Source organism: Haliotis rufescens, unplaced genomic scaffold (assembly GCF_023055435.1).
Source record: "Haliotis rufescens isolate VD_foot unplaced genomic scaffold, xgHalRufe1.0.p SCAF_17, whole genome shotgun sequence".
Classification (NCBI taxonomy): Eukaryota; Metazoa; Mollusca; class Gastropoda; order Lepetellida; family Haliotidae; genus Haliotis; species Haliotis rufescens.
Genome location: NW_025963857.1, coordinates 2131348 through 2197133, shown reverse-complemented (window position 1 = coordinate 2197133; position 65786 = coordinate 2131348). Strand labels below are relative to the sequence as shown.

Sequence of the window (65786 nt, the reverse complement as noted above, 5' to 3'; positions counted from 1 at the left end):
CCACAATGTTAATACCTCCGCCTCCTGTTGTAATAAAGCTTTGCATTCGTGTGAGCTATCCTATCGCTAATTGCCGAGTGTCTTCTCTTTCTGCTGTCGACTACGAGTGATGTTGAAGTAAGGGGGTATACCTCAAAACCCCTCGTGCAATTACAATGAAGAAGAGTTTCGTAACATTTTTTATTACACACAAATAACAACTAAGGGCACCCTAGCAATAATTTCGCAAAGCAATATGGTATCGTTGATACACAAAGTCACAGTCACCATGGAGTTTCGCCAAAGTTGCCCCTGAGCTATGGAATAGGCTGCCATTGGATATCAGGAACATTGACAGTCCTACTTTGTTCCGATCAAGACTCAAAACTTATTTTTTAACCAAATCTTTCTTTGGAGTATTGAGGCTTTGTGTTTTCCTAGCTGTGTAATGTCTCTACTTTGTGTAGACTGAAATGAAGCGCTTTTGAGCAGTTCTTCGAACTGGATACCAGCGCTATATAAATCTGTAGTTATTATTATTATTATTATTCTGCATCAGACATCGTTGTTGCACAGTGGTACATGGTTGAAGGGGCGTCATCGTGATCTCAGTTATAGTCAGCCACGACGTGGGTACAATTGCATACACAGAGTCACAGAGTCCCCATTATAGATCAAACTCGAGCAGGCAACAAATTAGGCTGCTTCACACCGTCACAAACACTGAACGTCTACAACAATCACAGGTGTTTTAAACTGCTTTGCCGATAAGCCACCTACTTTCACAAAACACACAAAAGCTACTCGCTTGAATCAATCAGATCACAAGCTGTATACTCAATTACATTACAAGCAAATCATTCAACTGAAAGCCCCTTACTTCAAGCCAAGCCTAATCGCGCCTAATAGACTGATCAACATATAGATATATACATATATTCAAACATACATCAGCACATATAACACTACCAACATTTATGGGAAAGCTCAGTAAAGCTTTACAGAATAAATATGGTAGCCACGTGGTGGACATTTCCAAATCTGACGCATTAGTGCATTTTCCTATTTTGACTTGTACCACATGTTACGGTGTCTTTTCTTTTCAGGTGAACAGTTGTCTTGCCTTTGCAGGAGTTTGTGCCACCGCTGGGACAGGATATGCTCGCAAACACACACACATAATATGTATATATGCGTTTTTCCCATTGAGATAAAGAAATAATTGCTGTTTTAAAAGACACAGCGGAAATTCCGAGAACCAAATAATCTTTTTCTTACTTCAATCATGAAAAGAAATCCAAAATAGTAAATATTTGTAATGGTAAAAAACCGTTTCCCCTTTCTTGAATGTTTTAACTTGAATTCAACAGCCCGGCAATAATCTGATAAACGCATCACACCATGAACCGCATGCATTACTAATCTAAAGTAATTCGGCTGTAGGATATAGCTACCTAGTCGACAGCTTCCTTTGACACCACTTTGGAAGGCAGGTTTGACAAAGCAATACTACAACGTTACACAACCATGCTTTATTGCGGCTTGTCACGCTGTAGTTGTTAATCCCCACCGCCACTGTATAGTACATGTACATTTACTGTCGGTTGAGCTGAACGATATATGCAACTAGTAATTAAATAATGGCCTAATCCGTGGCAGGTGACCGTGACTCTATATAAGCCAGAAAATATTCATCACACAAAGGTTATACAAATCCTCAACTAGCCTGATAAGCCAAAATTGACACAAATATACTCTAGTGAGAATACATAATGTTGTTTTCATGCTGCTAGTTTTTTACTCGTCCACTATCGCACAAGATGACGTCAAAAGTAAAGATAAAAATATTGAACTTTTTATTGAGTGTCTTGTACAAATACTAAAACGATTTATGGTCCGGAGGCCGTCAGGTGCATTATATGAGTTCGAATTAGTTCAAAATATTAAATTAAAGGGCTAAAAATTGCCTCGATCATGATTTATGCGCTGGGGTGAAATCTCATTTGTTACTGTCCAGCGAGGAAATAGTAGCTGCTATCTACTAACTCCCGGTTTGCCATGGACAGCACATACCCCCTGTGTGAGTGAGTGAGTGAGTTGGGTTTAACGCCGCTTTTAACAGTATTCCAGTTATATCGCGGCGTGTCAGCTTAATGTGGGAGGAAAGCCCCAAGTGATGCAGGTCTCAGACGTTTGCCACTTCGGTGAAACCCACGAGCACAGGTATGGTGCTGACAAACCTAGAAACATAATCGGGGCGAACCGGGATTTGAACCCACAATCATAGGTTTCTGGCGTGCCCAAGGGATGCAACTCTACACATCGAATCGCGGCGCCTTAGACGACTGGGCCACCCGTGTCCCCTCATACCCCCTGTGATCGGGGCAATAAGGACCTCAAGTCACAGATATATTCTGGCAAATTCAAATGTGATGTGAAGGCAAAAAACAATCGATCAATGGCAGTGTAATACACGCATCACAAAAACATGTCATTAAAATTAAACAAAAGATTTTTATTTGCCCTTTTTATTAGCGCGAATTGAAGAAAAAATTTTTTAATAAAATATAAAACATGTTATGATTTGCTATATTGTTTTAGATAAAGGGTTGTTTCCTCATGGTGATATGGCGTGTTATTACACATTTACATTCATCTGCTAAAGTATTATATATCATACATAGAAAACATCCAATGTATATTTATCATTAGGAACAAACTACAAAATACTGCAATTCCCCTCACAAAAATCATCGCTGTTGTTTTCCTTGTAGGAACATCTGTAGACAATATATACAATAAGCACGCATGTATCTGTTTAACTGGTACATAATAATGATAATCAAAATATATGGACATATTTACAGTTTCTTGTAAAATATGACACGTTCCATCATCATCACACATGTACACGTCACATTCACTCTCATTTATAGGGTTAACTGGCCTGTCACGATATGTCAATTCCTATACACATCATCAGTTATATACAGAGAAGCAGTATGTATACATTGCATGCATTGTCTGTGTACAGTGTATGCATTGTCTGTGTACAGTGCATGCATTGTCTGTGTACATTGCATGCATTGTCTGTGTACAGTACACACATTGTCTGTGTATAGTGCATGCATTGTCTGTGTACAGTACACACATTCTCTGTATACAGTACACGCATTGTCTGTGTACAGTACACACATTCTCTGTATACAGTACACGCATTGTCTGTGTACAGTACACGCATTCTCTGTGTACAGTGCATGCATTGTCTGTGTACAGAGCACGCATTGTCTATACAGAACACGCATTGTCTGTGTACAATGCATGCATTTTCTGTGTACATTGCATGCATTTTCTGTGTACATTGCATGCAGTGTCTGTGTACAGTACACGCATTGTCTGTATACAGAACACGCATTGTCTGTGTACAGTGCATGCATTGTCTGTGTATAGTACACACATTGTCTGTGTATAGTACACGCATTGTCTGTATACAGTGCACGCATTGTCTGTGTACAGTGCATGCATTGTCTGTGTATAGTACACACATTGTCTGTGTATAGTACACACATTGTCTGTGTACAGTGCATGCATTGTCTGTGTACAGTACACACATTGTCTGTGTATAGTACACGCATTGTCTGTGTACAGTACACATATTCTCTGTGTACAGTGCATGCATTGTCTGTGTATAGTACACACATTGTCTGTATATAGTACACGCATTGTCTGTATACAGTGCACGCATTGTCTGTGTACAGTGCATGCATTGACTGTGTACAGTGCACACATTGTCTGCATACAGAGCACGCATTGTCTGTGTACATTGCATGCATTGTCTGTGTACAGAACACGCATTGTCTGTGTACAGTGCATGCATTGTCTGTGTACAGTACACACATTGTCTTTGTACATTGCATGCATTGTCTGTGTACAGTACACACATTGTCTGTGTATAGTGCATACATTGTCTGTGTACAGTACACACATTCTCTGTATACAGTACACGCATTGTCTGTGTACAGTACACACATTCTCTGTATACAGTACACGCATTGTCTTTGTACATTGCATGCATTGTCTGTGTACAGTACACACATTGTCTGTGTACATTGCATGCATTGTCTGTGTACAGTACACACATTGTCTGTGTACATTGCATGCATTGTCTGTGTACAGTACACACATTCTCTGTATACAGTACACACATTGTCTGTGTACAGTGCATGCATTGACTGTGTACAGTGCACACATTGTCTGCATACAGAGCACGCATTGTCTGTGTACATTGCATGCAATGTCTGTGTACAGAACACGCATTGTCTGTGTACAGTGCATGCATTGTCTGTGTACAGTACACACATTGTCTTTGTACATTGCATGCATTGTCTGTGTACAGTACACACATTGTCTGTGTATAGTGCATACATTGTCTGTGTACAGTACACACATTCTCTGTATACAGTACACGCATTGTCTGTGTACAGTACACACATTCTCTGTATACAGTACACGCATTGTCTTTGTACATTGCATGCATTGTCTGTGTACAGTACACACATTGTCTGTGTACATTGCATGCATTGTCTGTGTACAGTACACACATTGTCTGTGTACATTGCATGCATTGTCTGTGTACAGTACACACATTCTCTGTATACAGTACACACATTGTCTGTGTACAGTGCATGCATTGACTGTGTACAGTGCACACATTGTCTGCATACAGAGCACGCATTGTCTGTGTACATTGCATGCATTGTCTGTGTACAGTACACACATTCTCTGTATACAGTACACGCATTGTCTGTGTACAGTACACACATTCTCTGTATACAGTACACGCATTGTCTTTGTACATTGCATGCATTGTCTGTGTACAGTACACACATTGTCTGTGTACATTGCATGCATTGTCTGTGTACAGTACACACATTGTCTGTGTACATTGCATGCATTGTCTGTGTACAGTACACACATTCTCTGTATACAGTACACACATTGTCTGTGTACAGTGCATGCATTGACTGTGTACAGTGCACACATTGTCTGCATACAGAGCACGCATTGTCTGTGTACATTGCATGCATTGTCTGTGTACAGAACACGCATTGTCTGTGTACAGTGCATGCATTGTCTGTGTACAGTACACACATTGTCTTTGTACATTGCATGCATTGTCTGTGTACAGTACACACATTGTCTGTGTATAGTGCATACATTGTCTGTGTACAGTACACACATTCTCTGTATACAGTACACGCATTGTCTGTGTACAGTACACACATTCTCTGTATACAGTACACGCATTGTCTTTGTACATTGCATGCATTGTCTGTGTACAGTACACACATTGTCTGTGTACATTGCATGCATTGTCTGTGTACAGTACACACATTGTCTGTGTACATTGCATGCATTGTCTGTGTACAGTACACACATTGTCTGTGTACATTGCATGCATTGTCTGTGTACAGTACACACATTGTCTGTGTACATTGCATGCATTGTCTGTGTACAGTACACACATTGTCTGTGTACATTGCATGCATTGTCTGTGTACAGTACACACATTCTCTGTATACAGTACACGCATTGTCTGTATACAGAACACGCATTGTCTGTGTACATTGCATGCATTGTCTGTGTACAGTACACACATTGTCTGTGTACATTGCATGCATTTTCTGTGTACATTGCATGCATTGTCTGTGTACAGTACACACATTGTCTGTGTATAGTGCATGCATTGTCTGTGTACAGTACACACATTCTCTGTATACAGTACACGCATTGTCTGTGTACAGTACACACATTGTCTGTGTATAGTGCATGCATTTTCTGTGTACAGTACACACATTGTCTTTGTACATTGCATGCATTGTCTGTGTACAGTACATGCATTGTCTGTGTACAGTACATGCATTGTCTGTGTACAGTACACACATTCTCTGTATACAGTACACGCATTGTCTGTATACAGAGCACGCATTGTCTATACAGAACACGCATTGTCTGTGTACAGTGCATGCATTGTCTGTGTACAGTACACACATTGTCTGTGTACATTGCATGCATTTTCTGTGTACATTGCATGCAGTGTCTGTGTACAGTGCATGCATTGTCTGGGTAGAGTACACACATTGTCTGTGTACAGTACACACATTGTCTGTGTACAGTGCATGCATTGTCTGTATACAGTGCACGCATTGTCTGTATACAGAGCACGAATTGTCTGTGTACAGTGCATGCATTGTCTGTGTACAGTACACACATTGTCTGTGTACATTGCATGCATTGTCTGTGTACAGTACACATATGTCTGTGTACAGTACACACATTGTCTGTGTACATTGCATGCATTGTCTGTGTACAGTACACATATGTCTGTGTACATTGCATGCATTGTCTGTGTACATTGCATGCATTGTCTGTGTACAGTACACACATTGTCTGTGTACATTGCATGCATTGTCTGTGTACAGTACACACATTGTCTGTGTACATTGCATGCATTGTCTGTGTACAGTGCATGCATTGTCTGTGTACAGTACACACATTGTCTGTGTACAGTGCCTGCATTGTCTGTGTACATTGCATGCATTGTCTGTGTACAGTACACACATTTTCTGTGTACATTGCATGCATTGTCTGTGTACAGTGCATGCATTGTCTGTGTACAGTACACACATTGTCTGTGTACAGTGCCTGCATTGTCTGTGTACATTGCATGCATTGTCTGTGTACAGTACACACATTGTCTGTATACAGTGCATGCATTGTTTGTGTACAGTACACAAATTGTCTATGTACAGTGCATGCATTGTCTGTGTACAGTACACACGTTGTCTGTGCAGTGCATGCATTATCTGTAGACACTACACACATTCTCTTACAGTGCACGCATTGTCTGTATACAGTGCACGCATTGTCTGTATACAGTGCACGCATTGTCTGTATACAGAGCACGCATTGTCTGTATATAGTGCACGCATTGTCTGCATACAGTGCACGCATTGTCTGAAGTATATCAGGACTGTCTGTGTGTCACGGTGTGTGTGCTTTATGAAGTATATCAGGACTGTCTGTGTGTCATGGTGTGTGTGCTTTATGAAGTATATCAGGACTGTCTGTGTGTCACGGTGTGTGTGATTTATGAAGTATACCACGACTGTCAGTATGTCACGGTGTGTCTGCTTTATGAAGTATATCACGACTGTCTGTGTGTCACGGTGTGTGTGCTTTATGAAGTATACGAGGACTCTCTGTGTGCCATGGTGTGTCTGCTTTAAGAAGAGTATCAGGACTGTCTGTGTGTCACGGTGTGTGTGATTTATGAAGTATATCACGACTGTCTGTGTGTCACGGTGTGTGTGTGATTTATGAAATATATCACAACGGACTTCTGGCATAAGAGTGACCTGCCTACATTGTTTAATTTTAGAGTTATATTTGTTGTGGCCCGTAGGCCCCCGTCCCTCCTGTTACTGAGGAGGCCATCACTGGAGCAGGGGCAGGTGCCATAACGGTGTCCGCTGGGAGGGTGTAGTTAAATGGTGCGGGTGCTGTCTCCATATAGGTCGGGGGATCAGAAAAGCTTGGAGTCTCAAGGGAGGACTGCTGACTATGAACCGTGGGTGCCTGTTCGATATTTGAGTACTGTGTGAGGTTGCCGTTCTTTGTGGGGTACGGATGTGTTACATTTTGCACGTGGGGTTGGCCCCCTGAGCTCTGCGAGGCCTGAGTCATCGCCCAGCCCTGATGGGGTTGATTGAGGACCCAGCCTCGAACAGGTTGGGTTTGAATCTGTGAAAACAAGAAGTCTTATTTTACACATCCACCAATTATAGTTGTGCATTCATTTTATTTGATAGAGACTTGGATAGTGTTTCATTTAGGGACATGCAGTTAGTATATATACAAACAAAGGTAATTATTTGACAAAATCTTGCTTTTGTCAATTAAGTTGACTTTCAAGTATAGTTGGTTTGGGAGAAAGAAAGAAATTGTTGTCTAAAAAGAGTGTAAAGAGTATTTTCTCTGGCCCAATTTGCCAAGACTCTCCCTAAAATATTCAGTACTATCCGACTTTTGTGAGAGTTTTGGACAGTGGAACTGTAAAAACCACCACGTACAAAACATCGTGCTTTTACTTAAACGCCAGCCACTATACATCGTACATATTCTTAAACGCTGCCACTAAGCACAGGAAATATTCTTAAACGCCTGCCACTATACACCATACATATACTTAAACGCCCGCCACTACACACAGTACATATACTTAAACGCCCGCCACTATACATCGTACATAAACTTAAACGCCCGCCACTATACATCGTACATAAACTTAAACGCCCGCCACTATACATCGTACATAAACTTAAACGTCAGCCGCTATACATCGTACATATACTTAAACGCCCGCCACTATACATCGTACATAAACTTAAACGCCAGCCGCTATACATCGTACATATACTTAAACGCCATCAAACAAGTATTCACGCACCCTTTTACGACCCGAATATTTCTTCAAGAATATTATGAAGATGATCAATGCAGTAGTTGAGATGACCGCCGTCGCGGTCAGACCGATTACCAAGCCGAGCCACCACCGACAGCCCTCCTCCTCATCCTGGTTGTTGCCGCAGTTGTCCCGGGAGTTGCATTTCAGGTCGTCATGGATGCAGCGATTATTATCGCAGTTGAATTGTTTCTTGCCACAATCGCCATCTGAAATGTGGGTTATTGAGCTGTTGAGTCAATCGGGTTCTCACGCACGTTGCAACGTTGTAAATTGAAAGTGTTGCCAGAATTATGAAGAAGTATATCTGTGTGCATGAGTGAGTGACTTGGGTTTAACGCCGATTTGAACAATAGTCCAGTTGTATCACTGCGTGTCAGCTTGATGTGGGAGGAAAACCCTAAGTGATGCAAGTCTCAGGCGTTACCCGTTGGTAAAACCCACGAGAACGGGTAGGGTCCTGACAAACATAGAAACACAATCAGGATTTCAAAGTGAGAGTAGACGAGGAGGATATATCTTTCCAGCATCCACGGGGTGTTAATATGTGAGGAAAACCCAGCGGTCAAACTCTCTAACCAAGAGGTTTACAACTTTAGTGAAACGGGAAGAACGGGCGTGGTGCTGACAGACCAAGAATCATAATCAGAGCGAATCTGGGATTCGAACTCACGACATAATGAAAATGGGACGCGTAAATTGTGGCGAATATAACACCCGGCCCACCTGGTTGAATAAAACATTGCATATGTGAGGGAGTACCACTTATTATCCAACCCTGGCTCCAACTAAATACGTATAATGCATGTTTGAGGGTGTACCACTTATTATCCAACCCTGGCTCCAACTAAATACGTATAATGCATGTGTGAGGGTGTACCACTTATTATCCAACACTGGCCCCAACTAAATATGTTTAATGCATGTGTGAGGGAGTACCACTTATTATCCAACACTGGCTCCAACTAAATCCAACTTGATCTCATCCAAGCGATATCCGCTGTGGGAGCCAGTTTTGGATGATAATACCACTTATCATCCAACGCTGGCTCCAACAAGAGATTATAATGCATGTGTGAGGGAGTACTACTTATTATCCAACACTGGCTCCAACAAGAGATTATAATGCACGTGTGAGGGAGTACCACTTATTATTCAACACTGGCTCCAACTAAAGATGCATAATGCATGTGTAAGGTAATATCATTGAAAAGATATCACTGTCCCGATCACCAAATGGTCGACTCACATAAGCGTTAGCGTGGGGATTGAAAGTCTTAATTTTACCACGCGATTCTCTTTAACTGCATTTACTCTGAAGTACTACGAGTAATTTAAAGAATACATTACTAGTAACTCAGACTAAAGGCTTAGCTGTCCCTCTTGATTCAATGTTAATATTCCCCGCCATGGCTTGGGAATTTCTCGTAGCTCGTAGATTATTCTATAAATATTCGAATTCATTACCTACGAGGGCAAACATAGCGGGGTACATAAAGACAATATGTGCCCTGGGGTCATATCACGTCACGAGACAACAGTGTATTGTTTCCGTCATTCGGGCGGCATTGTTTACGTCATTCGAATCTTATTGTGACGCGAGTTAGAATGACGTCACACTAGAAACGACGTCATAGCTGAAGATTGTTGACGTCATTCGACAAATTGTGGTTCCGCTTTCCTTATAGGTACACACTGAAATTCGTCTCTGTATGTAGACATCTACTTCGGTAATAAATATAACATTATCTTCGTGTTCATGGCATACCATGTTTACGACACCTGTGCCAAAATCCCGGTATTTCCCTTGCTCCCGCTCGGGAAATACCGGAACTTAGACACTCGTGTCGTAAACATGGTATGACATGAACACGAAGATAATATCTTCTATATACATACTCTTGGTCTTGAACATTGTTACCAGGATACTCATCCCTCCGTCATTTCCAACTCCATCACTGAGGAATAGCAAGTTGCCTGTCGAGCCTAGGGTGGTGTATACGTTGTGTGGCTGGACACACACAAATGCATTTATCGCTGAAAGACAATTGAAAAAATACATTTTTCTGCTTACTTGCATATTGTTCATGGCAACACTTATTATTTTCATACAGTATGACAAATGTGTATATAATGATACGTCTGTCCTAGTCTGAGTACAGAACTTGAGAATTTAATTCAAACAAATTACCAGTGCATTTTGCACATGGACTATTTAAGGCAATCTGTATCAAGATAAACGTTTGTAATCATTTCAATGTTTCAGTTTTCAAAACCTGCAAAGAAACTTCATGGCACCTCACCCTTTCACCGAGTCGGGAAGGTGAGACTTAACAGCTGCTACATTCCAATACGTTTTCCAAGGTAAGTATAATAATATAATTCATCTGAGAATTTAACTGAACAGTCATCCCTATTTACTCTAGATTAGTCAGGTCAACTGTGAACCCGTGAATAATAGGTCTTCAGCAACCCATGCTTGCCATAAACTGCGACTATGCCTGTGGTAAGAGGCAACTAACGGGATAGAGTGGTCAGGCTCGCTGAACGTGTTAATGCATGTCATCGTATCCCAAATTCGTGGATCGATGCTCATGATGTCAGTCACTGGATTGTCTGGTCCAGACTCGATAATTTACAGACCGCCGTCATGTAGCGCGAATATTGCTGAGTGCGGCGTTAAACAACAAACAAACAAACAAACACTTCCATGGGATTGTCCACCTCGGTGAGCTCATGGGATTACCGGTGAATACAGTTACCCAAGCGGTAATACACTAATACACATGCGATCACAACTTGATGATTTGATCGGATATTGGACGACGTCATTGTTTAGAGGGAAGTGTGCAGTGAGTTGTTTCCCGTAGATGTAGTTGGGCAACGCAATGAACGCAATGGCCGAACCATCGCTTTCAAAAGAGGGAGAAAAATGACAATTGTTATTGAGAGGAACGATACAGATAATCGACGTGAAAATTGTGAGAATATCCGGGAAAAACCCCCATTCATAAAATGGACTTGTCCGACATTTGCCGAGGTCGTATTGTATTCAGGGAGTCATCATTATTTAATTCAGTTAAGCGTTTTAAAGATTGTACATTAAATTTACATCCTTAAAAAGGCTGTACAAAATGTTGATATCTCATATAAGAAATAAAAGACTCGTGGTCGTTGTTTAGCGTACAATAAAACACTGCGAGGAGAATAAACCACTCGGGATGCGCACCTCATGGTTTATTCTCCCTGCAGTGTTTTATTGTAGGACAATCAACTCCGACTCGTTGTTTATTTCTTAAATATTGTGAATTGTCATGATACCTCATATGCCAATATTACCTGGATCATTCAGATGTGCTTTAAATCCGCGGGGAGTTCAGGTGAGAATATAGGTCTCCACTCATAAAGCTAAGGTTGCTGAGGCAACTAACTGTATTCTAATAATCCCCTGTGTGGAGAAGATGGGATTCACTCACTCACCATCTGGAGCTGTAATGGTATCGCCGTACACACCCATGAAGTCGTTACAAGTGTCCATCTCAACAGACAGGAATTTGAACATCAGTCTGTAGCCTGATCTAGCCACCACCTTGACAAAACAGGTACTGTTGGCAGGGTAGGTATTGAACCTGGATATTTTCACTATTTGTTCCGTGGCATCAATCAAGTCGAAATTGATTGGCACGTAGCACATCTCGTCCATGTACACTGAAAGATAACATACAACATATAATTTGCCAGATTTATATCCGACAGACCCAGATGTTGTGGCTATCACATGGAAGACGTACTTCATTTCGTTCCTACCTGTCCCTTAAACAGGACATTAAGGCAAAATATGCATTATTTCGTAAACGTCTACGATTTAAATTCAATTTTAAATGGCAACTCACATTTAACGACTGTAACAAATCTTGAAATTTAGAAATCAGTTGATAGTTCTATTCTTTCTTCCTGCCGATTTAGAAATTAGAGTTTTTTCTTCTTTTTTTTTAAGCAATGTTTGCTTTGCTACATGATACTGCGATGTTGTTGTGCTGGATGTAAATAATAACGTAGGTGTAGTTACGAAAGAAAATCGAGTATGTAACACTTACAGTACAATAATTAACAAGTTACTCTAATGTCAATAATATAATGTCACTATATCTCATGTTACTTTCAATACATTGTAATTTGTATATGTATCAAGTTTGGGAGACGCATTCAGATAAGCAAGATTTGATTGTTTGCCAATCCCTCCACTTTATGGAAATAGATATGTTAATATGTAATATAACATCCAACTCGGTGCATCTACAATACCGACGTTAATTAAAGGGACGGTAATGTGTCTGTTATACCTAGCTTTGTCTGCTTTTGTGTTTGTTGTTTATAGAACACAAATCGTACAAAATCAGACAAAGCTAGTTCTGATATATGTACTAGTGGATTTTGTGTGAAACAAGTACCGATAATGACGTTACAACCTTTGACAAGGAACCACCACTTCACCAAGGAATGGCATATTGTGTTGAATAACATACCATATTTGCCATTGTGCATATTGATTCATTTCAATGTTTATTGGTCAATTGAAGCCATGTTGCTTCTTTGTGAATAACAATATCAAATATATTTTTAAAGTTTACACGATATACGGCTTTTCCATTGGACGTGAGGTGGTCAAATTACCGCGAAATTGACGTTCATAAGTGTATGAACGACACATACGTTTTTCACGAACCCCGTGTTCTTAAAATGACGTTAACACAGACGGACTACTCCCAAATTTCTGGGGAAAACGCTAGGAATTTCCTAGCAGGAAAACATACAGAAGCGTCATGTAAACCCTTTAATCTTGAACTCATCGTTTCAGTATACATTGAGAAACGTCAGAGAGTTTGACTGAATGATTGTTCTCGAATATCCTTGCTACGGCCCATCCTAATGAACAAAACGAAGAAATGCACACCTAAACTATGGTAGTATCGACTCGAACCGTGTCTGGGCTGATCGTTTGCAGCACTCTATGAATTTACATTTGTGTCTGTTTGACACATCTTTAATCACTATTCAATGATCGGCCAGTTAATCAATAATAACTCACCCATGTAACCGCTCCAGTTTCATTAACAACTTCCGAAATCTTTCCCGTAACGTTATTCGTGTCGGCCATTTTGACGTCTTGTACTTGATGTAAATGCATTGTTACTGAATTACTGAGGTAGTTCTTAAAAGACCTTTCTTATCTTATATCTAATTCTATCTAAGGATGTTATTTGAGTACATTTGTCATGAAGAAACTTCTCGTTTTGAGGAACTATTTTATTCCGCGATACAGCAGGTTGTTGTATGGCTGTCAGTGTTTAAACATGAAGTCACACGCACTAAATACAATGTGGATATATCAAGGTCTACGTCCTTTGAGGTAAAACTAGTGACATAAAAATTATAAGAATTGACTTTCACTTTGTCGCAAGCTCCGACGTTGGTACAGTTTTGCTCTCACTCAATGAAGGTTCATACTCCAATGATCTCACACAAAGTGAAAGTAAATACTTCAGTACAGCACAAATTTCTATTTTCTCATCACCAGACATGTTTATTTTATCGAGTGTTATTTGAACATGTTATTTGACGACACAATAAAAACATACAGTAAACCACGGTTATAACGAACACGCTTTTAACGAACTGACGGATATAACAAACTTACTTTTTTGGTCCCGTCTATTTGCTGTAGTTATGCTGTATATATGCTTATAACGAACTACGGTTATAACGAACTAAAATTAGTAGTCCCTTTGAGTTCGTTATAATTGTAGTTTACCGTATATATTTTTATATTTAAGATAAATGCAGTATTTCATCACTATAGAAACAGATTTATTTCAGTGAGTTTCTCTGTAAGGTTGATAGTTCATACTAAGTCCTTAATTCTCTTTCTTCAAAAGACCACGTGTAATTATAGCATAACAAAAACGGAATTACGGATTTCCCTGCATGTAATTCGTTTTATTTTTTAAAAGTGACGTCATGTTGAGCAGGATCTGCTGGCAGAATATGATACTTGTAACAGCACATCTATATGATATTATAATGAAGACGTCCCAGAGCTAACTGCTTGTAAGAGAACTCCACAATCACAAATCATTTTTCTCGATTTATTTATACAACGAGAAGGATGTACACATTTAAGAACACATCACGTATCGAGCCAGACCCGTAACTTAAAAAGGTTCGCCTGGAAGCAAACGCACAAGACACGAAGAAGTACTTGCAGTAAACCTAAACGCTATCTGACGATTCAACATCAATGTACCTTAAAACAGGGCCTCAGATTTCGTTCCGTTAGTTCTGACGCATGGAGGGGCGGTCGGGTAGCCTTGTGGTTAAAGCGTTTGCTCGTCACGCCGAAGACCCGGGTTCGATTCCCGACATGGGTACAATGTGTGAAGCCCATTTCTGGTGTCCCCGTCGTGATATTACTGGAATATTGCTAAAAGCGGCGTAAAACCAAACTCACTCACTCACTCACTCTGACGCATGGTCCATGCCAGGCCGCGGTTTTCACCGACCGATAAATGCGTTTGTGATGTATTTTCGGAAAAGGTCTCGTAAACATGGTCTCTACTTCTTTACACGATTGTTTTAATGAAGTACATTTATGAATGTAACTTAGAGTGTTTGAGGAATCGAAATATCAAATATATTTAAAATATGACCCATCAGCCCATATCTATAAAAAAAAATGAAACAAGAATACAGTGTTTTGTTTGAAGTGATCTTACAGTGGACTTACCCGTTATATCTTCTGAAGCGGATGATTCACGAATGGAACAAACAAGTAACATCAGGCCCAAGAATCTGGTAAATACCGCCGCCATGTTCGTACGAGTCTTTCAGTATGACACGACCAGCTTAACCTAAAGCACAACGAAATGTAGTATTGTATTATTTAAACATGGAAAGTACCATCAACCGAGAACAAGTAGCTGCACCCACACTGCAAGTGGCGTTTGTGTGTGTTGATAAGGACACGTGTTTCACAATACCTGTGCCGTGTACCTGTTGTTAAGGCAAGGTTACGCTTCAGTTGGTTACAACCATATAGCTGCTGCCCTAACGTATCCATTACAGGTCTATTGTTGGAAGGATCGTTGGCTTACAAAAAGACGATTACGGCGTTTGGATGACTGCCATTGGTTCCTCACATGATTATGATGCGATGGCGTATTTCGCAATGAAAACAAACTATTACTTATATATTGCTCAACCGCTGAATAGGGATATTCAGATGTGTCATTCTATTTAAATATTCACTTGACAGGTAAGAATCATTTTTTTGTATCATGGAAAGATACAACATATCCCTATCACACGTGGAGTAGTATATAAAGTCAAAGCTATACAAGCAGCTGTTCCCGGCCAATGACAAAGCATATAGGAGGCTGACAGAATGAATGGATTAACATTGTTTTACGCCGCACCAGCAATTTTCCAGCTATTCCGACTGACAGAAACGGGCCCCGCTACATATTTGTTTGTTGTTTAACATCGCACTGAGCAATATTCCAGCTACATGATAGCGGTCTGTAAATGGGAGTCTGAACCAGACAGTCCAGTGATTGATATCATGAGCATCGATCTACGCAATTGGGATACCATGACCTGTATCAACCAAGTCGATGAGCCTGGCCAACCGATCCCGTTAGTCGCCTCTTACGACCAGCATAGTCGCCTTTTACGGCAAGCATGGGTTGCTAAAGACCTATTCTACCCCGGGTCTTCGCGGTTCTCAGCTACAGAAAGACTACAGGCTCCAGTCTTTCAGTGTGGAACGACACTACTTACTCCGTTCTGTGTGTACATGACACATTGTCTCTGTGTTATTAGGGTAGTTGTTTAGTGTTAGACTGAGATGTATCATATGATTTAGCAGATGGGCAAAGAGTTTCTCATTTTTTGGTAACATTGACTCTAATTAAATGTGTTAGAACTGCCACTTAACACATGTTCCTTTTAAAGCGTGTCATCGTGAAGAAGAGTGAGTGAGTGAGTGAGTATGGTTTTACACCGCTTTTGGCAATATTACATCAGAGCGGGAGACGCCAGAAATGGGCCTCTCATCGTGAAGAAGAAGAATATTTAACTCTCATAGGTTAAACCATTCACGAGAATCTGATTAACTCCCATGATGTTTTCAGCAAAATAGTGGGATTTGTTTAGAAAAACAAACCACCCATTCACTCATCAAATCTTACCAATAGTTTAGTTCTAAACATCAGAGAGATAATACTAAACGTTCAGTTTCAACTTTTATTCTTGTACTCATCTGTCTATCTGATAGTGCTATATGGTGGTTATGTACAATATGAGAGAGGTTCATGGGCAAAGATGGAATAGCCCAGTGGGTAAAGCATTAGCTTGTGACACCTCGATCCTGGTTCGATTCTCCACTTGGGTACAATGTGTGGAGTCCATTCCTGGTGCTCAAAGCGGCGTTAAACCCAATTCATTTTCTCATGATTTGTTTGTTTTTTTTAAAAGTGGCCCCCTTCCTTCCATAATCATAAGCAATCTCTGCTAAAAGCAGCGTCTATCGTAGATTATATTAACACACTCACTTACTCACTCACTCAATCCCAAACCCACTCACTCCATGTTGGTGCTTTTGGAGAACAGTTCCACTTGCATTTCAGAGCCAGACCCTGGCCATATAAAACTATTTCTCCGGTATAATGTCATCTTTCGAAGCTGTTTTGGGTTCGTGGAAACGCCTACTGTGTCAACATCACTGTATCCATCTGTTCATTCGCGTTTATGATGCAGCAACTACCGGAACCTCTATTTAGGTTAAGACAGTGAAGATATGTTGAATTATTGAAAAGGAACGTGCGTCAGACCGAGAAGTACTGATCTCTGATCGATTTGCACGTTATTCTACTGTTGAGACAGTTTGACGAACTATGTTTGATGGGAGGAGAATCTATGGATGCCAGCTTCTTTATTACGAGGAACACAGCGTTTCGGAGTATATACTTACCCCGGGATCAGGATTGATGAAGGAGAGTTAGTTAAAGTTTTACGTCACATCGGCAGTATCTCAGCCATATAGTGACGAGTGATGAAGGAGAAAGTATGAAATCAAAAGTGTTGTGCTCCTCATAACAAAGTAGCTGACATCCACAAACTCTCCTCCTTATGGGGGGGCGGTCGGGTAGCCTCGTGGTTAAAGCGTTCGCCCGTCACGCCGAAGACCCGGGTTCGATTACCGACATGGGTACAATGTGTGAAGCCCATTTCTGGTTTCCCCCGCCGTCAAATAGCTGGAATATTGCTAAAAGCGGCGTAAAACCATACTCACTCACTCATTCTTCCTTATGGGTATCACTTTAATATGCCATTCACAAACATTATTTTTTTGATTGCATAAATAAGTTTACCTATCGTCCTTAATAGATGTCTTACAATTCATTAAAATCAGATCTTAGTGCTCGCACCCGCTACACAAAGATCTGAGGACATCCCAGGTCATGTCGGAACGACCTATCGTGAACTTTGACCAATGAAATGACTTACAAGAAATCGCCATTAGCCAATCAGAAATTCAAAATTAGAAAACTGAAAAAGAAAAATTCGAGAATGTCTAATAGATGGCCAAAGTTTTTCCCATTGAAGCGTTAGATAAACGATGAATTGGATGAATCAGCCGTACAGCCCGTCGCTCGAATACTGCGTGGTAACTGTTTCGATATTCCATGATTAGAAACACATTCCTAATGCCACTTTACTGGTCTGGTAAGCGACGCTCTGGTTGGTCGGGTGAAAGGTCGTGACTGATAATGGGATGACTTCTTTATGCAGAGACTTCTATTCGATATGGAAAGGGTTTTGTCGCTTTATTTATTATTATTCAGATCTTTATTCACAAAGTAAAAATGTGTTTAGATCCTAAACACAATCTTAGAGACGTTCCTTGTCCCATAAGACACGTTGAGTTCTTAACATGTTTAGGATTAAGGTCTTAACCTGTTTAAGATTGTGTTTAACAGTTAAACGTGTTTAAGCTCTAAATGTGCATACCCGCCTTGGAATTCATCGTAGGTAAATTAAAAATGTGGTGCTTCCTATATCTTTATAGCGTTTAATGGAGTCGCAGAAAGCTATTTTAGCAGTATAAATGAATTAATTTGGGGGTGTTCGGTCGGCGGTAGCTATCGTAGTAATTAGATAATTTTTCATTGTCAGCTTTCTGTATGAGAGAAATACTATAAGCCATACAGCAACAACATATTTAAGAACACATATGCCTTTTAACATCCGCGGGACAAGAACCAGCAAGCTCTTGATTTGTAGCCCTTTGCGCTATTTCCTGGACTAGGAGACTGTTGTCGTCACAAGTGACAGTTTTCCTTGTCACCAATAACTGAGTTTGGTGACTTTGCACATTTTGATGTTAATATTGTACCATGTTTGTTGTAAGTCCTGGCGGTATATGTGTTGTGCAAGTGCCCGTGAACCCGATTTGGACATCTTATTTTAATATATATTATAATCTTATCCATATTTGACTTATTGCCCAATGATATGCACTTTATTGAAACATATATAAATTCTAAACATGTTGTAACGTTATAAAACACGTTTAAACATATTTCTAATTTTAAAACCTGTTTACACTTTACACATGTTTAAAATCATAACCTGTTCAAACATGTTTAAAATAATTTATATAAATGTCTTAACGTGTTTAAATTCTGAACATGTTTAAAATATAGGGATGTTGTGTTTAGGTGGTGTTTAAGCTGTGAGACGACAGCTCATATCATGCTTTAGACATAAATTCGTTTAGATAGGACACACCAAATGTGTATTTCGTTTGGGATTTAAACACATTTCTAATCATTTTAGATCTAAACACGTCTTGTCTGTCTACATTTCGAACACATTTTGCACAGTGTTGCGGCAGCGAGAACTATGATCTGGTTTTAATGAGATTGACTCGTCTTAATCGTTGTCCGAAACGAACACCCACTCATGAATAGTCTGTAATATTTAATATAACAATTTGCAATTATCAAGTGACTAAATTTATGTGGTTTATTATTTCAAGTAAATGAATCTTATACTTGGGCACTTCAGACCATGTGCATTTCATACACATTGTATTTCGTGGAAAGGCACATTTTGCTTACAGCTGAGTGTTTCAATAAAAGTTTCATCATTAGAGCCTTGGTTAATTCCAGTAATGTTACGGCAGACATTTAAAAGGATTGACTAAATAGGGAACATCGTTTATCAACGCCATGCTATCCTATACTAGGAAGTTTTCAGGACGTTTTCATACCTTCTTACTCAGCTCCTTACTCACCCGCTTACTCACCCCCTTACTAGCCTTACACAAAGCCTTACCCCCTTACACACACCCGTTCTCACTTCTTACCCCCTTACTCACCTCCTTACTCACCTCCTACCCCACCCCCTTACTCATCTCCTTACTCACCTCCTTACTCACCCCTTACCCCATTAAACACCTCCGTACTCACCCAATTACTCACCTCCTTCCTCACCTCCTTACTCACCTCCTTACATAACTCCTTACTCATCTCCTTACTCACCCCTTGCTCACCTCCTTACTCACCCCTTCACTCATCTCCTTACTCACTCCATTACTCACATCCTTCCTCACCTCCTTACTCACACCTTGCTCACCTCCTTCCTCACCTCCTTACTCACCTCCTTACACACATCCTTACTCATCTCCTAACTCACCCCTTGCCAACCCCCTTACTCACCCCTTGCTCACCTCCTTACTCACCCCTTTCCTCACGCCCTTACTCACCTTCTTACTCACCCCCTTACCCCCTTACACACACCCGTACTCACCTCTTATCCCCTTACTCACCCCATTACTCACCTCCTTCCTCACCTCTTTACTCACCTCCTTACACACCCCATTACTCACCTTCTTCCTCACCTCCTTACTCACCTCCTTACACATACCCTTACTCATCTCCTTACTCATCCCCTTACTCACCTTCTTCCTCACCTCCTTACACACCTCCTTACACACCCCATTACTCACCTCCTTCCTCACCTCTTTACTCACCTCCTTACACACCTCCTTACACACCCCATTATTCACCTTCTTCCTCACCTCCTTACTCACCTCCTTACACATACCCTTACTCATCTCCTTACTCATCTCCTTACGCAACCTATTACTCAACTCCTTCCTCGCCTCCTTCCTCACCTCCTAACTCCTTCCTTATACACCTCCTTACTCATCTCCTTACTCACCCCTTGCTCACCTCCTTACTCACCTCCTTACACACATCCTTACTCATCTCCTAACTCACCCCTTGCCAACCCCCTTACTCACCCCTTGCTCACCTCCTTACTCACCCCCTTACCCCCTTACACACACCCGTACTCACCTCTTATCCCCTTACTCACCCCATTACTCACATCCTTCCTCACCTCTTTACTCACCTCCTTACACACCTCCTTACACACCCCATTACTCACCTTCTTCATCATCTCCTTACTCACCTCCTTACACATACCCTTACTCATCTCCTTACTCATCCCCTTACTCACCTCCTTCCTCACCCCTTACTCCCTTACAAACCTCCGTACTCACCCAATTACTCATCTCCTTACTCATCTCCTTACTCACCTCCTTTACACCTCCTTACACTCACCCTTACTCATCTCCTTACTCATCTCCTTACTCACCCTATTACTCAACTCCTTCCTCGCCTCCTTCCTCACCTCCTAACTCACTTCCTTATACACCTCCTTACTCATCTCCTTACTCACCCCTTGCTCACCTCTTACTCCCCTCCTTACACAACTCCTTACCCATCTCCTTACTCACCCCTTGCTCACCTCCTTACTCACCTCCTTACTCATCTCCGTACTCACCCCATTATTCACATTCTTCCTCACCTCCTTGCTCACCTTTTTACACACCTCCTTACTCATCATCTTACTCACCCCTTGCTCACCTCCTACCTCACCTCCTTACTCACCCCTTTCCTCAGGCCCTTACTCATCTCCTTACTCACCCCTTGCTCACCTTCTTACTCACCTCCTTACTCACCCCTTACACACCTCCTTACTCATCTCCTTACTCACCTCCTTCCTCACGCCCTTACTCATCGCCTTACTCACCCCTTGCTCACCTCCTACCCCACCTCCTTACTCACCCCTTTCCTCACGCCCTTACTCATCACCTTACTCACCCCTTGCTCACCTCCTACCTCACCTCCTTACTCCCCCTTTCCTCACGCCCTTACTCATCTCCTTACTCACCCCTTGCTCACCTCCTTTCTCACCTCCTTCCTCACCCCTTACACACCTCCTTACTCATCTCCTTACTCACCCCTTGCTCACCTCCTTCCTCACCTCCTTACTCATCTCCTTACTCACCACTTTCCTCACGCCCTTACTCATCTCCTTACTCACCCCTTGCTCACCTCCTTCCTCACCCCCTTACTCACCTCCTTCCTCACCTCCTAACTCACCCCTTGCTCACCTCCTTTACTCACCTCCTTTCTCACATCCTTACTCACCCCTTTCCTAACGTCCTTACTCATCTCCTTACTGACCCCTTGCTCACCTTCTACCTCACCTCCTTACTCACCCCTTTCCTCACGCCCTTACTCATCTCCTTACTCACCCCTTACTCACCTCCTTCCTCACCTCCTTACTCACCCCTTACACACCTCCTTACTCATCTCCTTACTCACCCCTTGCTCACCTCCTTCCTCACCTCCTTTCTCACATCCTTACTCACCCCTTTCCTAACGTCCTTACTCATCTCCTTACTCACCCCTTGCTCACCTCCACACCCCTTACGAACCTCCTTCCTCACCTCCTTACTCATCTCCTTACTCACCACTTTCCTCACGCCCTTACTCATCTCCTTACTCACCCCTTGCTCACCTCCTTCCTCACCCCCTTACTCACCTCCTTCCTCACCTCCTTACTCACCCCTTGCTCACCTCCTTACTCACCCCTTTCCTCACGCCCTTACTCACCTTCTTACTCACCCCCTTACCCCCTTACACACACCCGTACTCACCTCTTATCCCCTTACTCACCCCATTACTCACCTCCTTCCTCACCTCTTTACTCACCTCCTTACACACCCCATTACTCACCTTCTTCCTCACCTCCTTACTCACCTCCTTATACATACCCTTACTCATCTCCTTACTCATCCCCTTACTCACCTTCTTCCTCACCTCCTTACACACCTCCTTACACACCCCATTACTCACATCCTTCCTCACCTCTTTACTCACCTCCTTACACACCTCCTTACACACCCCATTATTCACCTTCTTCCTCACCTCCTTACTCACCTCCTTACACATACCCTTACTCATCTCCTTACTCATCTCCTTACTCAACCTATTACTCAACTCCTTCCTCGCCTCCTTCCTCACCTCCTAACTCCTTCCTTATACACCTCCTTACTCATCTCCTTACTCACCCCTTGCTCACCTCCTTACTCACCTCCTTACACACATCCTTACTCATCTCCTAACTCACCCCTTGCCAACCCCCTTACTCACCCCTTGCTCACCTCCTTACTCACCCCCTTACCCCCTTACACACACCCGTACTCACCTCTTATCCCCTTACTCACCCCATTACTCACATCCTTCCTCACCTCTTTACTCACCTCCTTACACACCTCCTTACACACCCCATTACTCACCTTCTTCATCATCTCCTTACTCACCTCCTTACACATACCCTTACTCATCTCCTTACTCATCCCCTTACTCACCTCCTTCCTCACCCCTTACTCCCTTACAAACCTCCGTACTCACCCAATTACTCATCTCCTTACTCATCTCCTTACTCACCTCCTTTACACCTCCTTACACTCACCCTTACTCATCTCCTTACTCATCTCCTTACTCACCCTATTACTCAACTCCTTCCTCGCCTCCTTCCTCACCTCCTAACTCACTTCCTTATACACCTCCTTACTCATCTCCGTACTCACCCCATTATTCACATTCTTCCTCACCTCCTTACTCACCTTTTTACACACCTCCTTACTCATCATCTTACTCACCCCTTGCTCACCTCCTACCTCACCTCCTTACTCACCCCTTTCCTCAGGCCCTTACTCATCTCCTTACTCACCCCTTGCTCACCTTCTTACTCACCTCCTTACTCACCCCTTACACACCTCCTTACTCATCTCCTTACTCACCCCTTTCCTCACGCCCTTACTCATCTCCTTACTCACCCCTTACTCACCTCCTTCCTCACCTCCTTACTCACCCCTTACACACCTCCTTACTCATCTCCTTACTCACCCCTTGCTCACCTCCTTCCTCACCTCCTTTCTCACATCCTTACTCACCCCTTTCCTAACGTCCTTACTCATCTCCTTACTCACCCCTTGCTCACCTCCACACCCCTTACTAACCTCCTTACTCACCTCCTTACACACCTCCTTACTCATCTCCTCACTCACCTCCTTACTCACCCCCTTACTAACCTCCTTACTCACCTTCTTACACACCTCCTTACTCATCTCCTTACTCACCCCCTTACTTACCTCCTTTCCCATCCCTTTACAAACCTCCTTACTCATCTCCTTACTCACCCCTTACTCACCTCCTTCCTCACCCCCTTACTTACCTCCTTTCTCACCCCCTTACAAACCTCCTTACTCATCTCCTTACTCACCCCTTACACACCTTCTTCACCCCCTTACTAACCTCCTTACTCACCCCCTTACTAACCTCCTTACTCACCCCCTTCTAACCTCCTTACACATCTCCTTACTCATCTTCTTACTCACCCCTTGCTCACCTCCTTCCTCACCCCCTTACTTACCTCCTTACTCACCTCCTTACACATATCCTTACTCATCTCCTTACACACCTCCTTACTCACCTCCTTACACATCTCCTTACTCATCTTCTTACTCACCCCTTACACACCTCCTTATTCACCTCCTTACTCACCCCTTGCCAACCCCCTTACTTACTTCCTTTCTCACCTCCTTACACACCTCCTTACTCATCTCCTTACTCGCCCCTTACTAACCTCCTTCCTCACTCCTATACACCTCCTTACTCACCCCTTGCTCACCTCCTTACACACCTCCTTACTCACACCTTTCTCACCTCATTCCTCGCCCCCTTACTCACCCCTTGCTCACCTCCTTACACACCTCCTTACACACCCCATTACTCACCTCCTTCCTCACCTCTTTACTCACCTCCTTACACACCTCCTTACACACCCCATTATTCACCTTCTTCCTCACCTCCTTACTCACCTCCTTACACATACCCTTACTCATCTCCTTACTCATCTCCTTACGCAACCTATTACTCAACTCCTTCCTCGCCTCCTTCCTCACCTCCTAACTCCTTCCTTATACACCTCCTTACTCATCTCCTTACTCACCCCTTGCTCACCTCCTTACTCACCTCCTTACACACATCCTTACTCATCTCCTAACTCACCCCTTGCCAACCCCCTTACTCACCCCTTGCTCACCTCCTTACTCACCCCCTTACCCCCTTACACACACCCGTACTCACCTCTTATCCCCTTACTCACCCCATTACTCACATCCTTCCTCACCTCTTTACTCACCTCCTTACACACCTCCTTACACACCCCATTACTCACCTTCTTCATCATCTCCTTACTCACCTCCTTACACATACCCTTACTCATCTCCTTACTCATCCCCTTACTCACCTCCTTCCTCACCCCTTACTCCCTTACAAACCTCCGTACTCACCCAATTACTCATCTCCTTACTCATCTCCTTACTCACCTCCTTTACACCTCCTTACACTCACCCTTACTCATCTCCTTACTCATCTCCTTACTCACCCTATTACTCAACTCCTTCCTCGCCTCCTTCCTCACCTCCTAACTCACTTCCTTATACACCTCCTTACTCATCTCCTTACTCACCCCTTGCTCACCTCCTTACTCCCCTCCTTACACAACTCCTTACCCATCTCCTTACTCACCCCTTGCTCACCTCCTTACTCACCTCCTTACTCATCTCCGTACTCACCCCATTATTCACATTCTTCCTCACCTCCTTACTCACCTTTTTACACACCTCCTTACTCATCATCTTACTCACCCCTTGCTCACCTCCTACCTCACCTCCTTACTCACCCCTTTCCTCAGGCCCTTACTCATCTCCTTACTCACCCCTTGCTCACCTTCTTACTCACCTCCTTACTCACCCCTTACACACCTCCTTACTCATCTCCTTACTCACCTCCTTCCTCACGCCCTTACTCATCGCCTTACTCACCCCTTGCTCACCTCCTACCCCACCTCCTTACTCACCCCTTTCCTCACGCCCTTACTCATCACCTTACTCACCCCTTGCTCACCTCCTACCTCACCTCCTTACTCACCCCTTTCCTCACGCCCTTACTCATCTCCTTACTCACCCCTTGCTCACCTCCTTTCTCACCTCCTTCCTCACCCCTTACACACCTCCTTACTCATCTCCTTACTCACCCCTTGCTCACCTCCTTCCTCACCTCCTTCCTCACCTCCTTACTCATCTCCTTACTCACCACTTTCCTCACGCCCTTACTCATCTCCTTACTCACCCCTTGCTCACCTCCTTCCTCACCCCCTTACTCACCTCCTTCCTCACCTCCTTACTCACCCCTTGCTCACCTCCTTTACTCACCTCCTTTCTCACATCCTTACTCACCCCTTTCCTAACGTCCTTACTCATCTCCTTACTGACCCCTTGCTCACCTTCTACCTCACCTCCTTACTCACCCCTTTCCTCACGCCCTTACTCATCTCCTTACTCACCCCTTACTCACCTCCTTCCTCACCTCCTTACTCACCCCTTACACACCTCCTTACTCATCTCCTTACTCACCCCTTGCTCACCTCCTTCCTCACCTCCTTTCTCACATCCTTACTCACCCCTTTCCTAACGTCCTTACTCATCTCCTTACTCACCCCTTGCTCACCTCCACACCCCTTACTAACCTCCTTACTCACCTCCTTACACACCTCCTTACTCATCTCCTCACTCACCTCCTTACTCACCCCCTTACTAACCTCCTTACTCACCTTCTTACACACCTCCTTACTCATCTCCTTACTCACCCCCTTACTTACCTCCTTTCCCATCCCTTTACAAACCTCCTTACTCATCTCCTTACTCACCCCTTACTCACCTCCTTCCTCACCCCCTTACTTACCTCCTTTCTCACCCCCTTACAAACCTCCTTACTCATCTCCTTACTCACCCCTTACACACCTTCTTCACCCCCTTACTAACCTCCTTACTCACCCCCTTACTAACCTCCTTACTCACCCCCTTCTAACCTCCTTACACATCTCCTTACTCATCTTCTTACTCACCCCTTGCTCACCTCCTTCCTCACCCCCTTACTTACCTCCTTACTCACCTCCTTACACATATCCTTACTCATCTCCTTACACACCTCCTTACTCACCTCCTTACACATCTCCTTACTCATCTTCTTACTCACCCCTTACACACCTCCTTATTCACCTCCTTACTCACCCCTTGCCAACCCCCTTACTTACTTCCTTTCTCACCTCCTTACACACCTCCTTACTCATCTCCTTACTCGCCCCTTACTAACCTCCTTCCTCACTCCTATACACCTCCTTACTCACCCCTTGCTCACCTCCTTACACACCTCCTTACTCACACCTTTCTCACCTCATTCCTCGCCCCCTTACTCACCCCTTGCTCACCTCCTTACACACCTCCTTCCTCACCTCCTTACTCACCCCCTTACTCACCCCTTACTCACCTCCTTACTCACCCCTTACTCACCTCCTTACTCACCTTCTTACTCACCCCTTACTCTCATCCTTACTCATCTCCTTACTTACCTCCTTACACAAACCCCTTACTCACCCCCTTATTCATCTGCTTACACACATCTTAACTCACCTCCTTACACACCTCCTTCCTCACCTCCTTACTCACCCCCTTACTCACCCCTTACTCACCTCCTTACACACACCCTTACTTCCAATGTGACAATGCTCTGAACTCTCATCACGTGATACTATTCAATGCTCCAGTCGATAGACAACAGGTAAACATATTTGCCAGGCACATTTATCCTCAAAACTGGCATTACTTCACGTCAATGTGTAACGAAGCGGTGCAACACCCTTATGGTATTCTAACTGTTGACCTGAGACCTTATACTTGTGAAAAGGAACGACTACAGTCCTATATCCAGGCAATATCTTTGAAGAAACAGCAGATTACCACATCAACTCAACCTGGTTTGACCCATGACATCTGCTCTGTAAAAGTGATGTCTCAGCCAAGTAGTACTCAGATGCATGGCAACTCTCAGCCACATCACACCACTACATCAGTATGTGAGGCAAACGTTCATACAAGCATAAACTTCAATGATAATAATTTTGATGGCCTACAAGAGCTACTTGACAACAATACAAGTTCCAATGTCAAGGCTGCGGCTTGTGCCGAATCTGGAGTTCTCAAAGGCAAACGCGCAAGATCTACAACTTCAAAACAAGGCGTGGTGCCCCGAGAACAAAAGGAAGTCGTTCAGAAAAGGTGACGAGGATGGTGACGACGACAATGATGCTGCGGCTGTGCAGAAAGGAGGGGGAGCAATACCTGAACATAACCTGAGTGGAAACGAATGGCAGGAAGTCGGTCTGCATTGCGTGTGGGTCCGTGTCAATGCTATCTTTCGAGAGGGTATGAAACTTAAACGAAAACAATATCGGGAACAAGGAAAGTCTGGGGAGTGGACTGATGAGAAACTGAAAAGAACATGGGAAACATGTTTGTCAGTTCACTGCATTGTGTTCTCGAAGTAACTAGATATTTCTCAGAGGCACCATTATCTCGTTCTGTACGTGATCGATTGAGTGACACGCATCCACCACAGATCAAACCGTGATCAAAGACAAGATATAGTGTCTCTTGAAATCACTCTTGAAAGACATTCTGACCCGTGAAGATCCGGAGTAGAATAGGTCTTCAGCAACCCATTCTTGCCGTAAAGGGCGACTATTGAGTAAATCACTTCATTACATGTTCTCCAATGGCAGGAGAAGGCCATGTTGCCATAGTTTCATATAAAATCTACTACTAGTAATCTACAATGGTATTTCTCTACGAAATGATTTTAAAATTAACAATAAAATAACTTAGACAAAATAACACTATAATTTCTGAGGCGATTACTTTAATTACCCAATCTGAATCAAGTATTTACTCATGGTGGAATGTAGATTTAGTAGGTCGCTTAGATCTAGGTCAAAGTATATCTACATATACTGTTCTTCAAAACTAAAAATACATCTATTTAAATAATGAATCACCGAGGATTCATCAATTTGCAACAATCAGCTCGAAGAATGATTTCGTCGCTATGTGCTGTTTCACATGTTATTGGTTTTTAAAGGTAGTCATCTAGGCATACTAAAAGGCGTGAAGATCGAAAGTAACACGTGACCTAATTCGTTACGCTGGGATTTCCTTCCTGCCCACGTCAGCAGTACAACATCTTCATTAAACGTATCAATTAACAGAGTAAACGTTGTATACTGTTCTGCTTTTTTTACACGACCTCTCGACGTCTACTGTTAACGCTTAGCACTCTATAACTGCATCTTGGCAGATGTCGTTGTACTTCATCACGGCAGTCACAACTCGCATGGTAAGCATGGACTTACCACAGCCGTAGTAAAAAGATTACTTTTTATTATATACATATGAATGAAATACTGGAATTTATCAGTGACGATAGATCAAGTTATCAGTCACTAGTGACTGATATAAAAAAAGTTATATCAGTCACTAGTGACTGATATAAACAAGGTGCCGGAACTACTTTCTCCTGAATCAAAACATTACGTTTACGTCAGATGCCGACTGTCTCAACCGCAGGTGCATAACTTCTCTTCAACTGACCACAGGACCCTTTTGACGAGTCTGATGTCTGGAAATAACATCTATGGCAATGTTAATATCACTCTTGCCCCGGACATGCTTCGCCAGACATTAGGCACAACTGGCGACAGCGAGACGTACCGCCGAGGCGAGAAGCGCCCGCTTGAATTTTCCGAGAATTGAACTCTCCTAATTTAATTCATGACAGCAAGCAACAATGTTTCAGTTAAAATGTTCGGGGTTCTATAAATGTGTTTATGTCACCTTTCATACTTATCTGTGAGAAAATTTGATCAAATTTGGCGGATTTTGTAAGCCTGGAGAGCGCTCAGCTGATCGTTCGACATGGTCACAGTACTAACTGTTTATGTATTCCTACGCAAATGAAATAATCGCTGTTTGAAAATGATTTCTGTTTTCATTTTAAACAGGAATGTTTAATTATGACAAACAAAAATGTGCACGGAACTTAATACTCGATATGAAATAATATATTTCGTATAACATATATTAACAGGGCTAGTTATATTCACGAACTATATTCTTTTCGCAAACCCCCTTTATACGGCGGTGGTTAAGGGGCGACAGGGAGAACTTAGTAATTTATCAGACACTGTTTTCGAAAAAATATATAAATTGCAAGTAATAAAAATAAAACATGTATATAATAAATAGAAAATTCAATGTGTTTTCTCAAATACCACTTTTATCTCATCTCGTGAAGTGGGGAGAGTCTAATATTTTCACGAGTGACGCAGTTTTGAAAGGGAAACCTTGGAGGAACAGTAGCAGGAGAATGTTCGATTTAGTTTAGTAACTCAAAATACGGTAGAAGGAATGTTTTGTTTGTTTGATGTTTAACGCTGCACTTGACAGTATTCCAGCTATATGACGGGTTTATGGCGAGTGACGCAGTCACGAGTGAAAATATTAGACTCTCCCCACTTCACTCGATGAGATAAAAATGGTATTTGAGAAAACACATTAAATATCCTCTATGTAGAAGACCGCCTACGTGGTCTCGTGTTAGAGCATCCGACCGGTGAGCGGAAGACCCGGGGTTCGATCCCCAGCCGTGTCATACCGAAAGACGTTAAACGATGGTACTTGTTGTTACCCTGCCTAGCGCTCAGCATTAAGGGTCAGAAACAAGGACCGGTCGGCTCGGAGTCAGTATACTGTGTCTGAGTTGGGCATTTGTGTTAAACTGCGGCAGGGTATCTCATTGGGCTAGCAATATAAAATCGACATTAGTCCGGTCTTGTAAAAGCAGCCACACACACACGTGCATGGGCGTCGCTATATAAGTGTTATTATCTTGGACGCGATGTTAAACCCCATTTCACCTCAATTCACTTCACTTTGTAGAAAGGAAACCAGATGAACTAAATCTAGGAGGATATTTTACACCGAGGTTACAGTTTCCCTCTACACCGCCGTAGACGACCGAACTGCAAGGTAGGTGTAGGTTTGCTGGGAAACTCGGAGATGAGTATGTCATACCCCCGAAGGCCGTGTATTGATTTCTGTATTTCTTGGGTCAGGGAGTACCTTCTTAACAGTCTCGTATGGTACACGTGCTGCTTTCTATCAGGAATTCCCTGTTTTGTGATTTCAAAGTTTCAATTATTTCGTGTGCTCACTTTCGTTATTAAACTGGGTCATTCTAGCGCGCTATTCACTGTTCAGAATAAAACTCGCCATCCGAGTGTTCATGGAACTGTATATATATGTGCATGAAATGCTTGTTAATGAAAAATTAACACACTGCTGTAATAAGACTGTAATTAACCTGATTGTGTTCTGTATTTGTTCTTGGTTGCCAACCGGGAAGTTAGATATTTATACCCTACTTTCGTTATGATAATGATATCGTGTTCTGGCGTTCTCAGTTCTCCCTTTAGCAAGCCAGACTAGTCAAGATCCTTTTAAAATTTCCCAAGATATGTTTGATTGAAAAGTCTTTTAACGAATCGGAGCTGTTATCGTTGACGTGGTGTATGCATGGAGTAAACACAGTTCATGCCACACTTGGACTTTGGACACTTGGCCTTGTCGCCTTAGCCGATGAATGTTTAACACAATCTATATCTCCATGTAGAGAGTTTGGTAGTATCTGGACATCGGCAGTAATTGGACACTCATCAAACATTTGTTTGTAGCTGAAAAGGCAAACTGCCAATACACAAAATTAACACGCATGCATAATCCCCTTCCTGCAAACTCCATTTCTGCTGGAGGAAACTCTCAAAACAAACGGTTCAGTATCAGCTTTCCTACTGCCACGCCATCATACTTCATCACTGGTTAAATACAACCAAAAGTTCTATAGTAACGTTATATATTTTTTTAATAACTGAGCATTCCACACCACCCCTCAAAAATAATTAAATAACATGAAATGAAATCTATATATTTGCACATATGGTGACAAATAATTTTTTTTAGATGTCTACATACAACCTATTCATATATCAAAGTAGATTTTCGTTTTTTTTAATGTAAATAGGTGTAATTATGTGGATTTTTTTCTTATATCTCTAAAAGGAGTTCTATTTATTTAAATATATTTGTATATTTTACAATAATAATCAAAAAGCGGTAGTTGCAGCGAAAAGTATCAAACCAAAAGTGCCAAAGGAATATCACAAAGGCCTTCCCTCAATTATGTGTTTTTGTCTGTTTGTTGTTTAACGCCGCACTCAGCAATATTACAGCTATATCGTGGCGGTCTGTAAATAATCGACTCTGGACCAGACAATCCAATGATTGATATCACGAGCATCGATCTACGAAATTGGGATACGATGACATGCATCAAACTAAGTCAGCGAGCCTGACCACCTGATCCTGTTAGTCGCCTTTTACGGCAAGCATGGGTTGCTGAAGACCTATTCTACCCCGGATCTTCACGGGTCTCAATTATATCCGAAGAGGATAAACTATGTCAATTGGTCATACAAGTCCGACATTATAGTGTTAGTCATGTGTCATTTACGTAAATACACATGTACTAGTATCCACAATGCATAGATTACTATCATAAAGTTGCATCTTACATTGATATAAGCTGCCTAAACAGGATTATATTGTAGCATATGTATGTTGTGTCCGAGATATAGCTGGAACACTACTCGTTATTGTAAACTTAAGTACTTGTATATTTTCATTCTTTCAATCGGTATCATATTTTTTACGTGAGACCACTTCCTCTCATGGCCTTGCAGATTTTTAACCCGACTCAGAATGCTAGAGTTAGCGGATACACACAGACATGGTGTAGACGCGGATGAGCGTCCACCACCAAATTAGTTCCAGATATTGCTGGTGCTTTCGTCGGTCGGGTACCAAAGCAGTTGGCCAAGTTTTTTTACCAGTGTTTTGGGACAACAAACTAATAACTGCATTTTATACCCAACTAGAGTCGGTGGTCCTAAGCTGGACTGGTTTTATTGTGTTTGCATACTGTTCAAGAACGTGTTGAGAGCAGAGTTGTGGGGATAGTCTGTGGTGTAAGTTCTACGTTTCTCATATAAAAATAGATTTACGGCTTGCTGTGAGTGACATCAGACAATCTATTTTAGAAATCGTTCACATTTATTGTGTGCCTTATCTGTTCGATCGATTTACCTGAAAAAGAATATGAAAAAACTGTGTTGTGTCGATCGTGTCCGGATACAGGTCGATCGTGTCCGAGTACAGCCGTCCGTGTCCGGGTACTACCGACCGTGTCCGGGTACAGCCGACCGTCTCCGGCTACTACCGACCGTGTCCGGGGACAGCCGACCGTGTCCGGGTACAGCTGACCGTGCCCGGGTACAGCTGACGGTGTCCGGGTACAGCCGACCGGTTCGGGGTACAGCCGACCGTGTCCGGGCACTACCGACCGTGTCCGGGTACTGCAAGGTAGGTGTAGGTTTGCTGGGAAACTCGGAGATGAGTATGTCATACCCCCGAAGGCCGTGTATTGATTTCTGTATTTCTTGGGTCAGGGAGTACCTTCTTAACAGTCTCGTATGGTACACGTGCTGCTTTCTATCAGGAATTCCCTGTTTTGTGATTTCAAAGTTTCAATTATTTCGTGTGCTCACTTTCGTTATTAAACTGGGTCATTCTAGCGCGCTATTCACTGTTCAGAATAAAACTCGCCATCCGAGTGTTCATGGAACTGTATATATATGTGCATGAAATGCTTGTTAATGAAAAATTAACACACTGCTGTAATAAGACTGTAATTAACCTGATTGTGTTCTGTATTTGTTCTTGGTTGCCAACCGGGAAGTTAGATATTTATACCCTACTTTCGTTATGATAATGATATCGTGTTCTGGCGTTCTCAGTTCTCCCTTTAGCAAGCCAGACTAGTCAAGATCCTTTTAAAATTTCCCAAGATATGTTTGATTGAAAAGTCTTTTAACGAATCGGAGCTGTTATCGTTGACGTGGTGTATGCATGGAGTAAACACAGTTCATGCCACACTTGGACTTTGGACACTTGGCCTTGTCGCCTTAGCCGATGAATGTTTAACACAATCTATATCTCCATGTAGAGAGTTTGGTAGTATCTGGACATCGGCAGTAATTGGACACTCATCAAACATTTGTTTGTAGCTGAAAAGGCAAACTGCCAATACACAAAATTAACACGCATGCATAATCCCCTTCCTGCAAACTCCATTTCTGCTGGAGGAAACTCTCAAAACAAACGGTTCAGTATCAGCTTTCCTACTGCCACGCCATCATACTTCATCACTGGTTAAATACAACCAAAAGTTCTATAGTAACGTTATATATTTTTTTAATAACTGAGCATTCCACACCACCCCTCAAAAATAATTAAATAACATGAAATGAAATCTATATATTTGCACATATGGTGACAAATAATTTTTTTTAGATGTCTACATACAACCTATTCATATATCAAAGTAGATTTTCGTTTTTTTTAATGTAAATAGGTGTAATTATGTGGATTTTTTTCTTATATCTCTAAAAGGAGTTCTATTTATTTAAATATATTTGTATATTTTACAATAATAATCAAAAAGCGGTAGTTGCAGCGAAAAGTATCAAACCAAAAGTGCCAAAGGAATATCACAAAGGCCTTCCCTCAATTATGTGTTTTTGTCTGTTTGTTGTTTAACGCCGCACTCAGCAATATTACAGCTATATCGTGGCGGTCTGTAAATAATCGACTCTGGACCAGACAATCCAATGATTGATATCACGAGCATCGATCTACGAAATTGGGATACGATGACATGCATCAAACTAAGTCAGCGAGCCTGACCACCTGATCCTGTTAGTCGCCTTTTACGGCAAGCATGGGTTGCTGAAGACCTATTCTACCCCGGATCTTCACGGGTCTCAATTATATCCGAAGAGGATAAACTATGTCAATTGGTCATACAAGTCCGACATTATAGTGTTAGTCATGTGTCATTTACGTAAATACACATGTACTAGTATCCACAATGCATAGATTACTATCATAAAGTTGCATCTTACATTGATATAAGCTGCCTAAACAGGATTATATTGTAGCATATGTATGTTGTGTCCGAGATATAGCTGGAACACTACTCGTTATTGTAAACTTAAGTACTTGTATATTTTCATTCTTTCAATCGGTATCATATTTTTTACGTGAGACCACTTCCTCTCATGGCCTTGCAGATTTTTAACCCGACTCAGAATGCTAGAGTTAGCGGATACACACAGACATGGTGTAGACGCGGATGAGCGTCCACCACCAAATTAGTTCCAGATATTGCTGGTGCTTTCGTCGGTCGGGTACCAAAGCAGTTGGCCAAGTTTTTTTACCAGTGTTTTGGGACAACAAACTAATAACTGCATTTTATACCCAACTAGAGTCGGTGGTCCTAAGCTGGACTGGTTTTATTGTGTTTGCATACTGTTCAAGAACGTGTTGAGAGCAGAGTTGTGGGGATAGTCTGTGGTGTAAGTTCTACGTTTCTCATATAAAAATAGATTTACGGCTTGCTGTGAGTGACATCAGACAATCTATTTTAGAAATCGTTCACATTTATTGTGTGCCTTATCTGTTCGATCGATTTACCTGAAAAAGAATATGAAAAAACTGTGTTGTGTCGATCGTGTCCGGATACAGGTCGATCGTGTCCGAGTACAGCCGTCCGTGTCCGGGTACTACCGACCGTGTCCGGGTACAGCCGACCGTCTCCGGCTACTACCGACCGTGTCCGGGGACAGCCGACCGTGTCCGGGTACAGCTGACCGTGCCCGGGTACAGCTGACGGTGTCCGGGTACAGCCGACCGGTTCGGGGTACAGCCGACCGTGTCCGGGCACTACCGACCGTGTCCGGGTACTGCCGACCGTGCCCGGGTACAGCTGACGGTGTCCGGGTACTGCCGACCGGATTCGGGTACAGCCGACCGTGTCCGGGCACTACCGACCGTGCCCGGGTACAGCCGACCGGGTCCGGGCACTACCGACCGTGTCCGGGTACAGTCGACCGGGTCCGGGTACTGCCGACCGGGTCCGGGTACTACCGAAGCTGTCGTCAAGATAGTGGTATCCAGGTCCAGCCTGAACAAGACGTTCTCTGCCTGTTGGTCAATTCTGAAACCAGCAGCAAGTGGTATCTCCCTTGGTATCAGCGATTTCCCAATCAGTTCTGACAATAAGTTAGTGAGCAAAGATTGTTACTTGCCCGGAACCCAATGGTGATTCCGGGATGCAGTAAGGTGACAAAGTGGATTGGGTGGTCAGACTAAGTGTCTGGGTTGACTGCATGGCATCGTGTCCAGACGACGTAGGGCATTGCTCATACGGGTCTCCTGATTACAGTTCGAATATTTTGCCGACTGACGTTGAAAAAGAAATAACAAAAGCATGTTTCTGCTATTTTCTTGCTATTTTCGATACTGACGCGGAACCAATAAGCATGCAGATAATACAATAATACAATGTCATGGCAGGAGGCATTATATACGTTTTGTGTGTTCACTTTAATCAAATATATGAAACAGTTTATGATTAGTAGAGTTATTTATCTGTATTTATAATTTTCAAAAGCAAAGAAGCGAAACTCAGAAACTTACGGTATCAGGACAAATCTGGGATTGTAGGTGGATGGGATATAGTCATATGTTGCTGTCGCTGGCGTTAAAAAACAAAGCACAAACGTGTTTGAAATCTGAGTGTTTGAAAAGGAGTGCTTTCAATTAATATTTTCTTACTTTTTTTGGATACCGCTAGGAAACCAATAACAATGCAGGATTTTCCAATGTCATGGTGGTATATATTCCTTTCGTGTGTTCACTTTAGCCAATTAACTCCAACAGTTATACTGACAGCGCGTATTGTTATTAGGTTTATTTATTTATCTGTACACAAAAGGATAATCATACAAATGTTTATTTGAGCCAAACAAGGCTAAGAAACAGTATAAGTAATATATTGTGATCTGAGCAATCAGTAAGTGAGTGAGTTCGGATTAACGCCCCTTTGAACTATATTTCAGTTGTTTCACGAAATATCAGTTTGATATGGGAGAAAAGCCTGTATGTTTTAGACGTTTACCACTTTGACTAAATCCACGATCACGGGTGTGTTGCGGGAATACCGAGGAACAAAATTAGGGCCATTCTGGGATTCCTACGATCGTAGGTACTGCAAAGACTAATGGATGCAATTCTGCACGACGAATTGCAGCGCCTAACACGACCAGCCACCCGTTTTCCCTTTAACAATCAAGTTTGAATTGTGGATATCATCATACCTAGTCGACTTTAGATTGGGTAATCATGATTCTCATTTTCTCCATAGGAAACCTATTTCCTACATGTCAAAACATCGAAGGTTTTTCATTTACGATTGTTTTCATAATTAACCGATTGACTCGGTCAATGAACTGGTCGGTATTTTCAGGATTGAAATGTCCATAGTTTATTTTGAGATAGCCATGTGTTATGCACGGGGTGTAGTGATGAGGAATTCAATGCTTCTTGTCCTCTTTCAGATGGCGACCTCTCAGAAACTCACTGAACATTACTTAACATGTGTCATATGCTCTGATGTCTTCACTAATCCCTGTACACTTGTTTGTAACCACACCTTCTGTCGGAAATGTGTCGTCAACTACACCAAGACCAGACCAGAAGCCATCAGTGCCAAGTCCCTCCTCTGTCCATTCTGCAACAAGATGACGAAAGTGTCTGCCCCTGAGAGACCAGTGGAGGAGTGGGCGGATGACGTCAAACCTAGCTTTGTCATCCAGGGACTCTTGGACTCATTCGGTCCAGGATCTAAAGGTAGACACGTGTAAGATACTTGCGTATCATATGATCGTATGATACTATTTCACATATGTCATACAGTTTCTGTAGGCGCTTTATTTGACAACACAACCAAACATATTTACTAAATAGCACCCAAGAAATATGAGTTGTTAGCAGCTAAGATATTATCTATATCTAGTTACTTTGTACAATCAGTCATTGGTACATCAATGTTTTGTATGTTAAACACTAATAACGTATAACGTATAACCTCATCTTTCAGATACAACCAACTGCAGCTATTGTATTCAAGAAGGGGAGACAACTCCTGCCTCTGTTTGGTGCTATGTGTGTGATGATGCACTGTGTGGAAGATGCGTCAGAGTTCACAATCGCATCCCATCTTCTCGTCATCATGACGTCACTGTCCTTTCTCGGGAGGTCAAGGTCAAACGAAGACGAACGGTCATGTGTAAAGAACACACGGATGAAAGCATCAAGTTGTTGTGTAAAGATTGCAAGAAAGCACTTTGTCAAACCTGTTGTACAATCTACCACAGGAAATGTGAGTCTGTTGTCAGCTTAGGAGTGGAGATACGGGCAATGAAAGCAGTACTCACCAGGGCGACGGGCAATCTGTCACGGAGAAAAGACGAAATCAGCAAAGAGATTGAGACAAAGAAGTCAAATCTGGAGGATGAAACTTGTCGATTTAAACAAATGGAATCAGATATTAACTCTGCAACGGTCAAAGTTATAGAACGGATTAAACTCCGAGAAAAGGATATTCTTTGTCAACTGAAAGAGATGTCAGACAAACACATCGGACAACTGAAAGCAGACATTAGGTCAGGTGAGATGTCAGTACAGATGTACCAACAACAGGCTGAGCTGATAGACCAGACCCTACAATCCGAGTGTGACATGGATGTGTATGAGGTGTATCAGGGATGTGAGGCGGGTGATGCAGACCCAGATCTGAAGAAGAGAGGAAGAATAGCCAGGGTCACATTCAGACAGGACACGGACAAGCTGAGTAAATCTCTGGACGATCTACAGCTGGGTGAGATAGACGTCATGTATGAGAGTGAGCTGGACCTGACGGCTACTCCTGTCTTACAGGACACCATAAACGTCAAAGTAGCAGGCGACGAATCTGACGTAATGCCACGTGATGTGACAGAGATGGTTGTTAATGGTATTGACACGGTTGTAGTCACAGATCCATTTAACAGCAGTGTAAAGTCCTTCTACACCAGGAACAATCAACAAGGTCACAGTAAGCTCCTGCTTCGTGGAACTCCCTGGGGTATTACGAAGTTGACACACAACCGGGTGGCCGTCACTGTCCTGAACATCTATCAGATTGTAACAGTAGAAGTCAACCCTGACCTGGTGCTGCTGTCAACCATCACAACCAGCAAACAGTACATGGGCATAACGTCCCTGACACCATCAACACTAGCAGCTAGTTCCCGGTCTCCTCCCTGTGTTGATATCCTGGATATGACGGGAAACATGCTGAGGTCAATCAGTCCACTCCACAACAGTAACAACATCTTACGATATCCCTACTACCTCTGTACCACGAGGACAGGAAACATCCTGGTGTCTGACTTGGGAACCAAGTGTGTCGTGTGTCTGACCCCCGAGGGAGATGTGGTGTTCAACTACAGCCCTACAGGAGACACAGCACTGAAGTATCCCCATGGTATCACAAGAACCAGCACATGTGACATCCTGGTGACAGACTACTCTCTACACAGTGTCATCAATCTGACGGAGTCAGGACAGTTTGTAAAACATCTACTGACATCCCAAGACGGTATTCAGTACCCACGTGGAATATATGTTAATGTGAGAGGGCGGGTGTATGTTTGTCTTGACAAGGGTGTCACACAGACCTTCTTGTGCAGGAACTGAACATGGGATGTAAGGATCCACGAACCTCTGTCAACGTGCTTCCAGAACACTGATGAGCTGCTGCAACTACAAGTCAGCAAGGATGGTGTGTGTGTGTGTGTGCGCGCGCGCGCGCCTGCGTGCGTGCGTGCGTCCGTGTATGTATGTATGTATGTATGTATGTATGTATGTATGTATGTATGTATGTATGTATATATTTATATATGTGTGTGTGCATATATATATATGTGTGTGTGTATATGTGTATATATATGTGTGTGTATGTGTGTATATATATATGTGTGTGTGCGTGTGTTTGTATATATATATATATATATATATATATATATATATACAAAAATGAGGTAAATGTTCACTCGTAATATATAATAAAATCATGTATACTGAGGTATTTGGTGAAGTATCCAAGGCAGAAGTTTCAATGGTTGAGGGGAATACACCATATGGGTTCTGATGAATTTATATATATTTGTGTGTGTGTGTGTGTGTGTGTGTGTGTGTGTGCGGTGGACTTGTAAATATAAAACGTGATCGCCTGAGAATAATCAGCCTCAAGTATCTGCCGAAACAGATTCCTCTGTGCATAAATAACTCAAAATCCACACTTATCTATGGAGGCATACAGTTTTATACATGAATAAGTAACAGTACTTAACATTCTTTAGATACGTGTACTTCAAAAACGCGTGGATATGTTTTCTCCTATAAGCAAAGACAAGTCACAATGTTTCTATATCCGCGTACTACTCTCGTACACGTCTCAGCCGGCAGATTGAAGACAGCTTCTCTTGTGTTTTGAATTTAATTCAACTATTGTTTATTCCGTTTTTGTTAATAGCCGATGACGTCACAACGAACTAAAGTGATAGGGTGATTATAAGACCTGGGTTCGATTCACCAAATGGTCGGAATGTGTAAAGCCATTTCATCGTTCCATGTCATGTATTACTATGATAGTACTAGCAGCAGTGGAAATATTTGCTCACTCGAAAATAATCGCTCCATAATCATATTTTGAATGACACTGTACATTTTGCTTGTTCCTATAAAGATATGTTTCTTTTTAAAGAAGTAGTTCTAATTTAACAGTCAAAACGACCCGTCTTCATTCATTAATGCGCTACTAACCGTGACGTCACTGCTTTGTGTGTTCGCAAGGTCTCCCACGTGGTACCTATCAGTCAATAACAAGGCTGAACCAAATGTGACTAGCGCTGCAGAGAAGCCCTTCTGTACGCTGTTGATTAGTTGCATATGCGCTGCGTCACCTTTTTCATTGGTGCAGCTCCATTCTTGTGCATTAACCCATGTTTGTTTCTCTGTTATTATTTTCCCGATAAACTAACGAGAAATGTAACGTTTGACACAACACACTAGTGCGTTGGGATTCAAATATTAAATAATACACGTAACACCGATCTACATTAACGGGTCTAAAAAGCACTGATGTAATCGGTTCCTATCATCAGTGTCAAATAAAGCCAATTGTCGGATTAACGAGACTTGACTGTGCATGAAAACATGGGTTTATTTCTTAAATAATACTATTGCTTTTAGTAATCTTATGTAATAAACTTACAAATCAAATGCCCTCAAGACTTGACGGAGCTGATATTTCTGAATGATGTTGGTCTGTTGTTTTACCCAAGCTGACATATACCTTGGTGTTCTGTTTGAGTGGTGCTGGACCATACAACCCAAGCTGCCATATACCTTGGTGTTCTGTTTGAGTGGTGCTGGACCATACAACCCAAGCTGCCATATACCTTGGTGTTCTGTTTGAGTGGTGCTGGACCATACAACCCAAGCTGCCATATACCTTGGTGTTCTGTTTGAGTGGTGCTGGACCATACAACCCAAGCTGCCATATACCTTGGTGTTATGAGTGGTGCTGGACCATACAACCCGAGCTGCCGTATACCTTGGTGTTCTGTTTGAGTGGTGCTTGACCATACAACCGAAGCTGCCATATACCTTCGTGTTCTTAGTGGTGCTGGACCATACAACCCAAGCTGCCATGTACCTTGGTGTTCTGTTTGAGTGGTGCTGGACCATACAACCCTAGCTGCCATATACCTTCGTGTTCTGTTTGAGTGGTGCTGGACCATACAACCCAAGCTGCCATATACCTTGGTGTTCTGAGTGGTGCTGGACCATACAACCCGAGCTGCCATATACCTTGGTGTTCTCAGTGGTACTGGACCATACAACCCAAGCTGCCATATACCTTGGTATTCTGAGTGGTGCTGGACCATACAACCCAAACTGCCATGTACCTTGGTGATCTGTTTGAGTGGTGCTGGACCATACAACCCAAGCTGCCATGTACCTCGGTGTTCTGTTTGTGTGGTGCTGGACCATACAACCCAAGCTGCCACATACCTTGGTGTTCTGTTTGAGTGGTGATGGACCATACAGCCCAAGCTGCCATATACCTCGGTGTTTTGTTTGAGTGGTGCTGGACCATACAACCCGAGCTGCCATATACATTGGTGTTCTGTTTGAGTGGTGCTGGACCATACAACCCAAGCTGCCATGTACCTTGGTGTTATGAGTGGTGCTGGACCATACAACCCGAGCAGCCGTATACCTTGGTGTTCTCAGTGGTACTGGACCATATAACCCAAGCTGCCATATACCTTGGTGTTCTGTTTGAGTGATGCTGGACCATACAACCCAAGCTGCCATATACCTTGGTGTTCTGTTTGAGTGATGCTGGACCATACAACCCAAGCTGCCATATACCTTGGTGTTCTGTTAAAGTGGTGCTGGACCATACAATCAAAGCTGCCACATACTTTGTTGTTCTGTTAAAGTGCTGCTGGACCATACAACCCTAGCTGCCATATACCTTGGTGTTCTGTTTGAGTGGTGCTGGACCATACAACCCAAGCTACCGTATACCTTTGTGTTCTGAGTTGTGCTGGACCATACAACCCAAGCTGCCATGTACATTGGTGTTCTGTTCTGGTTGGTGCTGGACCATACAACCCAAGCTGCCATGTACCTTGGTGTTCTGTTCGAGTGGTGCTGGACCATACAACCCAAGCTGCCATATACCTTGGTGTTCTGAGTGGTGCTGAACCATACAACCCAAGCTGCCATGTACCTCGGTGTTCTGTTTGAGTGGTGCTGGACCATACAACCCAAGCTGCCATATACCTTAGTTTTCTGTTTGAGTGGTGCTGGACCATACAACCCTAGCTGCCATATACCTTGGTGTTCTGTTTGAATGGTGCTGGACCATACAACCCAATCTGCCATATACCTTGGTGTTCTGTTTGAGTGTGCTGGACTATACAACCAAAGCTGCCATATACGTCGGTGTTCTGTTAAAGTGGTGCTGGACCATACAACCCAAGCTGCCGAATACCTTGGTGTTCTGTTTGAGTGGTGCTGGACCATACAACCCAAGCTGCCATATGCGTCGGTGTTCTGTTAAAGTGGTGCTGGACCATACAACCCAAGCTGCCGAATACCTTGGTGTTCTGTTTGAGTGGTGCTGGACCATACAACCCAAGCTGCCATATACCTTGGTGTTCTCTTAAAGTGGTGCTGGACCATACAAACCAAGCTGCCATATACCTTCGTGTTCTGAGTGGTGCTGGACCATACAACCCAAGCTGCCGAATACCTTGGTGTTCTGTTTGAGTTGTGCTGGACCATACAACCCAAGCTGCCATGTACATTGGTGTTCTGTTCTGGTTGGTGCTGGACCATACAACCCAAGCTGCCATGTACCTTGGTGTTCTGTTCGAGTGGTGCTGGACCATACAACCCAAGCTGCCATATACCGTTGTGTTCTGAGTGGTGCTGAACCATACAACCCAAGCTGCCATGTACCTCGGTGTTCTGTTTGAGTGGTACTGGACCATACAACCCAAACTGCCATATACCTTAGTTTTCTGTTTGAGTGGTGCTGGACCATACAACCCTAGCTGCCATATACCTTGGTGTTCTGTTTGAATGGTGCTTGACCATACAACCCAATCTGCCATGTACCTTGGTGTTCTGTTTGAGTGTGCTGGACTATACAACCAAAGCTGCCATATACATCGGTGTTCTGTTAAAGTGGTGCTGGACCATACAACCCAAGCTGCCGAATACCTTGGTGTTCTGTTTGAGTGGTGCTGTACCATACAACCCAAGCTGCCATATGCGTCGGTGTTCTGTTAAAGTGGTGCTGGACCATACAACCCAAGCTGCCGAATACCTTGGTGTTCTGTTTGAGTGGTGCTGGACCATACAACCCAAGCTGCCATATACCTTGGTGTTCTGTTAAAGTGTTGCTGGACCATACAAACCAAGCTGCCATATACCTTCGTGTTCTGAGTGGTGCTGGACCATACAACCCAAGCTGCGGTATATCTTGGTGTTCTGTTAAAGTGGTGCTGGACCATACAACCCAAGCTGCCGAATACCTTGGTGTTCTGTTTGAGTGGTGCTGGACCATACAACCCAAGCTGCCATATACCTTGGTGTTCTGTTAAAGTGGTGCTGGACCATACAACCCAAGCTGCCATATACCTTGGTGTTCTGTTAAAGTGGTGCTGGACCATACAATCCAAGCTGCCATATACCTCGGTGTTCTGTTTGAGTGGTGCTGGACCATACAACCCAAGCTGCCATATACCTTAGTTTTCTGTTTGAGTGGTGCTGGACCATACAACCCTAGCTGCCATATACCTTGGTGTTCTGTTTGAATGGTGCTTGACCATACCACCCAATCTGCCATATACCTTGGTGTTCTGTTTGAGTGTGCTGGACTATACAACCCAAGCTGCCATATACGTCGGTGTTCTGTTAAAGTGGTGCTGGACCATACAACCCAAGCTGCCATATACCTTGGTGTTCTGTTAAAGTGGTGCTGGACCATACAATCCAAGCTGCCATATACCTTGGTGTTCTGAGTGGTGCTGGACCATACAACCCAAGCTGCCGTATACCTTGGTGTTCTGTTAAAGTGGTGCTGGACCATACAATCCAAGCTGCCATATACCTCGGTGTTCTGTTTGAGTGGTGCTGGACCATACAACCCAAGCTGCCATATACCTTAGTTTTCTGTTTGAGTGGTGCTGGACCATACAACCCTAGCTGCCATATACCTTGGTGTTCTGTTTGAATGGTGCTTGACCATACCACCCAATCTGCCATATACCTTGGTGTTCTGTTTGAGTGTGCTGGACTATACAACCCAAGCTGCCATATACGTCGGTGTTCTGTTAAAGTGGTGCTGGACCATACAACCCAAGCTGCCATATACCTTGGTGTTCTGTTAAAGTGGTGCTGGACCATACAATCCAAGCTGCCATATACCTTGGTGTTCTGTTTGAGTGTGCTGGACTATACAACCAAAGCTGCCATATACATCGGTGTTCTGTTAAAGTGGTGCTGGACCATACAACCCAAGCTGCCGAATACCTTGGTGTTCTGTTTGAGTGGTGCTGGACCATACAACCCAAGCTGCCATATGCGTCGGTGTTCTGTTAAAGTGGTGCTGGACCATACAACCCAAGCTGCCGAATACCTTGGTGTTCTGTTTGAGTGGTGCTGGACCATACAACCCAAGCTGCCATATACCTTGGTGTTCTGTTAAAGTGTTGCTGGACCATACAAACCAAGCTGCCATATACCTTCGTGTTCTGAGTGGTGCTGGACCATACAACCCAAGCTGCGGTATATCTTGGTGTTCTGTTAAAGTGGTGCTGGACCATACAACCCAAGCTGCCGAATACCTTGGTGTTCTGTTTGAGTGGTGCTGGACCATACAACCCAAGCTGCCATATACCTTGGTGTTCTGTTAAAGTGGTGCTGGACCATACAACCCAAGCTGCCATATACCTTGGTGTTCTGTTAAAGTGGTGCTGGACCATACAATCCAAGCTGCCATATACCTCGGTGTTCTGTTTGAGTGGTGCTGGACCATACAACCCAAGCTGCCATATACCTTAGTTTTCTGTTTGAGTGGTGCTGGACCATACAACCCTAGCTGCCATATACCTTGGTGTTCTGTTTGAATGGTGCTTGACCATACCACCCAATCTGCCATATACCTTGGTGTTCTGTTTGAGTGTGCTGGACTATACAACCCAAGCTGCCATATACGTCGGTGTTCTGTTAAAGTGGTGCTGGACCATACAACCCAAGCTGCCATATACCTTGGTGTTCTGTTAAAGTGGTGCTGGACCATACAATCCAAGCTGCCATATACCTTGGTGTTCTGAGTGGTGCTGGACCATACAACCCAAGCTGCCGTATACCTTGGTGTTCTGTTAAAGTGGTGCTGGACCATACAATCCAAGCTGCCATATACCTCGGTGTTCTGTTTGAGTGGTGCTGGACCATACAACCCAAGCTGCCATATACCTTAGTTTTCTGTTTGAGTGGTGCTGGACCATACAACCCTAGCTGCCATATACCTTGGTGTTCTGTTTGAATGGTGCTTGACCATACCACCCAATCTGCCATATACCTTGGTGTTCTGTTTGAGTGTGCTGGACTATACAACCCAAGCTGCCATATACGTCGGTGTTCTGTTAAAGTGGTGCTGGACCATACAACCCAAGCTGCCATATACCTTGGTGTTCTGTTAAAGTGGTGCTGGACCATACAATCCAAGCTGCCATATACCTTGGTGTTCTGAGTGGTGCTGGACCATACAACCCAAGCTGCCGTATATCTTGGTGTTCTGTTAAAGTGGTGCTTGACCATACAACCCAAGCTGCCATATACCTTGGTGTTCTGTTTGAGTGGTGCTGGACCATACAACCCAAGCTGCCATATACCTTGGTGTTCTGTTTGAGTGGTGCTGGACCATACAACCCAAGCTGCCATATACCTTGGTGTTCTGAGTGGTGCTGGACCATACACCCCAAGCTGACATATACCTTGGTGTTCTGTTTGAGTGGTGCTGGACCATACAACCCAAGCTGCCATGTACCTTGGTGTTCTGTTTGAATGGTGCTGGACCATACAACCCAAGCTGCCATGTACCTTGGTGTTCTGTTTGAGTGGTGCTGGACCATACAACCCAAACTGCCATATCCCTTGGTGATCTGTTTGAGTGACGCTGGACCATACAACTCAAGCTACCATATGCCTTGGTGTTCTGTTTGAGTGGTGCTGGACCATACAACCCAAGCTGCCATGTACCTTGGTGTTCTGTTTGAGTGGTGCTGGACCATACAACCAAAGGTGCCATGTACCTTGGTGTTCTGTTTGAGTGGTGCTGGACTATACAACCCAAGCTGCCACATACCTTGGTGTTCTGTTTGAGTGGTGCTGGACCATACAACCCAAGCTGCCATATACCTTGGTGTTCTGTTTGAGTGGTGCTGGACCATACAACCCAAGCTGCCATATACCTTGGTGTTCTGTTCGAGTGGTCCTGGACCATACAACCTAAGCTGTCATATACCTTGGTGTTCTGTTTGTGTGGTCCTGGACCATACAACCCAAGCTGCCATATACCTTGGTGTTCTGTTTGATTGGTGCTGGACCATACAACCCAAGCTGCCATATACCTTGGTGTTCTGTTTGAGTGGTGCTCGACCATACAACCAAAGCTGCCATGTACCTTGGTGTTCTGTTTGAGTGGTGTTGGACCATACAACCCAAGCTGCCATATACCTTAGTGTTCTGTTTGAGTGGTGCTGGACCATACAACCCAAGCTGCCATATACCTTGGTGTTCTGTTTGAGTGGTGCTGGACCATACAACCCTAGCTGCCATATACCTTGGTGTTCTGTTCGAGTGGTCCTGGACCATACAACCTAAGCTGTCATATACCTTGGTGTTCTGTTTGTGTGGTCCTGGACCATACAACCAAAGCTGCCATATACCTTGGTGTTCTGTTTGAGTGGTGCTGGACAATACAACCCAAGCTGCCATATACCTTGGTGTTCTGTTTGAGTAGTGCTCGACCATACAACCAAAGCTGCCATGTACCTTGGTGTTCTGTTTGAGTGGTGTTGGACCATACAACCCAAGCTGCCATATACCTTGGTGTTCTGTTTGAGTGGTGCTGGACCATACAACCCAAGCTGACATATACCTTGGTGTTCTGTTTGAGTGGTGCTGGACCATACAACCCAAGCTGCCATATACCTTGGTGTTCTCAGTGGTGCTGGACCATACAACCCAAGCTGCCATATACCTTGGTGTTCTGTTGGATTGGTGCTGGACCATACAACCCGAGCTGACATATACCTTGGTGTTCTGAGTGGTGCTGGACCATACACCCCAAGCTGACATATACCTTGGTGTTCTGTTTGAGTGGTGCTGGACCATACAACCCAAGCTGCCATGTACCTTGGTGTTCTGTTTGAATGGTGCTGGACCATACAACCCAAGCTGCCATGTACCTTGGTGTTCTGTTTGAGTGGTGCTGGACCATACAACCCAAACTGCCATATCCCTTGGTGATCTGTTTGAGTGACGCTGGACCATACAACTCAAGCTACCATATGCCTTGGTGTTCTGTTTGAGTGGTGCTGGACCATACAACCCAAGCTGCCATGTACCTTGGTGTTCTGTTTGAGTGTTGCTGGACCATACAACCAAAGGTGCCATGTACCTTGGTGTTCTGTTTGAGTGGTCCTGGACCATACAACCTAAGCTGTCATATACCTTGGTGTTCTGTTTGTGTGGTCCTGGACCATACAACCCAAGCTGCCATATACCTTGGTGTTCTGTTTGAGTGGTGCTGGACAATACAACCCAAGCTGCCATATACCTTGGTGTTCTGTTTGAGTGGTGCTCGACCATACAACCAAAGCTGCCATGTACCTTGGTGTTCTGTTTGAGTGGTGTTGGACCATACAACCCAAGCTGCCATATACCTTGGTGTTCTGTTTGAGTGGTGCTGGACCATACAACCCAAGCTGACATATACCTTGGTGTTCTGTTTGAGTGGTGCTGGACCATACAACCCAAGCTGCCATATACCTTGGTGTTCTCAGTGGTGCTGGACCATACAACCCAAGCTGCCATATACCTTGGTGTTCTGTTGGATTGGTGCTGGACCATACAACCCGAGCTGACATATACCTTGGTGTTCTGAGTGGTGCTGGACCATACACCCCAAGCTGACATATACCTTGGTGTTCTGTTTGAGTGGTGCTGGACCATACAACCCAAGCTGCCATGTACCTTGGTGTTCTGTTTGAATGGTGCTGGACCATACAACCCAAGCTGCCATGTACCTTGGTGTTCTGTTTGAGTGGTGCTGGACCATACAACCCAAACTGCCATATCCCTTGGTGATCTGTTTGAGTGACGCTGGACCATACAACTCAAGCTACCATATGCCTTGGTGTTCTGTTTGAGTGGTGCTGGACCATACAACCCAAGCTGCCATGTACCTTGGTGTTCTGTTTGAGTGTTGCTGGACCATACAACCAAAGGTGCCATGTACCTTGGTGTTCTGTTTGAGTCGTGCTGGACTATACAACCCAAGCTGCCACATACCTTGGTGTTCTGTTTGAGTGGTGCTGGACCATACAACCCAAGCTGCCATATACCTTGGTGTTCTGTTTGAGTGGTGCTGGACCATACAACCCAAGCTGCCATATACCTTGGTGTTCTGTTCGAGTGGTCCTGGACCATACAACCTAAGCAGTCATATACCTTGGTGTTCTGTTTGTGTGGTCCTGGACCATACAACCCAAGCTGCCATATACCTTGGTGTTCTGTTTGATTGGTGCTGGACCATACAACCCAAGCTGCCATATACCTTGGTGTTCTGTTTGAGTGGTGCTCGACCATACAACCAAAGCTGCCATGTACCTTGGTGTTCTGTTTGAGTGGTGTTGGACCATACAACCCAAGCTGCCATATACCTTAGTGTTCTGTTTGAGTGGTGCTGGACCATACAACCCAAGCTGCCATATACCTTGGTGTTCTGTTTGAGTGGTGCTGGACCATACAACCCAAGCTGCCATATACCTTGGTGTTCTGTTCGAGTGGTCCTGGACCATACAACCTAAGCTGTCATATACCTTGGTGTTCTGTTTGTGTGGTCCTGGACCATACAACCCAAGCTGCCATATACCTTGGTGTTCTGTTTGAGTGGTGCTGGACCATACAACCCAAGCTGCCATATACCTTGGTGTTCTGTTTGAGTGGTGCTCGACCATACAACCAAAGCTGCCATGTACCTTGGTGTTCTGTTTGAGTGGTGTTGGACCATACAACCCAAGCTGCCATATACCTTGGTGTTCTGTTTGAGTGGTGCTGGACCATACAACCCAAGCTGACATATACCTTGGTGTTCTGTTTGAGTGGTGCTGGACCATACAACCCAAGCTGCCATATACCTTGGTGTTCTCAGTGGTGCTGGACCATACAACCCAAGCTGCCATATACCTTGGTGTTCTGTTGGATTGGTGCTGGACCATACAACCCGAGCTGACATATACCTTGGTGTTCTGAGTGGTGCTGGACCATACAACACTAGCTGCCATATACCTTGGTGTTCTGTTTGAGTGGTGCTGGACCATACAACCCGAGCTGCCATGTACCTTGGTGTTCTGTTTGAGTGGTGCTGGACCATACAACCCGAGCTGCCATATACCTTGGTGTTCTGTTTGAGTGGTGCTGGACCATACAACCCAAGCTGCCATATACCTTGGTGTTCTCAGTGGTGCTGGACCATACAACCCAAGCTGCCATATACCTTGGTGTTCTGTTTCATCTGTGCTGGACCATACAACCCAAGCTGCCATATACCTTTGTGTTCTGTTTGAGTGGTGCTGGACCATAGAACCCAAGCTGCCATATACTTTGGTGTTCTGAGTGGTGCTGGACCATACAACCCAAGCTGCCATATACCTTGGTGTTCTGTTTGATCTGTGCTGGACCATACAACCCAAGCTGCCATAATCCTTGGTGTTCTGTTTGAGTGGTGCTGGACCATACAACCCTAGCTGCCATATACCTTGGTGTTCTGTTTGAGTGGTCCTGGACCATACAACCTAAGCTGTCATATACCTTGGTGTTCTGTTCGAGTGGTCCTGGACCATACAACCCAAGCTGCCATATACCTTGGTGTTCTGTTTGAGTGGTGCTGGACCATACAACCCAAGCTGCCATGTACCTCGGTGTTCTGTTTGAGTGGTGCTGGACCATACAACCCGAGCTGCCATATACCTTGGTGTTCTGTTGGATTGGTGCTGGACCATACAACCCAAGCTGCCATATACCTTGGTGTTCTGTTTGATCGGTGCTGGACCATACAACCCAAGCTGCCATATACCTTGGTGTTCTGTTTGATCGGTGCTGGACCATACAACCCAAGCTGCCATATACCTTGGTGTTCTGTTTGAGTTGTGCTGGACCATACAACCCAAGCTGCCATATACCTTGGTGTTCTATTTGATCGGTGCTGGACCATACAACCCAAGCTGCCATATACCTTGGTGTTCTGTTTGATCGGTGCTGGACCATACAATCCTAGCTGCCATATATCTTGGTGTTCTGTTTGATCGGTGCTGGACCATACAACCCAAGCTGCCATATACCTTTGTGTTCTGTTTCATCGGTGCTGGACCATACAACCCTAGCTGCCATATACCTTGGTGTTCTGAGTGGTGCTGGACCATACAACCCAAGCTGCCACATACCTTGGTGTTCTGTTTGATCGGTGCTGGACCATACAACCCTAGCTGCCATATACCTTGGTGTTCTGAGTGGTGCTGGACCATACAACACTAGCTGCCATATAGCTCGGTGTTCTGTTTGATTGGTGCTGGACCATACAACACGAGCTTCCATATACCTTGGTGTTCTGTTTGTGTGGTGCTGGACCATACAACCTAAGCTGCCATGTACCTTGGTGTTCTGTTTGTGTGGTGCTTGACCATACAACCCAAGCTGCCACATACCTTGGTGTTCTGTTTGATCGGTGCTGGACCATACAACCCTAGCTGCCATATACCTTGGTGTTCTGAGTGGTGCTGGACCATACAACCCAAGCTGCCATATACCTTGGTGTTCTGTTTGAGTGGTGCTGGACCATACAACCCAAGCTGCCATATACCTTGGTGTTCTGTTTGTGTGGTGCTGGACCATACAACCTAAGCTGCCATGTACCTTGGTGTTCTGTTTGAGTGGTGCTGTACCATTGAACCCAAGCTGCCACATACCTTGGTGTTCTGTTTGAGTGGTGCTTGATGTTTTGCTGGATAAAGATTCGGTCACTGTTTGAAGACGTGCAATTTGTTTCTTTGGCAGAAACCGACGATGTTATTCCTACAAAATTGAATTAAAGCTACAAAACCATATCCATAATCAAAAGAACACTCCACAAAACATGCAGAGTCCACTCTGCCGACTAAACTGTAAGCATGTGTCTGAGTCACCCTCAGAAAGTGATGATACCAGGTGTTCCGGAAATGGAAGTGTATCCAGCCCCACCGGTGGCCCCCGTCACATACACATGCAAAGGCGAGGCATTTATTTCAGGACATCCAGCATTTCTTTCTTTGAAAAACATCAAAGTGGTAAACGTCTAAGACCTGCATGACTTCAATAGAGCTTCACTCCGACATTAAACTGACACGCCCTGATATTACTGAAATATTGTTCAAAGCAGCGTTAAACGAAATCTCATGAATTCACTCATTCAGGACTAGGGGTCACAGTTGTCAAAGGCGCCCGATTTTCTTCTGCATACAGTTGCATCAAGGCCTGCCAAAATCCTTCATTTGTGGGTTGGAATCTCAGATCTGCCCTTTATAATATTTCTGGGTTTGTCAGCACCATACGCAAGCTCGCTGGTTTCCAAAGTCACCTGAATCACTTACTCAAGTCATCCTTACCATCATAATTGCTTATCCTGAATCCCGATCCCAGGCTCCTGTAATGCTTATCTCAAGAGCCGGCTCAAAAGGAGATCAGGTAGCCAGGCTCCGTGACATGTGATCAAGGCCTCACGTCGCACCTTGATACTCATGCTGTCGATCACTGGTCCAGACTCGATTGATGGATCGATCACGTGATACAGCTGGACTATAGCAGACTAGCGCAGAACAACATTCACTCACTGCGTGGTATCAGAAATATTTTTGAACACTCATATAGGTAATTTAAAATGATATAATTCTTTAAATTGATTTTAAAATGAACAAAATTATATCGCAAAAGTTAAGAAAGTCATTCAAATAATGCTGCACAAAGTGCAAAACACAATTCATCACCATTCTACCATGACGATTTCCGTGGCGATACCAAATGCAAGGAGTTGTGTGCCATCGGATGAATCCCGTGTTTTTTTCAGGAAGACGGCTATGTGGAGTCCGGCAACAAACAAGCACTTACATTTTATGCAAATTGTGTGATTTGCGGGTGCTACCTGTAGTTATAGTAGTTGGTTTGTTGTTTAACGCTGCACTCAGCAATATGACGGCGGTCTGTAAATAATCGAGTCTGGATTAGACAATCCAGTGATTGACATCATTGACGTATATATCATATATTTAGTGAGTCAATGTATAGCTACATGTACTATACTTCAAAACTAAAAACATGTATTTACAAAATGAATCACTGTGGATTCAACTATGTTGCATCCATCAACTTGAAGAATGTTCATTTATTCGTCCTACAACGATATGTACTGATCTTCTTTTTAGCTAAAAAACAGTATTTATAGGAAGTCATCGAGTCATACTAAAAGGCTGGAAGATCGAAAGTAACTCGTGACCTAACTTCCTCTCTTTGGAATTCCCTTACTGCATATGTCAAAAGCACAACGTATGCATTAAACGTATCAATTAATTAAATTAAATTAATCAAATGCTGTGTACTACTCTGCTTTATTTACACGGCCTCTCGACGTCTCCCGTTAATACACCGCATTTTATAACTGCCACTTGGCAGATGTCGTCGTTCTTGATCACGGTATAACACGCATGTTTGCATGGACTTACCACAGCCATAGTAATAAGATCACTTTGTAGAAAGGTAACCAGAAGATCTAAATTAATGAGAACATTTGACACCAGAAGTACAGTTTCCCTCTACACCGCCGTGGATGACCGAACTGGCCTCAGACCACAATGATTTGCTATCTACAGCGACATGACGGCCCACCATAATGAATGCTGACGACACTACTTTGTTGACTGTCTCTTATAAAGGCCTGCAAAATCTTCTTGATGTCGTTCAAAACTATGCTGATAGGTGGCAGCTTAAATATAATGTAAGCAGGAGTGCAGTTCTGTACTTTGGATGCTGAAACAATAAGGTTCAAACCACTTATGTATCAATTGGTGATATGCATGTTGCATAAAGGAAATCTATTGAATATGCAGGTGTATATCATCTCTTGAACGTACAAAATCTGCATGTGAAGAGTTGCGTGTACTCATCAACACTAATCATAATAATGGGTTGTATTTTGGTGGTCTCCATCCTATATCTGCAGCACGTATCTCGGAGGGGGAAATCGTATCATGTGGCCTCTATGAAATGCTTGAAGTTGTACGTCAATTTTGTAAAAACGTTCAGGGGCAACACAGGCGCACTCCCAGTATTGTTGTATTGGATGCTATCGGCATCATGCCACTACAGTATTACATAGATAAAAGAGCACTCTACTTCTTAGGAAAGCTATCTAATGCACAGTGTAACTGTGTTTTAAAAGTATTGTTTCTAAACTAGTGTCCAAAAGAAACGATACCAACTTATTTTCAAAATTGTTTTTTACTAAGTGAATTGTCAAGTATGAAAACATGCCAATTCGTATTGCACATCCCAAACACAGCATAGTCGATAAAAAATACCGGGAACACGTGAATTTCGTGAAAGTGGCATTTCCCTCTCTAGCATGTTCTGCACGTGCAGAAAAACTTATAAAACGGCTGATCAGACACGTTGATATCACAGCAACACAAAGAACACAAGATATGCCACGTTTGACAGCAATCGAGAGAGAGAGAGAGCCGTTGGAATGGTCCAACAAGGAGCGTCACACGTCGACGTCGCCAGAAGGTTGGGCTGCGCACGCATCACTATCACCAGGTTGATGCAGCGGTTACGTCAGACAGGTCAGACGTCAGACAGGCCCAGGAGTGGAAGACCACGAGTAACCACGCCCCGTGAAGATCGTTACATCCGGGTATTACACCTGAGGAACCGCACCGTAACAGCGACGTCCACGGCGGCTACAGCACTGGGACACAGGATCAGTCGACATACCGTCTACAGGAGACTACGGCAGTATGGTATCCGGCCACGTCATCCCTACCGCGGACCGCTCCTGACGCCTCGACACCGGAACAACAGACTGATCTGGGCCAGGCGAGTTCGACGTTGGCAACGGCGGGACTGGGCACGTGTTATGTTCTCTGATGAGAGCAGATTCCTCATCTTCAGAAACGATGGGCGGCAGCTTGTATACCGACGATTTGGTGAACGTTTGGCGCCTAACTGTATCCAACAGGTCCGGCCGTTTGGAGGTGGAGGGTTAATGGTTTGGGATGGCATATGTGGTGACGTCAAAACGATGCTTGTCGTAATTCGTGGAAACCTGAATGCACAGCGTTATCTTGATGACATCCTACGGCCTGTTGTGGTGCCCTTTATTCAGCAACAGCCTCGTGGACTTCTTTTCCAACATGACAATGCAAGGCCACACACAGCAAGATTGACACAGAACTTCCTTGCCAACGCCAACGTACAGGTTTTGCCGCGGCCCGCATGTTCACCGGACATGAATCCCATCGAGCACTTATGGGACCACCTCGATCGGCATACCGACGTCGCCGTGTGCCTCCAGTCAACGTCCAGGACTTGGAACGATGTCTCCTCGAGGAATGGCAACGCATCACCCCCAACGTCATCAGACGTTTGACGTAATCAGTCCGTAGGCGTGTTCTGGCATGTATTGATGCTCACGGTGGACATACCCGCTACTGACTTGACTTTGAGACGTGAGGTGTGACATTTTCCGTTGTTTCTGTGATCAGTGCTCTAACGAAATGTTCATTTTTCGACCCCACCCATCTTTGAAGGCTTGTCATATTAGTTGTACAGATTTTATTGAAATGAAATTTTTGTACAGATGTTTTGAAAGGATTTCTCAAAAGCATAACACCAATCCTAAACTTCTGCATTGTTTAGTTTTTCTTTTATGTCGTTGCCAACAGGTGGTATCGTTTCTTTTGGACACTAGTTTAGTTCCCCTGGGTCAATTTATCTGCACAGATAGTTTTACATGCAATGTATGGAGTAGAAATTCTCCGAAATATAACATGCTACAGCATGAATAGAAGTATAACCTAAATGATACAATTGTTAACTACAGTAAAGTACGGTTATAACGAACTCAAAGGGACTACTAATTTTAGTTCGTTATAACCGTAGTTCGTTATAAGCATATATACAGCATAACTACAGCAACTAGTCGGGACCAAAAAGTAAGTTCGTTATATCCGTAAGTTCGTTATAAGCGTGTTCGTTATAACCGTAGTTTACTGTACGTCAATAATTGTTAATTTATTAATAAGAAATGCTGGTCCAAGGCAGTGAATTATACTTTTAAATCTCATCGAGATGGTGTATTTTAAGTCCACCTTAATTCAAGACTCAGTCTGTCAAGATATGTTAGTATAAGATCAAGTAATAAACACTATCTCTGGAAACTAGCCGTGGAGAAGTATGACAATTTAACTAATATTGCAAGACTTGTGTTCTACGGATCAGCTGAAACTGTCTCTAGAGAATGCTATTGTAAAACTGTTGCCAATGATATTGTAAAGCACGTGTTTATGTCTTGTACCATCAATATGAATGTTCGAAATTTACTTTTTGAACACCATATGTCATATCCTGGATGTAAAGATCTGGGAGAAAGATGATGATGTTATTCTTGCGTTCTTACTTGGTGGATGTCCAATAGAATGTATTATGGAACTTGAAAGAGATGTGTAGGCAGAAGTAATAATTAATGTAAGCCGCTCCATAAGGAAATGGCGATACCTGCTAAGAACTTGTATGTTTATGAACATGTGTAAATATACCCCCAATTCACGTTAAACATGTAACATAAATATATCTGCATATTGTTATCTTTATTCAGTTGAAGAAAATACAGAATATCTATCTTAAACCGCAAAGTATCGGCTTAGATCCACCATATTGATTTCGCAGTAACCACTATCAACAATGGTCACAGGAAGTTATCAGCCGAAACACACACAACGGCCTTGAACTTGGGATCAAATCATGGGAAGCTGGTGTCAACACCATGTACAGATTGTGGATAAAAAATGCAACATAATACAATGTCTAATCTTTCATTTGGGCTATCAGAGGTCACTCTAAAACCTTGGTAGAGGCTGAACAGCCAGTTTACATTGGGCACTATATTCTCCTATTTGCCTTCCGGGTAAAACGGGTGGGGGCGTAACTGTGGTCTGAGGCCAACTGCAAGGTAGGTGTATGTTTGCTGGGAAACTCGGAGATGAGTATGTCATACCCCCGAAGGACGTGTATTGATTTCAGAATTTCTTGGGCCAGGAAGTACCTGACAAACAGTCTCGAAGGGTACACGTGTTGCCTTCTGTCAGGAATTCCCTGGTTTGTGATTTCAAAGTTTCCATTATTTCGTGTGCTATCTTTCGTTATGAACTGGGTCATTCTATCGCGCTATTCACTGTTCAGATTACAACACGATATCCGAGTTTTCGTGGAAATGTATATATACTGTCATGAACTGCTTTTTTGTGAAAACTTTACGTACTGTTGTAATTACACTGTAATTAACCTGATTGTGTTCTGTATTGGTTCTTGGTTGCCAACCCGGAAGTTAGATATATATGCCCTACTTTCGTTATGATAATGATATCGTGTTCTGGCGTTCTCAGTTCTCCCTTTAGCAAGCCAGTCTAGTCAAAATGCTTTTTAAATTTCCCAAGATGTGTTTGATTGAAAAGACTTTTAACGAATCGGAGCTGTTGTCGTTGACGTGGTGTATGCATCCAGTAAACACAGTTCATACCACACTTGGACTTTGGACACTTGGCCTTGTCGCCTTAGCCGATGAATGTTTTGCACAATCTATATCTCAATGTAGAGAGTTCGGTAGTATCTGGACATCGGCAGTAATCAGACACTCATCAAACATTTGTTTGTAGCTGAAAAGGTAAACTGCCAATACACAAAATTAACACGCATGCATAATCCTCTTTCTGCAAACTCCATTTAAAAATACGTCTGCTGGAGGAAACTGTCAAAACAAACGGTTCAGTATCAGCTTTCCTACTGCCACGCCACCCTACATTATCACTGGTTAAATACAACCAAAAGTTCTATAGTAACGTTATATATTTTTTAATAACTGAGCATTCAACACCACCCCTCAAAAATAATTAAATAACATGAAATGAAATCTATATATTTGCACATATGGTGACAAATAATTTTATTTAGATGTCTACATACAACCTATTCATATATCAAAGTAGATTTTCGTTTTTTTAATGTAAATAGGTGTAATTATGTGGATTTTTTCTTATATCTCTTAAAGGAGTTCTATTTATTTAAATATATTTGATATATTTTACAATAATAATCAAAAAGCGGTAGTTGCAGCGAAAAGTATAAACCAAAAGTGCCAAAGGAATATCACAAAGGCCTTCCCTCCATTATGTGTTTTTGTCTGTTTGTTGTTTAACGCCGCACTCAGCAATATTACAGCTATATCACGGCGAGCCTGACCACCCGATCCCATTAGTCGACTTTTACGACAAGCATGGGTTGCTGAAGACCTATTCTACCCCGGATCTTCACGGGTCTCAATGATATCTGAAGAGGATAAACTATGTCAATTGGTCATACAAGTCCGACATTATAGTGTTAGTCATGTGTCAATTACATAAATACACATGTACTAGTATCCATAATGCACAGATTACTATCATAAAGTTGCATTTTACATTGATATAAGCTGCCTTAACAGGATTATACTGTAACATATGTATGTTGTGTCCGAGATTTGGCTATAACACTACTCGTTATTGTTAACTTAAGTACTTGTATATGTTCTTCTTTCAATCGGTATCATATTTTGTACGTGAGACCACTTCCATTTATGGCCTTGCAGATTTTTAACCCAAGAACAGAATGCTAGAATTAGCGGATACACAGACATGGTGTAGACGTGGGGGAGCGTCCACCACCAAATTAGTTCCAGATATTGCTGGTGCATGCATTCGTCGGTTGGGTACCAAAGCAGTTGGCCAAGTTTTTTTTACCAGTGTTTAGGGACAACAAACTAATAACTGCATTTTATACCCAACTAGAGTCGGTGGTCCTAAGCTGGACTGGTTTTATTGTGTTTGCCAAGAAGCATACTGTTCAAGAACGTATTGAGAGTCTGCAGGGCGCAGAGTTGATGGAGATAATCTGTGGTGTTAGTTCTACGTTTTTAATATAAAAATAGATTTACGGCTTGCTGTGAGTGACATCAGACAATCTATTTTAGAAATCGTTCACATTTATTGTGTGCCTTATCTTTTCGATCGATGTACCTGAAAAAGAATATGAAAAAACTGTGTCGTGTCGATCGTGTCCGGATACAGGTCGATCGTGTCCGAGTACAGCCGTCCGTGTCCGGGTACTACCGACCGTGTCCGGGTACAGCCGACCGTCTCCGGCTACTACCGACCGTGTCCGGGGACAGCCGACCGTGTCCGGGTACTACCGACCGTGTCCGGGTACAGCTGACCGTGCCCGGGTACAGCCGACCGGATTCGGATACAGCCGACCGTGTCCGGGTACTACCGACCGTGCCCGGGTACAGCCGAACGTGTCCGGGTACAGCTGGCCGTGTCCGGGTACTGCCGACCGGGTCCGGGTACTACCGAAGCTGTCGTCAAGATAGTGGTATCCAGGTCCAGCCTAAACAAGACGTTCTCTGCCTGTTGGTCAATTCTGAAACCAGCAGCAAGTGGTATCTCCCTTGGTATCAGCGATTTCCCAATCAGTTCTGACAATAAGTTAGTGAGCAATGATTGTTATGTGCCCGGAACCCAATGGTGATTCCGGGATGCAGTAAGGTGACAAAGTGGGTTGGGTGGTCAGACTAAGTGTCTGGGCTGACTGCATGGCATCGTGTCCAGACGACGTAGGGCATTGCTCATACGGGTCTCCTGGATACAGTTCGAATATTGTGCCGACTGACGTTGAAAAAGAATTAACAAAAGCGTGTTTCTGCTATTTTCTTGCTCTTTTCGATACTGACGGGGAACCAATAAGCATGCAGATAATACAATAATACAATGTCATGGCAGGAGGCATTATATACGTTTTGTGTGTTCACTTTAATCAAATATATGAAACAGTTTATGATTAGTAGAGATATTTATCTGTATTTATATTTTTCAAAAGCAAAGAAGCGAAACTCACGAGCATGGTTACGGTATCAGGACAAATCTGGGATTGTAGGTGGATGGGATATAGTCATATGTTGCTGTCGCTGGCGTTAAAAAACAAAAGACAAGCGTGTTTGAAATTTGAGTGTTTGAAAAGGAGTGCTTTCAATTAATATTTTCTTACTTTTTTTGGATACCGCTAGGAAACCAATCACAATGCAGGATTTTCCAATGTCATGGTGGTATTTAATTAGGGCCATTATGGGATTCCTACGATCGTAGGTACTGCAAAGACTAATGGATGCAATTCTGCACGGCGAATTGCAGCGCCTAACACAACCAGGCAACCCGTCTTCCCTTTAACAGTCAAGTTTGAATTGTGGATATCATCATACCTAGTCGACTTTAGATTGGGTAATCATGAATCTCATTTTCTCCAATAGAAAACCTATTTCCTAAAAGTTCAAAACATCGAAGGTTTTTCATTTACGATTGTTTTCATAATTAACCGATTGACTCGTTCAATGAACTGGTCGGTATTTTCAGGATTGAAATGTCCATAGTTTATTTTGAGATAGCCATGTTTTATGCACGGGATGTAGTGATGAGGACTTCAATGCTTCTTGTCCTCTTTCAGATGGCGACCTCTCAGAAACTCACTGAACATTACTTAACCTGTGTCATATGCTCTGATGTCTTCACTAATCCCTGTACACTTGTGTGTAACCACACCTTCTGTCGGAAATGTGTCGTCAACTACACCAAGACCAGACCAGAAGCCATCAGTGCCAAGTCCCTCCTCTGTCCATTCTGCAACAAGATGACGAAAGTGTCTGCCCCTGAGAGACCAGTGGAAAAGTGGGCGGATGACGTCAAACCTAGCTTTGTCATCCAGGGACTCTTGGACTCATTTGGTCCAGGATCTAAAGGTAGACACGTGTAAAATACTTGCGTATCATATGATCGTATGATACTGTTTCACAAATGTCATACAGTTTCTGTAGGCGCTTTATTTGACAACACAACCAAACACATTGACTAAATAGCATCCAAGAAATATGAGTTGTTTGTTGGCAGCTAAGATTTCAATTATTGACTCCAAATATCAGCGTGTGAGGTTCTAAACAGTAATCTGGAATTCAAAGCACCATAGAAATATTAGTTTTTGGCAGCTATGATTTCAAATATTATTTGTATTTAGTTACTTTGTACAATCAGTCATTGGTACATCAGTGTATTGCGTGTTAAACACTCTTAAGGTATAACTTCATCTTTCAGATACAACCAACTGCAGCTATTGTATTCAAGAAGGGGAGACAACTCCTGCCTATGTTTGGTGCTATGTGTGTGATGATGCACTGTGTGGAAAATGCGTCAGAGTTCACAATCGCATCCCAGCTACCCGTCATCATGACCTCACTGACCTTTCTGGGGAGGTCAAGGTCAAACGAAGACGAGCGGTCATGTGTAAAGAACACACGGATGAAAGCATCAAGTTGTTGTGTAAAGATTGCAAGAAAGCACTTTGTCAAACCTGTTGTACAATCTACCACAGGAAATGTGAGTCTGTTGTCAGCTTGGGAGTGGAGATACGGGCAATGAAAGCAGTACTGACGCGGGCGACGGGCAATTTGTCACGGAGAAAAGACGAAATCAGCAAAGAGATTGAGACAAAGAAGTCAAAGCTGGAGGACGAAACTTGTCGATTTAAACAAATGGAATCAGATATTAACTCTGCAACGGTTAAAGCGATAGAACGGATTAAACTCCGAGAAAAGGATCTTCTTGATCAACTGAGAGAGATGTCAGACGAACACCTTGGACAACTGAAAGCAGACATTAAGGCAGGGGAGATGTCAGTACAAATGTACCAACAACAGGCTGAGCTGATAGACCAGACCCTACAATCAGACAGTGACATGGATGTCTATGAGATGTATCAGGGATGTGAGGCAGATGATGCAGACGCAGAACTGAAGAAGACAGGAAGAATAGCCAGGGTCACATTCAGACAGGACACGGACAAGCTGAGTAGAAAACTGGACGATCTACAGCTGGGTGAGATAGAGGTCATGTATGAGGGTGTGATGGACCTGACGGCTACTCCTGTGTTACAGGACACCATTAACGTCAAAGTAGCCGGCGAGGGATCTAACGAAGCGCCATTTGATGTGACCGAGATGGTTGTTAATGGTATTGACACGGTTGTAGTCACAGATTATTTTAATCACAATATGAAGTCCTTCTACACCAGGAACAATCAACAAGGTCACAATAAGCTCCTGCTTCGTGGATCTCCCTTGGGTATTACGAAGTTGACACACAATCAGGTGGCTGTCACTGCTCAAGATGCCAATCAGATTGTAACAGTAGAAGTCAACCCTGACCTGGTGCTGCTGTCAACAATCACAACCAGCAAACAGTACGTGGGCATAACGTCCCTGACACCATCAACACTAGCAGCTTGTTCCCGGTCTCCTCCCTGTGTTGATATCCTAGATATGACGGGAAACGTGCTGAGGTCAATCAGTCCACTCCAAAATGGTAGCAACATCTTACAATATCCCGAATTCCTCTGTACCACGAGGACAGGAAACATCCTGGTGTCTGACGGTGGAACCAAGCGTGTCGCGTGTCTGACCCCCGAGGGAGATGTAGTTTTCACCTACAGCCCTACAGGAGACACAGCACTGAATTGTCCCCATGGTATCACAAGCACCAGCACAGGTGACATCCTGGTGACAGACTACTTTCTACACAGAGTCATCCATCTGACGGAATCAGGACAGTTTGTAAAACATCTACTGACATCCCAAGATGGTATTCAGAACCCACGTGGAATATATGTTGATGTGAGAGGGCGGGTGTATGTTTGTCTTAAGGAGGGTGTCATACAGTCCTTCTTGTGTAGCAACTGAACATGGGATGTAAGGATCCACGAACCTCTGTCAACGTGCTTCGAGAACACTGATGAGCTGCTGCACCTACAAGTCAGCAAGAATTGTTGTGTGTGTGTGTGTGTGTGTGTGTGTGTGTGTGTGTGTGTGTGTGTGTGTGTGTGTGTGTGTGTGTGTGTGTGTGTGTGCGCGCACGTATATATATATATATATGACTGTGTGTGTATATGTGTGTGTATGTGTGTATATATATGTATGTGTCTGTATATATATATATATGTGTGTGTGTGCACGTGTATATATATATATATATATATATATAAGTGTGTGTGTATATTTATATGTGTGTTTGTGTGTGTATGTGTGTGTGTATATATATATATATGGGTATCTGTGTGTGTATATATATGTGTGTGTGTATGTGCACGTGCGTATATTTATATGTGTGTGTGTGTGTGTGTGTGTGTGTGTGTGTGTGTGTGTGTGTGTGTGTGTGTGTGTGTGTGTGTGTGTGTGTGTGTGTGTGTGTGTGTGTGTGTGTGTGTGTGTGTGTGTGTGTGTGTGTGTGTGCGTGTGTGTGTGCGCGCGCGATAGGTGGACTTGTAAATATAAAACGTGATCGCCTGAGAATAATCAGCCTCAAGTATCTCGCGAAAAAGATTCCACTGTGCGTAAATAACTCAAAATTCACACTTATCTATGGAGGCATACAGTTTTATACATGAATAAGTAACAGTACTTAACATTCTTTAGATACGTGTACTTCAAAAACGTGTGGATGTGTTTTCTCCTATAAGCAAAGACATGTCACAATGTTTCTATATCCGCGTACTACTCTCGTACACGTCTCAGCCGGCAGGTTGAAGACACAGGTTCTCTGGCGTTTTGAATTTGATTTGACTATTGTTTATTCCGTTTTTGTTAATAGCCGATGACGTCACAACGAACTAACTGATAGGGTGATTATAAGACCTGGGTTCGATTCACAAAATGGTCGGAATGTGTAAAGCCATTTCATCGTTCCATATCATGTATTACTATGATAGGACTAGCAGCAGTAAAAAGTATTTGCTCACTCGCTCCATAATCATATTTTCAATGACACTGTACATTTTGCTTGTTCCTAGAAAGATATATTTCTTTTTAAAGAAGTAGTTCTAATTTAACACTCAAAACGACCCGTCTTCATTCACTAATGGGCTACTAACCGTGACGTCACTGCTATGTGTGTTCGCAAGGTCTCCCACGTGATACCTATCAGTCAATAACAAGGCTGAACCAAATGTGACTGGCGCTGCAGAGAAGCCCTTCTGTACGCTGTTTATTAGTAGTATATGCGCTGCGTCACCTTTATCATTGGTGCAGCTCTATTCTTGTGAATTAACCCATGTTTGTTTCTCTGTTATTATTTCCCGATATACTAACGAGAAATGTAACGTTTGACACAACACACCAGTGCGTTGGGATTCAAATATTAAATATAAATAATACACGTAACACCGATCTACATTAACGGGTCTAAATAGCACTGATGTAATCGGTTCCTATCATAAGTGTCAATAAAGCCGATTGTCGGATTAGCGAGACTTGACTGTATATGAAAACATGGGTTTATTTCTTAAATAATACCATTGCTTTTAGTAATCTAATGTAATAAACTTAGAAATGAAATGCCCTCAAGACGACGCAGCTGATATTTCTGAATGGTGTTGGTCTGTTGTTTTACGCTGCACTCAGCAATATTCCAGCTGTATGACGGCGGTCTGTAATTAATCGATTCTGGACGAGACAATCCAGTGATTGACATCATGAGCATCGATCCGTGCAATTGGGATCGATGACATGTATCAACCAAGTTAGCGAGTCTGACCACCCGATCCCGTTGGTCGCCTTTTACGACAAGTATAATCGCCTTTTACTTCTGAATGAGGTACATGATACCTAGAAGAATCAGGCCATGAAACGGCCATGTTATATCATTGAATATTTTAATATTGTACATCATAATAAGGCGTCAACTCCACACCCTAAAGCGTGCTTAAAGCGCTACATTATTACCCCGGTCAATGGTATAGTGCGCACTCCAGTTTCATTCTCCCTCCCAAGGGAGCATACAACCCAAGCTGCCATATACCTTGGTGTTCTGTTTGAGTGGTGCTGGACCATACAACCCAAGCTGCCATGTACCTTGGTGTTCTGTTTGAGTGGTGCTGGACCATACAACCCAAGCTGCCATATACCTTGGTGTTCTGTTTGAGTGGTGCTGGACCATACAACCCAAGCTGCCATATACTTTGGTGTTCTGTTTGAGTGGTACTGGACTATACAACCCAAGCTGCCATATACCTTGGTGTTCTGTTTGAGTGGTACTGGACTATTCAACCCAAGCTGCCATATACCTTGGTGTTCTGAGTGGTGCTGGACCATACAACCCAAGCTGCCATATACCTTGGTGTTCTGTTTGAGTGGTACTGGACCATACAACCCAAGCTGCCATATACCTTGGTGTTCTGTTTGAGTGGTACTGGACTATACAACCCAAGCTGCCATATACCTTGATGTTCTGAGTGATGCTGGACCATACAACCCAAGCTGCCGTATACCTTGGTGTTCTGTTTGAGTTGTGCTGGACCATACAACCCAAGCTGCCATATACCTTGGTGTTCTGTTTGAGTGGTACTGGACCATACAACCCAAGCTGCCATATACCTTGGTGTTCTGTTTGAGTTGTGCTGGACCATACAACCCAAGCTGCCATATACCTTGGTGTTCTGCTTGAGTGGTGCTGGATCATACAACTCAAGCTGCCATATACCTTGGTGTTCTGTTTGAGTGGTGCTGGATAAAGGTTCGGTCACTGTTTGAAGACGTGCTAT

General features: G+C 43.3%; 3 protein-coding genes across 3 annotated transcripts; 2 read left to right on the top strand and 1 right to left on the bottom strand.

Moving 5' to 3' along the window:
- Nucleotides 1-6539: 6539 nt before the first annotated feature.
- Nucleotides 6540-15509, bottom strand: LOC124125333. The gene is made up of 5 exons (XM_046488659.2): nucleotides 15288-15509; nucleotides 11984-12211; nucleotides 10403-10540; nucleotides 8489-8712; nucleotides 6540-7782 (listed from the first exon to the last, which is right to left on the bottom strand). The coding sequence occupies exons 1-5, from the start codon at nucleotides 15370-15372 to the stop codon at nucleotides 7423-7425; spliced, it is 1035 nt and encodes a 344-aa protein (XP_046344615.2). The 5' UTR covers nucleotides 15373-15509; the 3' UTR covers nucleotides 6540-7422.
- A 15377-nt stretch (nucleotides 15510-30886) lies between these two features.
- On the top strand, nucleotides 30887-39761 carry LOC124148877 (tripartite motif-containing protein 2-like). The gene is made up of 3 exons (XM_046520166.2): nucleotides 30887-30911; nucleotides 37457-37748; nucleotides 37999-39761. The coding sequence occupies exons 2-3, from the start codon at nucleotides 37457-37459 to the stop codon at nucleotides 39636-39638; spliced, it is 1932 nt and encodes a 643-aa protein (XP_046376122.2). The 5' UTR covers nucleotides 30887-30911; the 3' UTR covers nucleotides 39639-39761.
- Nucleotides 39762-56941: 17180 nt separating this feature from the next.
- Nucleotides 56942-63093, top strand: LOC124148410 (tripartite motif-containing protein 2-like). Its single transcript, XM_048397401.1, has 3 exons — nucleotides 56942-57072; nucleotides 60651-60942; nucleotides 61292-63093. Exons 2-3 carry the CDS (start codon nucleotides 60651-60653, stop codon nucleotides 62929-62931), a joined length of 1932 nt encoding a protein of 643 aa, XP_048253358.1. The 5' UTR covers nucleotides 56942-57072; the 3' UTR covers nucleotides 62932-63093.
- The last annotated feature ends 2693 nt before the right edge of the window (nucleotides 63094-65786 follow it).

What these genes read in the sequence shown, in the direction of transcription:
- LOC124125333 (XM_046488659.2), bottom strand. Translation starts at nt 15,372, where the DNA reads ATGGCGGCGGTATTTACCAGATTCTTGGGCCTGATGTTACTTGTTTGT. An exon ending in CGCTTCAGAAGATATAACGG is followed by an intron (nt 12,212 to 15,287) that starts GTAAGTCCACTG and finishes GTTATCTTTCAG; the next exon opens with TGTACATGGACGAGATGTGC. An exon ending in AATATTCGGGTCGTAAAAGG is followed by an intron (nt 7,783 to 8,488) that starts GTGCGTGAATAC and finishes TTGTTTTCACAG; the next exon opens with ATTCAAACCCAACCTGTTCG.
- LOC124148877 (XM_046520166.2), top strand. Translation starts at nt 37,457, where the DNA reads ATGGCGACCTCTCAGAAACTCACTGAACATTACTTAACATGTGTCATA. An exon ending in ATTCGGTCCAGGATCTAAAG is followed by an intron (nt 37,749 to 37,998) that starts GTAGACACGTGT and finishes CTCATCTTTCAG; the next exon opens with ATACAACCAACTGCAGCTAT.
- LOC124148410 (XM_048397401.1), top strand. Translation starts at nt 60,651, where the DNA reads ATGGCGACCTCTCAGAAACTCACTGAACATTACTTAACCTGTGTCATA. An exon ending in ATTTGGTCCAGGATCTAAAG is followed by an intron (nt 60,943 to 61,291) that starts GTAGACACGTGT and finishes TTCATCTTTCAG; the next exon opens with ATACAACCAACTGCAGCTAT.